This window comes from Beta vulgaris, chromosome 8 (assembly GCF_026745355.1).
Source record: "Beta vulgaris subsp. vulgaris cultivar EL10 chromosome 8, EL10.2, whole genome shotgun sequence".
NCBI lineage: Eukaryota > Viridiplantae > Streptophyta > Magnoliopsida > Caryophyllales > Amaranthaceae > Beta > Beta vulgaris.
This window is the reverse complement of record NC_079209.1, coordinates 11,068,106-11,120,334: the sequence shown is the minus strand read 5'-3', so window position 1 is coordinate 11,120,334 and position 52,229 is coordinate 11,068,106. Positions and strand designations below refer to the sequence as shown.

Genomic DNA, 52,229 nt, shown 5'->3' with positions numbered 1-52,229 from the left:
TACTACTTGTGGCAGAACAAAATAATGATCTTTTGTTGAAAAATCATAATCTTAGACCTACGGGGTCTTCAACAATCCATGAAATAAATGCAATAGAAAGTTTTGATCCATAAGAAGTGAATCCTATACATAGGGGTGGACGCGGTAATTACAACGATCGTGAGAGAGGACATGGTAATTACCGTGGCCGAAGGTGTGGACGTGGCAGAGGCCAATTCTCCCCAAGAAATGACAAATTTAAAAATTCTGATAAAAATTAGGGACAATATATCATTTGGAAATCAAAGGCAGATGTCCTACAAAGGAAAAGACACTTGCTACAGATGTAGCATGACTGGGCATTAGGGTCGCACATGTCGTACTGAATCTATATATATCAAGCTTCAATGAAGAACAAAGGGAAAAATGCTGAAGCAAATTTTGTTAATGAAGCTACTACTTCCATGACCAGCCTTGATGTTTCAGATTTTTTTCATGGATGATGCTGAAACTGAAAACAATTTTGTCTAAGTAGCAATGCATGAATATGCTTAGTTTGTTTAAATCGCTTCAATATTCACTTTAATGTATTCCCTCTTTCATTATTGATAAAATATGCATTTCCTTCTACTAATCATCATATTTATTATTATGAAGATATGAATTTACCAGAAGTTAGAACCAAAGAACAATGTCTTCTCGATAGTGGGACAACATGCACCATATTGAAAAATAAAGAGTATTTTTCAAAACTTACAATATTTTAAGCAAATGTTAGTATAATCTCTGGGACAACAAGCTAATTGAAGGCTCTGAAAAAGCATGCATTATATTTAATTCCAAATGGGACAAAGTTGATAATCAATGACACATTATATTCGAGTAAATTTCGAAGAAACCTCATAAGTTTAAAGATGTACGTTAAAATGGTTACCGCTTGGAAACGATTACGGTGAACCAAGAGGAATTTATATGCCTCACGGCAGAAAAATGTGGAAAGAAATACATTTATAAAAAATTGCCAACAATTTCCCCGGGATCATATCGCATAGATATACGTCCGATTGAAATTAATATGATTAACATAAAATCATTTTCTCTATGACATAATTAGGCCATCATGGCACAAGATTGACACATGGAATCATTGAAAACTAAATTGGACACTCAATAAAGAATGTCAAAGTTCCCCAGTGAAATGAATTATTATGCTTTGCATGCTCACTTGGCAAATTGATAATCAGACAATATATAAATAAGATTGCGAATGGATCTCCAACGTTTTCAGAAAGAATACAAGGAGATATTTGTGGGCCTATTTACCCTGCATGCGGACCATTCCGCTACTTCATGGTGTTAATTGATGCATCTACTCAATAATCACATGTAAGCCTTTTGTCAAGTAGAAATGTTGCTTTTGGAAAACTTTGGCTCAAATAATTTCATTAAGAACTCAATTCCCAGACCACACATTAAGAGAATAAGATTAGACAATGCTGAAAAAGTTACATCCCAAGTCTTTAGTGACTATTGCATTTTTATTGGGATGGTTGTAGAGCACCCAGTGCCTTACGTACATACACAGAATGGTCTTGCTGAATCATTAATCAAGAGACTACAATTAATTGCAAGACCATTAATACTGAGATTAAAATTGGCCTCTTCTGCTTGGGTCATGCCATATTACATGCAGCGGCGTTAATACAATTAAGGCCGGAAACCTATCACAAATTATTCTCACCATTACAATTAGTATCAGATCGAGAACTAATGTCTCACATTTGAAAATTTGTGGGTGCGTTGCATGTACTTGTTGCTCTACCCCAACGTACTAAAATGAGTCCACATAAAATGATGATAATATATGTTGGATTTGATTCTCCATCAATCATCAAATATTTAGAGCCAACAATTGGCGATTTATCTACGGCTCTATTTGCCGACTGTCATTTTAATGAGTCGGTATTTCCATCCTTATAAGGAGAGAAAGTGGACCCACAAAACTTAAAAACAGAAACTATATGGTAAGCATCACAAATGTCATTTTTGGACCCAACAACACATTTATGTGAACAAGAAGTCAAGAAAATTGTTCATTTGCAAAGTATTGCAAATCAATTGCCAGATGTATTAGATACTAAGAAAGTGGCAAAGTCACATGTACCTAGTGAGAATGCCCCGTTAGTGATTGAAATACCTAGTGATAACAAGCTAAGGCTACTGAAAAATGAATAATCAATAGCACACCAAAAACGTGGTGGACCACCCGGTTGTAGACTCAAAATCGAGAAAAATGAAAAAGCAAGGCGAAGCAACAAACGAAATTAATATAGGTCCTCCAACGGGGCATGATGAGAACAAAAATAAAGATAAACATGCTCCAGAAGAAAATGAACATGAAAACACAAACAACAATGAAACCTCAATTAATTATGTTTGTACAAAGAACTAATGGAATCGAAAAGATGTTGTCTCGAATGAATATTTGCTTACTCCATAACTGTTGAAATGACGTACGATGAAAATGATATAGAACCAAATATAGTAGATGAATTCGCCGCAAAAAAGATTGACCAAAATGGAAAGAAGCAATTCAACCAGAATTGAAATCACTTGAAAAACGTGAGTTATTCAGACAGATAACCCAAAAACTAAAAGGTGTAAAACCACTTGGGTACAAATAGGTATTCATGAGAAAACAAAGTGAGAAAACTGAGGTTACTAGATATAAGGCAAGGCTAGTAGCCCAAGATTTTTCGCAAATGCCAGAGATTGATTACCAGTAGTTGATGCAACTACACAATGATTTCTGGTAAGTTTATCAGTTTTCAAAGGATTACAAATAAGGCAGTTTATTTTAAACATATAAGGATACATAGTAGTTGTACTCTTTTCCCTAGTTATGGATTTTTACCATTGGATTTCCCCTAACAATGTTCTTAATGATACAACGTCTATCGATGGACATCCAAAGGGGAGTGTTGTGATAACAGTGGAGTCCACGGAAATGGACTTTCACCCTGACAACGCATGTTGGGAAAGTTTCTCCCAATTTGTTGCAATTGTTTTTTCTTTTTTGGTGCAATTCGTTGCAAATTGTTGAATTTATGCAAATATACACAATGAAATTTTTGCCTATAAATATCATCCTTATAAGAAGTAAATTTGCTCATTCATGTATAATACTTCTATCAATATCCTCCCTCTCTATTATAACAGTTAATTCTTTTTCTAACTATTTAAAATTTTAGCAACCCTCTCTTGTTTTCTTTATACTAGCCTTCATATGCACGCGATGCGTGCGTTAATTTCAAAATTTGTTATTCTATTAGATACTACATTTGTACTTTATTTATGATTAAACTTAAATGTGAAAAATTCAACAGTTAGATGAATTTAGATATATTAATTCGCTAATGTAAAAAAATAAAAAGGTTGTGAGTGATTGTTAACTTAATTTTTTGTGAATGAATATTGAACAGAAATAACAAAAATAATGAGTTGGTTTAACTTAATTAAAGAGTATCAAAGGTAGTGAATGTTCAGACTTTTCATGTGCACGTTATGTATGCCATCTTTTTTTATAAGGTATAAATATTTTGTCCATTTAATTTTTGATTGAAGTATTTGATGCATATACCATTTTAAACTTGTTTTAAATGGCAAGTTGGAATGAGAATTTTTAAATGATTTGATTTTGTAATTTTTTTCATTCCATTAATTAGATAATTAAGGGTATTTTAGTCACTTCAAAAGAGGACACCACACCTCCTCCCTTGGCTTAATTATAATAGAGAAGTCTGAACAAGTATAAAAAGGACACCACACCTCCTCCCTTGGCTTAATCATATATAATATTAAAGGAAGAAAATTTTTGCCGACGTGTCAAGCCACCATTATTCAAAGCCTCACATTGCTCCTCGATTTATCTTTTACATTTCATCAATCTGCCACGTGTCATTAGCCTTAAGATCTCTTATTTTGAGCTCATAATTTTAGGCGTAATTGAATTCCTTTTATCCATGATTCTAGCATTTTAGGCAACAAATCAATTAGATGTTAGGATTTAAAAATTAAATCAATTACTTGCCACATAAGTGTAACCTTTAAGGAAATAAAATCAATTATATCCCTTAACACATTGGTCATAAGCCAGTTTTAAAAATATATTTTAATTACACGATATGATAATAAAAAATTAAATCATGAGCTAATATTCAACCATGATTTTAAGAGAAACATCCTAAAATCTTAAATTTATAAAATATTCCCCCGTATTTTAATGTGTTTTTTATTTCATTTGCGTACCTATTTATAGATGTATATATCACGATTAAAAAGATTGTTTAAAATGTTGTAAAAAATGATTTGTATATATCATGAAATATAATTTTATATTTTATATTATTTCAACCTTAAATGCATGAAATCTGATTATTATGGATTTAATAAATTTGGAACAAAAACAACTACTTAAAAAAAAACAATTACCGTGCATTATGCACAAGTCCAAATCATATCTCAAACGTATAACTTCTTGCCATAAAGTAGAAGGGACAGGCGAAAAAAATAGAAAATACAGAAAAATTATTTTGTTGGGAAAAAATTATAGTACGAAGTGACATGTGTTTCTTGTGTAACTTTTAGTAATATAATATAGATCGTAATCTACAAATATATATGAATTTACACAAGATACCATGAAGTACAAAAACAACTATTAGATATAATTAAGTATACCTAAAATAGTATTGAACTTCAAACATATTGAAAAAAAAATGAAAATTATGCGTACAATCTACAAGGGTCTAAAGCAATATGTTCAAAATGTAATTTTTCGACAAGTTAAAACTATTGTTTCCAACTATTATATCTAGATGAATAATAAAATTTATTGGTAAAAGCGGTAACTTTTAATCTTAAATGGATCACTTCTAGATTGAGAAAACTGGTGTATTTGTGACAAAAAGTTACCCTCAAGTAACAATAACTTAGGGCCTGTTCTCTTCGGCATAAAACAGCTGGACTGAACTGAACTGAACTGAACTAATCTGAACTGAACTGATCTGAATTGAACTGAATTGAACTGAACTGAACTGAATTGAACTGAACTTAAATGAATAGTGATATGTGAGAGTAAAAATATTATCAAGAGCTGAACTGAACTGAACTGAACTGATCTGAACTGAACTGAATTGAACTGAACTAAAAATAAGCTGGGAAGAACAGACCCTAAGGGTATATTTTTGGTACTAAAGAATTTGTATAAATAAAAAAGTCAATCAATATTTTTTTTAGTTTTCTAATCAACAAAAAACTTCCCGCGCATTTTATCATGACATTAGTTACATCAATCACTGAACACACGGGTCATAAGTCGGTTTTAAAATATATTTTTAATTACACTATATTATTATAATAATTCATGAGCTACTATTCAACCATGATTTTATGAGAAACATCCTAAAATCTTTAATTTATAAAATATTCCCCCAAGGTGGAGTGTTGGAGTATTTTTATTGATCGGTCATATGGGCCCGGGTTGGACATCCAATTGCTTTGATTTGAATTATCCGGAGGATACCTTATACTTAAAATGTAAAAAGTAGGTCCGATTTTATTGCCAAATAAGAAATAAAAAGATGTTTTGTTAAAAAAAAAAATATATGTCACACCATGACTATGATCAGAGGTTACATATAATAAAAACACTAACAACTTAATCTTTAGTCCAGAAGTGGTCTAAGGTAGGCTAATATGAATCATCTTAAAATAATATCCATGACCAATACATACTAATTTTCTTTTTTTTAAAAAAACAGAGTTAGGGGCTGTTCTCTTTAGCATAAACAACTGAACTGAATTAAATTATAACTAATAATAATGATAATAATTTAGGAATTGAATTGAACTGAAAATAAGTTGGGAAAAACAGTACCTTAAAGTGAGAGAAGTAAGACAAGAGACAATATATGAAACAAGAAATTAAATAAGGTAAAAAAAAAGTGAAAACCAACATAGAGGGTCGGTTCACTTCAACTTATTTTGACAAAACTATGACGATATAAGTTCGAAAAAATTTAGATGATTAGGTGATCCAACGGGCCGTCAGCCCTCTAATTATTGAAATTTCCTTGGCCAATAGTACATTCAGACATTAATTTTATGATTGTTCTCTCTCCAATTTATTGTATATATATTAATATTATTATTTTATTGTGTCTAAGAGGGTTTAACCTTAGGATCACTCAAAATTTTCCCACGCTCTTACATTCAAATGAAACAAAAATTATAAATACATCCACTTATGAACTTACGCTTGATATTAATATCATTTTTATAAAAAATGTACACTTTGAATTTGGCCCATTCTATATAAATATTCTAAAATAAAGGATTAGCATAGAAAGTGAAACATGGCCCATGTGCTTAAATTATAAAATATAGCTTTCTTTAATGAGCTTCGAGACACTAATTGAGAAGGTGAATCAACAAAATGAGTTAATTATATATAAAAGAGGGATTTATAAGTATTCAATTTTAGTTGGTCTATAAGAGAGTAAATTGTCGTTGAAAGATCATAAGTTATCGAATTAGAAAAGTTGTTAATTTGCCTATGCACTTTATTTTGACAACTTCTTTTTTTTTTTTATGTAAAAGATAATATTGAAATGTAAATCATATGGAGAACTTATAAAACACACATACATTATACAAGTACTGTAATTTTTATTTGTTTACTATACAAAATTATCATTTTCTAAACCATTCTTAATATTAAAATTGTGGTGGCTTAATATATTTTAAAATTGTTTTTAGGAAGAAACTAATGGGTAAGGATTATTTCGAGTAGCAACGGGGAATAAGGTATTTAGGCAAAAAAGTAAAGTGGGAAACCCCATAGATACTCATTACGTCAGATGGAACGGGGAATAAGGTATGATACAATATATCATCGAAATTGTGGTAATTTCAGGTAGCAACGGGGAATAAGGTATTTATACCCCATATGTTATTTATTCCGTCAGTTGGAATAAAATTTCTTATGATGTTTCAAAAAAGACAGTTTTTTCAGCCATGTGTTAAAAGTCAAGGACAATCCATATCACATGATAGGTTTATATCTCCCGAGACCAGTTCTTAGTCATGGCTAATTTTATGTAGCCATTTATCAGTCACGAGTAAAAATTGCCTAATAGTACTAATTTATGAGAAACATGGGAAGTCTAACACTTTAAGGCCATTTCGAGTAAAAAATGAAGACTGTAGTGTGGAGAGGGTTTCTAAGACAATTGACCCCTAAGTGGTTAGTGGGATAAGACCAAGTTCGTGCAACTTTTCTCCCTTTTTGAAGCAGTTAAGATCATTAATTTACCTTTCTCATCTCAACCCTTAGATGATGGCTTTGCGGGGCTACGCCAAAATTGGTATATTATATTCAATTATGTCATCACTTTATTGATTTTTCAAAGAATTCCCATACATAAGTTATTCGCGGTTCAATTGTATCGAAAGTGTGGAGAAAATATGGAATTTCAAAGTTCCTCTTAAGGTGTTGTTGGCTTTGCTTATGACTATGTTATACAACCTCCGTTCTTTTTCTACTGCAACAATTGAGTAATTTTCACGTTTGCCAATGCACTATTTTAACTATTAATATCTTTAATTTTTTTAGTAAAATTATACAAAACTGATATTCTGAAAGTATATATCGAGACGAATCTAACAAGACCCCAGATGACAATATTTTTCCTTACATAAAAATCATAATGTGTAGTGAAAGGTTATGATGGTGAATGGATAGTGTAAAATCTCATTTTGCAATATTATAAAAATAGAATGGAGGGAGTATCTTCTTAATAAATTTTGTTTTGCACTAAAAAGAAGTCTTCCAAAACATATGAGTATTATTTATATGTTAAACAACTTTATAATTAATATAAAGGTGATATCTCTTAAACCAAAGTTTTTTTATCAAGTTAACGTAAGAATCGTTTACAAGTTTTCATTATAGCTGATACATATACATTGTTATTATACTAAATAGTTCCCGTGCATTATGCACGGGCCTAAAACCTAGTTATAATAGAGAAGTCTGAACAAGTATAATAGAGATTTTCGAGGATAATTGGTCAATTTTTTTTCATTCCATTAATTATATCGGCATGCGTGAAAAGTAGAAATGGTGCAACTATTTCTAAACAGAGGAAGTATAATAGAGATTTTGGAAAAAGAGTGGGATACGAAAGGTCAAGCAAGGCCTCTAACCCCAAAGCCTTCATACCCTCGAATTCATTACATACTGATATTTCATGATTTCATCCACTGTTGCCTTTCCTCTGAAAAGTTGACCATTTATCAATATCACAATTTCGACACTTCGATTTCAGGAACAGTTTACGGGATAATCAAACTCTTTCCACGCGATCGAAACTTGAATTTCCCAAAAAATCGAAGGTATGTTTACGAGTTATCCTTCATACAAGCTTTAAGATTAAAAACTTGTCTTTTTTCACACAAATTCGAGTGAGAATTCAGAATTTTGAATTTCAGCTTAAAAAAATTGAGATTTTGGGGGTTCAGTTGAATCCACTGAACCCCCCATTTGATACAATTGTACTCACAATTAGGCAAAAATGAGTGTGGTGGGATTCGATATTGGAAATGAGAACTGTGTAATTGCTGCTGTAAAACAAAGAGGAATTGACGTGTTGTTGAATGAGGAATCGAAACGTGAAACGCCAGGTGTGGTGTCGTTTGGGGAGAATCAGAGATTGTTTGGTTCGGCTGCGGCGGCTTCCGCCACAATGAACCCTACATCAACTATCTCTCAGGTCAAGAGATTGATTGGTCGTAGGTTCGATAATCCTAAGGTTCAAAATGATTTAAGGTTGTTTCCATTTGAGACTTCTGAAGGTCCTGATGGTTACATTTTAATACATTTAAAGTATTTAGGCGAATTGCAGACTTTTACACCTGTTCAATTGTTGGCAATGTTGTTCTCACATTTGAAGGAGACGGCGGATAAAAGCTTGGATGTACCTGTTAATGACTGTGTGATTGGGATCCCTTCGTATTTTACTGTTCTGCAGAGGTATCTTTATATGGATGCTGCAAAAATTGCAGGTCTTACGCCTGTTAGGTTGCTCCATGATTGCACGGCGACTGCACTTGGGTATGGAATTTACAAGACTGATTTCTTGAACAAGGGCCCGTGTTATGCTGCTTTTGTTGATATTGGACACTCTGATACTCAAGTTGCTGTGGTTTCGTTTCAACCTGGACATATGAAAGTTCTTTCTCATGCTTTTGATAGTGACTTAGGGGCTAGAGACTTTGATGAGGTGCTCTTTTGTCGCTTTGCAGTGCAGTTTAAGGAGCAATATGATATTGATGTTTACTCTAGTCGCCGGGCTTGCATTCGTCTTCGGGCAGCTTGTGAAAAGTTGAAAAAGGTGTTGAGTGCGAACCCGGAGGCACCCCTCAATATTGAGTGCTTGATGGATGAGAAAGATGTCAAGAGTTTTATTACAAGGGATGAATTTGAAAAACTGTCGGAAAGGCTATTGGATGGAATAGCTGAACCATGTCGGAAGGCTTTGATTAATGCTGGTGTGTCACCAGAGAAGATCCAGTCTGTGGAGCTTGTTGGTTCAGGATCTCGAATACCAGCCATTAGTAGAGTTTTGGCATCTGTTTTCAGGAAAGAACCTAGCCGGAAATTGAATGCTAGTGAATGTGTTGCTCGTGGTTGTGCGTTGCAGTGTGCTATGTTTAGTCCAAACTTTCGTGTCAAAGATTACGAGGTTTGCATCTTATTTTGCCAGTCATGATATAATGCTTATCCACTAATTAGCTGTTTATGATTACTGTTTTCAATAGTCTTTATTGGAAGGTTGATTGCATTTTAACACTTGTACAATGTGAGAGATTTAATTTCCTGAAGATAAGTAAACTGTAAACCCCTCTGTGGGATATGTATATTCTCGTTGCTGGGCTGCGGTAGGGTTTTTCTTCGTACTTGTTGTGGCTTGGTTAGAGACTATGGATCCCCATAATCAGTAATTTATCTGTTTTCCCCCCTCTATTCACATTATTGGTAGCTCAAATGATCTCCCTGATCCAGACGTTGCTAGACTAACTCTAGTTCTAGTGCACACTTATTAAGACCTTTTATGATAGTTACCTGTAGAACGATTATGAGTTCAGGCTTGTGTAATGTCAATATCTTGTAATTGTTTGTCAACCTTCCTCCATTCCAAGTCAGGTTTCCTGATTTAGGTGGATTTCCCGGTATCTTTTTTTTTTTCTTCATTTTTTTCTTGTTGTGTGTTTTGTTTGTGTTTGTTGGGTAATGTTGATATGTTCTTTCTCTCATATTTGTTTTTTTTTTACTCAATGTTGATACACTATTAATATACTCCACACTGTCTGACATGAAATGCCTTGGAATCATAGTTCGAAAATGCGGTTTTGGTCACGATTGTGGTAACGGTCACAGTGATGCGTGAACGGGGATGATGCGGTTGTTGTACCGCCAAATATCGGCTCAGACCATGAGATATCCCTTGAACCCACCTAAAACACGTTTGTTTTACACCTTTATGATGCAGGTAGTATCGGTTCGGTAGATTTGAAAACCTTACGATACGGGTGAAACGATACGATGCGGCAGCCTTGTTTTGACACCATGCTTGGAAAGTTGGAATCCTTTTATTATAGAATTATTATATTACTCTTTTGCCTTTGATTTTGAAATGACTTCCAAATCAATGAATTAAATATGAAACATAACATGCTGGACTTTGACTCAGTCTTATGGAAATAGAGACTACTTTTCTCACTTGATAAATCCTTGCAAAGACTTGTACAAAAAAAGAGGAATTCTTTGCAACTCTACCTAGCCAGGAGTTTGTGGATGGATTGTATCCTAACTAGGGGTGCTTATCGCACGAGCCGAACCCGAACTGTATTGGGCTCGGCTCGTTTATCGTTTAGCTCAACTCGGCTCAACTCAGCTCGACGAGCTTGATAAGTGAAGCTCGGCAGTCGCCTCGAGCTCGTGAGCTTCTCTAAGGCTCGAGCTCGATTTGAGACAAATTAAGAATAAATCAAACAACATTAAACCAAACTTAATAAACATATTCAAGATTTAAAAAAATTGTTGACAGATCTTGTAGAATTATAGACTAAATTCAAAAAGTTACACGGATAAACATATTTTATTTTACTTTTACATGCTAATCTGATGAATTGCTTACAAATATACATTAAAAAGTTAACAAACTAGATCTCAAAGATTAAAAAAAGAATAATCATGAATTATTCAATGTAGAAAATTGTATAAAAGGATACGTATAATAACTTTTAAAAGTGTTTTAGCATATAATAACTTAATTGTTTTTATATAAAATAATAATCGAGCCTGTTCACGAGCTTTTGAGCCGAGCTTGACCTAGTTTGGCTTGGCTTGTTAAGGTTTCGTGCCGAGCCCGAATCCGACCCGAGCTACCACGAGTCAAGCTTTGACCTAGCCGGGCCTGAACGCGAACAGGCCGAGCTCATTATCACTCCTACCCGGTACAAATTAACCATTGCTGAAAGATATTCATAGCTATAGCTGTTTGATCATTCATACACTTTCCGTTCTTTTTTTTTGAACTTCTTGTTAGGCCGGGACACACATTTGTATAATTTCTAGTTGTGGGTGTTTTTTTTTTGTATATAGTGTAAAAATAAGGATAAAAACATTTATTGTGAGACAGAGAATTAGTGGGGTGTGCCATCACGTGGGATAGAAGAGGGAGCGAGTGAGAAAGATACAATGTTAGTTAGGGAAGGGGCGCTACATTAAATGCGTTGGGTGAGTGAAATTTCTGTTATAACAGAAGAAAAGCTTATTTATGGACTATCCAAAAAGGAATACATAAAGTTCATTTAAGGACAAAAGGAATACATTCAAGGTCCATATGATTTTCTCAATAAAAAAGCATCATAAATCATTCAAGTGAGGCTCTTATGGCTTCATCTGTGCGGGAGAGATGGTAAGGACGCCAAATTATGTGATGGAGCTAGGAGTGCCAAAAGGTTTTAACCAGAAAAGCAAAGTAGTAACCAACAGTTAGGTTGCTAAACGAAAGAGATTGTGCAAAGTTACAAGTTTCTTGCAAGTGACCTCTGAGCAATGGGGAGAAAAATATCTGTGTAGGTGTGATGCCAAGGACACCAAATGATTTGCTGGGAGCTAGGAGGAGTGCCAAAAAGGTTATAACCAGCTTACAGTAGTAACCAGTATAAGAAGAAAGAGTTAGGGTGTTGAGAGAAAAAGATCTTGAAATGTTGGAAGTTTCTTGCAGGTGACGACTAATCAATGGGGAGATTAATAATAAATGAGATTATGAGAACCGATGCAGTGTGGAACCTACCAAGAGTGTACTCTGGGTATGTTCAGATGCAAGTAACCTTCCTCGGACGCGGAGAGGCTGTTTCTACAAATACTCTAATAAATAGAAATAACAATGTGTATCAAGAATAAAGATCAATATCAAATATATGCCGCATCTGTAATTTCTTGTCTTTGATGAATAAGAATTATGCTGCTCTTGATCTTTACATATATTTGTATTTCCAGATCGTATTTTATTAGAAATTCGTTATCAACAGTCTGTTTATATGTTGTGCCAGTGTTTCATTCTCATTGTGAATGCTTAATGTTCTTTACAGCATTAAAGGAATTGTCATATTTTGTGTTAAAAGATTTTGCTTAATATTTTGTGTTTGGTCAAGGACCTGATTGTTTATTTTAGTATGGCCATATGAAGTTTCCTATTAGGAGCATGCTGAATTCTTGTTGCATGATACTGACATTTCCTTGATTGTTTACCTTTCCACTTGTAGGTTGAGGATTCACTGCCATTCTCTATAGGCTTCCATTTATCTGAGGATGGTCCAATACATGCTCTTCCAAATGGTGTATTATTCCCCAGAGGTCATCCAATTCCTAGCGATAAAGTGATAAAGTTGCGTAAAAGTAGTAATTTTAAGATTGAAGCCTTTTATGTTGATGAAAGTGAATTACCTCCTGGTGTTTCTCCTAAAATCAGCAATTTCTCGGTATGTTGTGAAATTCAATATGTATTTTTGCTTCTTGAATGCGGTTAGATTGATCTTATTGGTTTTTTGTTAGTTGGATATAAGTTCATGATTCTGTTGGCAATTCATGCTGGATTTTTGCTGATAGTTTGTTGTTGTCTGTAAATTTTTTCAGCATGATTTTTTTGTTGGCTTGACTTCTAGAATTTCTTATCGACACAGAAATGTAAGGGAAATTCTACTTGGTGACCTTTGGAAATTTCCTTTTTGATTCTAGGTGGTGACCCTTTAATTTGTAGAAAATAACTTCTATGACCTTATTCTCTAAATTTTGTTAATAAACTATTTTTAGTTAAGAAAAAAAGGCTTACTCAAATTTTAATCAAGAAAACTATTTTCCAAATTATATTAATAAAGTGTATACAGTAACTTTGGTAATCTTGACTTTCTTCATAAATTATAATAAGTGTCAAATTCTTATATTTTTAGGACAATCTAAATTGGTATTAGCGATGTGTGTTTAAGGGCTATTTATGAAGATTGGAACTTAGAAAAGAGATCCCACCACTTTAATAATACTTCCCGAAACAGAACACAGGGTCGCCATCTAGAATTTCCCGAAATGTAATGTTGCTGACCCTTCAGAATGAGTGAATTCTAGTGATTGTTATGTCATTTATTCTAATGTTTAGCTAGTTCGGGATTTGTAAGCACAGTTGAGTAGAACATTATGGCTGATATAGATAGCCTGCTTGATAATATCCGTTGTAAGACTGGAATGTTTGCCCTAATATAAGCATTAATGACATTCAGATGAAAATCACAGTAGATTCGAGGCTCACAAGCTGGGCAATAAAACAGTATAATGATGTGGAGATAGCAAGAACAAGAACTTCCCGAGTTTTCACTGCAGTAGGACCTTGAATGATGTATGAGATGATGATACAAATCTCTTAACCAAAGTCTTAACTTGTTTAGCCCTATAAACACTAAAATTCTCTCTCTAGGGGTACTTACAACTCACTGATCTCATAAATATGTTCTCAAGCAACTAAAATCTCTATCATATAAGACAACACATGGGGGACACTAAAAAATAGAAAAAGGAAAAAAAGGAAAAAAAGGGAGATAACTAACTTTTTCATTTGAATAAAAAAGGGGAAAAAATAGGACATTTAAACTAAACATCAGTTTTTTGAGAAAACAAAATGTAAAGACAGTTTTTCTAACCAATTAATTTCATTTTCTACTTCATATGCTATCACACGCTGCCCGCACGCATTGCGTGCATGTAAGGCTAGTAAATATTTATACTAGGGCAAGTAGGCAGAAGTTTGTTTCCGGAGATGTCAGGACCACCGACCACACCACCGTGTGGTTTGTGGTTACTCCTTAGCTTTGACAAGCTTTTGACACCCCCACACGACTGTGTTATCAAACTCCACAGTCCTCCCATTGCCAAATGCTTTTCCAAGCTGAACCATCTCCACAAACTCAACAGGGCAAGTTGAGTATTTCACAAGCTATAATTTTATGTTAATAGCTAGAGGTTTCTTTGCAGTAAGATGTGATCTTGTTTGTTTTGTTGCGTACCTCATGATATTTACGCTGCATATTGCTTCCTGGGTTATCTGTATTATTTATAATTATAAGCTGTATTGAATTTCAAAATATTTTAAATTGTTTTATTGAATTTTGGTTGAGGTAAATGGCTAAGTTCTGACTCTTTCCTTAATCATTGAGAACAATGTTCTTATAGTACAAGCTTTTAGGTGCCAGCCTTTTCTGTTCTTATATGAAAGCAAAACAACATAACAAACAAGGTAGTGAGACAAACTATTAAAAAGAGTTTTGACCCCAGTTGGCTCAAAAACTGGTGTGCCCATCGGATGAACCATACCTGATTCTAGTTGTTTGGTTGAAAAAGAATACCTATGAATTACAGTGAGAGTAGTAGGGTGCTGGTGGTGGATGTGAGAGTCTGATTGCAATTGTGGTTGGTGATTCTAGGGGTGATGGTGTTGGTTGGTGCAGTTGCAGTGATTGGAACTGGTAAAGGTTGTGGAGATCATACTTGATTTTGAATATGATTCCACCTCGCTCCCTTTGATTTTGAGGCATGGGTTTGTTGATTTCTAACACATACTTGATTCCCAAATCCCAATCCATGGTGAGCCAAACTCCACTTAATGTTTTTTGTGCCATAATGGTCACTTGGACGTACATCCATGGAACCTCATTGTAAATTTCCACTACTCGATAAAGTATATATACAAGGGTTGTGGGTTGGACTATGGGTAGCCAAGTTCTTATGTTTTTAATTATTGCAAGGTCTTTGGAGGGGGGGGGGGGGGGCTAGGGTTTGAGAAAGTTTCCGACAAGTGAAGAAAGCAGTGGGGGTTTAATTCACGACAGTCGAACATATATCCTCAGTTAAAAATTGTTGTTTGGCAGTGGTGAGACTATACAGCTGTTAGTTTATTAAACCATCTTTATGAGCACAGTGCTGGGATCATAGCATCATTGGTGCCCATGCAGCAGTATGTAGTTGTTTGCCTAGGTCTTGAAGTTGTCTGCTGCTATGCAACTGCCTTCCTTTTTTCCTGATTTAGCTTTCCTCCCTATCTTTTGGGATCTTTTTATGCAGGGGGGAGTTGGTTGTGGTTAGAAGCCTGATTTAGTTGGAAAGTTTCCCGTTTCATGTCTTTTATAGTCTTTGCTTTTTTTTTTTTTTTATTTAATGCGGGTACTGAGACATAGCCCAGCATCAAGAGTCTATGGTTCTTATTCTCAGACCAGTTGCAGTCACAACAATCACAGTGACTGACGTGGAACCACTTTCACAGGCAATGTGCTTGCTAGGGGTGTTAATGAGCCTAGCTGGTTCGCAAACTATTCGAGCTCGGCTCGAAATTTTCTAGAGCCGAGCATAGCAAAGTTCGATTCGAAAAGTTCGTGAGCAGGCTCGAAATATTTTTTAGCTATATTATTTTCCATATTATAAAAATTAAATGGAAATATATAATTAAATGTTGCACAATACTTGTGAAAAAACTCAAACTTAGTAGTATAAACTATTTATAAAATATATGTAATATAGTATTTTAACTCGAGTTCAGTTTTAAGGTAAATTGAACTAGAAAATTGAAGTTCGAAAAGCTCGATAGTCAACTTGAGTTCGAGTAAAATTGTAACGAGCTGAGCAACCCTAGGCTCGGTCTCGATTCGGCTCGTTAACACCCCTAGTGCCTGCCATGGACTGATATCACATTTGCAGGAAGCTCAAAAATCTTTGCAATACGGTGATACTGCATAGATTATAGTACCCTGTAGACTTTTCTGATTTTACTATTTCATACTGTCTTATTATAGATCATGACGTTTAATTGCTTGTAGTAATAACTTCATCTAATTTAATTGTCCTTTTTTATCTAGGATGTTGCAGCTGTGGCTGTTTTGTTTTGTGCTTCACTGATGACATTTTTGTTTTTCCTTTCCTTTGTAGATTGGCCCTTTTCCTGCGACCCATACTGAAAATGCTTATGTTAAGGCAAAAGCTCTTCTAACTGTCCATGGAACTGTTACTTTAGTCTCAGCCTCTGTGAGTATCTGAGTTTATAAAGCAAAAGTGTATTACATTAAAGATGATGCTTTCTTGTGCACGTGACCCTCCAGTGCACAGGATGCAAGAGGGGGGGGGGGAGACAAGAGTGTAGGAGAGGTAGGCTCCATACTCTCTTCCTCCCCTTGGACATTCTGGTGCACAGAAGGGTGTGTGCTTACTTATTAGGAACTTATGTATTGTATCAGCTTGTAGGGGGCTATGACGATGACCCAGTTATTAGAAGCAACCGAGACATGTCCGCAGAAAAGATGGAAGACGAATCTGATTATGCAGAAAATGGTGCTGAAGATAGATATTCTGCACCCAAGCCAGGCCCTGCATCTTATGTGAGTTGACAATCATTTTGGACCATGATAGCTCCAAATTTGGTACTACCTTTATCTGAAAATAGCATGTCATGTACTCACATTTGACTTTGGTTGGCAAAACTTGTTATTTCCTCTGTTGGTTTTCTTGGTGATGTAGGAATATGAAAGTCTTATTAACCCATCTAAGAAGAGAGATACGGACCCTGTGTGTTTATGTGATAGGAGAACCACCTATTAATCAAGGTCCGTGAACAACATTATCTTTTAACAACTTAAAAATGAAAGTGCTAACATATGGAAAGAAGGCGTTTCATTTTTATATTATATATCTTTATTTAAAATCTGTCCCTTAATTTTGTCACTTTGTAGGTGTGGTACGAAGCTTAAGAGTAGTAATATTGGTAGAATAAAAAAATTTGGAAGAGAGAGAGAGAGAGAGAGAGAGAGAGAGAGAGAGAGAGAGTGAGTGAGTGAGAGAGTGTGAGAGTGTGTGTTTGGAATGTGGAATGGGGAGCAACTGATGTAATAGGGAATGAAGAGTATAGTTCTCTGTCCTTATGCAAATACTGATTCCACTTCGACAATCATGTTTACAAATGCAACTGTGACATTATTAGTTCTAATTGTCAATATGTAGAAGTTATTTTGAAGTTGTTGTTTTGAAAATATATAGTCATAATCTTACTTTTTTGCATAATAACAATTGTGTCTATATATCTATAAAGAAGGCGGTCAACATGGAATATACAAATAGTGTAAAAGAAAAAGATGAAGTTTGGAACAGCTAATTACAAACAGGGTTTCTAATTGTTGTCTTTAATTGTTAATGAACGTCTGAACGAAAAATGACAGCCAAAAAGGAAAATTTGAGAAATTTATGGAATGGATTGAGCCTTAAAAGCATACCTAGATCGGCATAAAAAAATCAATTTTTAAAGATTAATATTTCATGAGTTTTACTAATGATTTACTCATACAATATAATAGCAGAAAGTGGTAAGATATGATCTCACAAGTCGAATGCGGCCTATTTTGTTTTACTGGAGTGAGTAAATGGGTGGCACTTGCTTTTGCGCCTCTTAGTTTTAAAGTGTTCCCACTGATCGTCTTAGTCAACAAAGTGGACAATTTCGCGCATTAGCCAAAAGCCAATAAGAAAAAGCTAATCAACGCAACTTTTTAATTTGGCTGAAACAAGATGGCTGCGCTGTAAAGCTATTTACCAAAGGTGATTATTGGTTTGTGATCATATGAAAGAACCAAAAGCCAACCAAAAATGAAGAAGCCATTTACCAAGAAGGCCATGATAATATAATTTACGTTCAAAATAGAATTGGGAATTTGAGAAGGTACACAATCCGAAACAATGTATTTTGAAGTTCTGTGTACGGAGATTAGAAAAATCGAACTGTTTGAGATGATTTATTTGTCTAGTTCATCTTCGACCACAAAAGTTCCCTAAGACAATCACAATGAAAAGTATCTTGTATTGTATTTTTGTTCATCAAAAAAGTAAATTGTGTGATTTTAAATGCCTCAGGGAGAGTTGTAATTAGTATTTGTTCATTTTTTACTCACCGCCATGGAAATAAGGTGAAAACCCTGAAGTTCCCCTAAAAAAAGGGGTGAAATCCCTGAAGTGTCATCCTTTTTTATGACTGGTATGCTTTATAGTTTATACATTTTGCATTTTCATTAATGTTGATCTGTTCGGAACTTAGGCATAGGCTGCATGCATCTTGACCTATGGTTGCTGGATGTTAATAATGTTTTTCCTGGTTGTTATTGTGGACTTGAAAATATCTGAACAGGAACTGCTAAGCCTTTGTCCAGAAAAGGGGCTTTGCCGTTGTTAGAAACTATTGATGTTGATAGCAGAGTTTTTCTCCTTTTGCAGAGTCACAATAGGAAGGGTAAAGCCATGACTCGGTCGTCGGTGATGATTGATGAGACTGTATATGGTCGTTTAAGTGGCACGGAGCTTTCAAAAGCTAGGGAGAAGGAAGCTGAGCTTTCCGAGCAGGACTACAAAGTTGAGCAAGCCAAAGAGAAGAAAAACACCCTTGAGTCTTATGTATATGAAACTCGCAATAAGGTAGAGCTTTTAATATCCTTATCTTTTTTAGTACCAAAAATGTTTACCTTTTGGATTGGTCATCATTTATCATTCTTTCCCTACACCTATCGGTCATCTGCATGTGACTCTCCATGTTGGTCAAATTCAGCATTTTGGCTTTTTGACTTTGCTTCATCAATTTGTTATTATATATCCTATATATGAACTTTTACTGGTCCTGAAACCAAGGTGAACAAGTATACATTTGCTGCTCAATATGTTATGCGAGGAAAGTGTATTTGTGCAATCTACAACCTTCCTTTAGATTACCGGTAACAGAATTATTCCCAGATCTGTGTTAATGTCTATGTCATTTAAGTCAAATATGTCTAGATTTTGCTACCTTTTTTCTCCATCCTTTGTTTCTCTTGGCATTATTCAACTGACTTGTAGTTCTCTGTATGGTCTGTGTTTGACTTACCATCCGCTTACAAAAGGCGTTTGCTTCACCTTCCAATCAAGGTTCTGGCTTCAAGTTATCTTTGGAGTTGCTGGCAGGGTTTCTATATTAGGGAGCGTCTGGGGATGCTACGTGTGGGTACTCACTAATCGCAAGAAAGAAGCCTAGAGTAGCCCTTCTCAACCCGCTACCTGCCAAACGTATTTTGGGAAAACTCCGTCTCATTCAAACTCATTACTGCTTCGGGAAAATATGGCTTAAAATTTTTGACTCCAAAAACCTTAACAGGCTGGTTGATTCTCCACAAATTGCTTGCATTGCACATTTTGCAAGTTTACTTCCTTGCTCAATTCTAACGCGTGATCAGGTTGTCACTTTTTTGTCTATATGAGATGTGGCCACGGTACCTTTGATTTCCTTTGACCCTTTGGGGAAATTAAAAATAGCTGTGTGATGAACCAGCAATTATAATAAAATAAAGGAAGAAGAGTGAGAGACACAGCAGACAACTGGTTTTTCTTTGTTTATTCCAGTGTCACATAATTCCTTAATCTCCCTGCGAACTGCGATCCGAAAAAAGCGAATTGTGGTCGGTGTTCACCTATTTTTTGCCCATTTTGGGCGAACCTTGAACTAAAAAGCGAATTATATAACGAATTATGTTATACTGGTTTATTCCATCCCGTGATCCTTGTCTCCCCCCCCCCCCCCAAAAAAAAACATTAGTAAGAATTTAATACTAATAATAAATAATAATAATTTATAATAATAATTTATAATAATAATAATAATAATAATAATAATAATAATAATAATAATGATAATAATAAAAGATAATGAAAGGAATGAATGAAAAAGCTTTTGTTGCTCCTTTGACAATGGCTTACAGCCTTACACTGCCTTTGAGCCACTTACCATCTCCCTACTGGACGCCACTTTTCTCTCTTGAAAGAGTCGATGCAATTCTTTTTCTTTTCTTTCCTGTAGCCTCCCTCTCATAGCTTCTTTTACATTCCGCATGAATTTTTTTTATCTGGTATATAGAGGAGTATAAATTTGTATCATGTACTTGTCTGGCCTCCAACAATATCTGATTCTTAACTATTCATTTAACCTTATAAATCATCTCTTTTAAGATGAGAACTTCAATACATTTCATGGCTGTACTGATGAAAATATGAGGACTGGGATGATAGACCTATCTCAAGTCAATGGACGGTAACAACTAGCTCTGATTCAGTGACTTTCTTTTTCGAGCTTTTCACTTTGAGCATCCTTGCTTACTTTTCTCGCGTCTAGCTAAAGCTTCAATTTTTGGTGTTTGAAGAGAAAGGATATGAAGTCTTTCATACAATGAGTTGATGGTGCAGCTATAGATGAGAGAGCAACTGTGAGGGAATAGTTTATTGACTGATGATTACAAGTTATGGTTGGAGTGGATGATGTGACCAGTGTCACATGATTCACCCACCTTCCACTTCAAAATGCTTATTCCATTGCTTGTTTCAATCCGCCAATTCCTATAGGAAAGGGGCCTGTTCCTAAAAGCAATACCCTAAAACCTGAATTCCATGCCCGATTCCATTCCGCATTTCAGAGCAAGCTGCGAAGTGTGCCATACTATCTGTGACGTTTGGATTCTCTGGTGGTTGAAATTTTAGGAATAAATCAATAAGAAAATTTTCTTTCGCGTGACATTTTTATTTTAAGTTTTTTTTTTTTGTTGGGAGGGGGGCCATCTATTGTTCTTTCAATTATTGTAGATCTTCTAGTAAACATTATTATTGATTTCATTTGGTTCTTTTTTGTTCAACAATCTTGTAATATTATATAATCCAGCTGCATTCTTGACCGGGACGCTGTATGCATGTGTAAGTTGTAACATTATTATTAACCTAAGAGTACTTCAATGAATACCATATACTGCAGGCCACATGAATTAAATTTATTTAAGATAATGCTACTGCGGTGAAACCTTTTCCTAGTATACTAAATTAATTAATTTCTATGTAATCTATTGTTATTTAAGGACATTGGAAAAATCCTTAAGGGATGCTGAGGTTAATAACAAAAAGTTATCATGAAAAAAAATAGGGGTGTGGCCTGTGGAGTATTACGGAACGGGAAGCGGAATGAGTGATAGGAGGATTCTCTTTTTTGGGGGCTTTCTAGGCCTATCCTTGGTCTTTTGGTGAGATTTCCTTGAGGAAGTGGAGGTTCTTACTTGCATCAGTCCAGTTCTGCTGTACTGTTTGTTAGGTCACCATCAAACAATGAGGTGGGTTAGACTGTTTCAGCTGTTTGCCATTTTCCTGGTGAATTTCATTTTGTTCATAGGAGAATCAGTGGGGACTAAGGGTGCTAGAGATCTTCGTATCTATTGTTGGATAATATCTGCTCTTTCACTGCTTTGGTCCTTTTCCTATTACTGTGAAGTTGATGCTCTTGATCAGTCCTTGCTTCCTTTCTTATTTCCCGCATGAATAACTAAGTTACATGCTTCCATAGATTTTGAGTACGTACAAGGATTTCACAGCAGATTCAGAAAAAGAAGGTATTTGTGAGAATTTACAGCAGACAGAGAACTGGCTTTATGAGGATGGAGATGATGAATCTGCAGATGTTTACGCTGAGAGGCTGCAGGATCTTAAAAAGGTCAGTGGTAGATTAATTATTAAGTATTATGGTGACACATCTTTAGTAATTTATTAAATTCTTCTGGTTTCTGTAGTTGGTGGATCCAATTGAAAGTCGATATAAAGATGAAGAGGCCCGGCTACAAGCAGCAAGGAATTTGTCAAACTTGATAAAGGAATGCCAGAGAGCTACACTACCAGCTAGTGAAAGAGAAACTGTATGGTCCTATGAGGACGGACTTAATATTACTTATGATATTAGTAATGAATCAAGCCATGAGATATTGCTAAGTTTCATCTCATAGATATGTTTTTTATCCTCTGTAGGTACTAGCTGAATGCACTAAATATGATAGATGGCTCCAAGAAAAAATTCAGGTCCAGGATTCACAGCCCAGAAATATTGATCCAGTGATATGGTCAAGTGATATCGAAGAGAAGGCAAAAGCCCTTGAAGAGTAATGTCCTTGAAGCCTTATACTCCCTCCATCTCTTTTTGCTCTTCCTATTTAGAATCTTTTTTAGACACAAAAACGTCACAGTAGGGAATAACATTTTAAAAACGGAGGTTGTATTATCTTTAAAATTTGTTTAACAAAACTTAATCTAATGAGGCAGTAGAAAATGGAATAAGTGCTTCATGAGTATCCAGTTTTGACCTCGGTTGTTGGTTCCTATCTTGATAAACCCTGTCGATGCAACAGCCTTTCTTTGGGGTAAACACTAGATGGGAATCTATAATACAGTCATGATTGCAGTTTTTCTAATTAGAGTTGTGGTTAATTAAGTAGTTAGATATGTTAGATATTAGCCGTTAAAGCTGCTCTTTGAAGCCAATGCATGTCTGCAATTATAATGGCATGTGGCATGTCCTTTGTGAGACTGTGATGACTTGTGGATCGAAATGTAGTTTTCCTACTTATTAACAATAGGGGGATTTTAGGCATGTTATTTTACGAACATCCTTCATGGTACGTCAGAAATTGGTATTTCATGTGGTGGGCACTGCGCAGACATTGTATATAATCTTCAATGTTACGTGCTGCATGCTTGTAGTCTGATTTATATAATGATTATGGGGATTTCCTTCATGAGATGTTCTCTATTTGATTTGTGCAAGATGATGCTTATCAGCTTCAAATTTCTATGTTTTAAGGAATGCTGACTTCAATACTCCTTAGTCCCTCATTTGCCTTTTTTTCTTCCTGGTTGCTTTTTTGACAGTTTTCTCTGTAAACTTTATTCAGTACTATCTTTACTTGCACATTCCAAGATATTAAAGATGGTGATATTTTATGTTCCGAATTTGGCTCTATAACAGACATTTCATCCAAGAATAACAAATATAATGGAAGTAGTACTTGCTCCTGGTAGAAAATATTCTCGTGTTATTAGCTGATTGGTTATTTCCTGAATGATTATAGGTGGTTCAAGCACAGATTAAATGCAAAGGGTAACGCATACTCAGATCACAGGAGCACAGGAGATGATATGGATGTAGATTGACACAATATTTAGACTAAATATTACAATATGGCATTACAACAGTCATGCTGGTGAGCAACAATGTCTTTTGTAGCTAAATTTTTGCAAGTTTTTAGCAAATATCAGCGGCCTGTTTGACATAAACACAATAGATTCAGTTGAAGTCATTGTTCTATTTTATTATGAAACGCTCTCTTGTTTTTCCTCACCCCTTCAAGAGAAAAGGGGTAAATTGTAGCCATGCGATGTCACGAACATGAGGTCATGAAGATCTTTACTTCGAGCTATTCCTCAATGAATTAGGAGCATGCACGTATTGCTTTTTGTGGAGCAATGCTTTTCTTATATATACTAGTTGGACCACTGTGTGCTACGCATGCGGTAGCCAACATGAATTTCTAATAATGATACCGAACTTTTATCAAAGAATTCGGAATTTCTACCTTTTTCTTCTTCCATCGCGTTTGTATTGCTTGCAAATTTTGAGATATCTAATTATTGATTTCAACATATTAGAATTCACAAATCATATGGTAGATGATAACAATATGGTAGTAATTTAAAGTTATATGTAATGTCTTCAGAAAAGTTCCGTATCAATGTTCATGACCATGCTTTCCCACTCTCAAGTGCTCGTTGTATTCAGAAATTTTATGAAATTTTATCATGTCGCACTTTACTGTAATAAACATGGTACTTAGTTTTTAGAGAACGTATTGTGTCGGACTCGTCCGACCATAATCTTGGTCGGACGACTTTCAGGTGGTTCCAATTTTTTTCCAGGTAGTCTTCATTTTTTTTCAGGTGGTTCCAATTTTTTTTCAGGTAGTCTTCATTTTGTTTTCAGTTAGTCTTCTTTGTTTTTCAGTGGGTTTTTGTGCTTCAGTTAGATTTACTTGGTTTCAGTTGGTCTTTATTCTTTTTCAGGTAGTCTATATTTTTCTTCAGGTAGTCTTCATTTTGTTTCAGTTAGTCCATTATTTCTTTCAGTTGGCCCATTATTTCTTTCAGTTGGTCCAACTGAAAGAAAAGAAAGTCTAACTGAAAGAAAAGAAAGTCTAACTGAAAGAAAAGAAAGTCGAACTGAAAGAAAAGAAAGTCCAACTGAAAGAACACAAAGTCTAACTGAAAGAAAACAAAGTCCAACTGAAAGAAAAGAAAGTCCAACTGAAAAGAAAACTAACCTGAAAACAACCATCCTTCGAATTGATAAAAACAACTCGAATTGATAAAAACAACCATGGCATTGTTTTTTCTCTCTCCTGAATGAAGTTTATATTTTCTGGAAAAATTGTATGTATGTATGTGTAAGAATTTTGAGTGTGATGGAAGATGAATGAAAATGGATGATGATGAATGGTTGTGCTCTTGTCCAACCCACCTCGCCCAGAACGCTTCGCTTTCCCTGGAAGGAAACGCACCAACTTTGTTGAGCTCACCAACAGAATCGCACCTACAATTATAAGTAACCTGCGGATGGACATATTAAAATTAATGGATTGGTTGATGGCACAGTAAAGCATATGGAATAATGGTTATCTCAAGCTCACTCATAAGTTTATAATCTGCACCAAAACAATCGGCCAAAAAAAAAAACTCAAAATGTGTCGTCTTCCCAAAATATACTCCCGACATTCACAAGTGCTGTATTTTTACGTCTGTATCAAATTTTCACTCCCTCTATACACAAATATGGAATAATGGTTTTTCACCAGCGGCGACGGAGGAAGAAGATGAAGAAGGAGCAGCGGTGCCGTTCTCGCGGCTTCGTCCGACGGAAAATGTTAGGTCAGACGGTCTGACCCAATACTTTCACTAGTTTTTAATACACTGTTTTACTGGAAAACAAATATTTTGGATGAAATTCCTTGAGACTTTCCTTAAAAAAAAATTACATACAAACTTTTTACCATATTTTCATTTATCGTCACCGATCTAAAGGAACTTTAATAGACCACACGCAAAAAAGAAATATGGAGTAAGAAATATTCCTTTAACATCCTAGATAATGCAAAATTTACAGTAGTTAGTGGTGGTACATTATATATTTTTATGAGTTGGGCTAAAATCGTATGTAAATGATCTGGCTAGATCATGTATAATTTTAGTGGTAGTTGGTTTACAACAGGAAGTCAAAATTTTCATGAAATTGCAATTCATAGGAGATAAATTACTTAATCAAATTTATGAAAAAATAATTCATGATATGAAAATGGCGATATCTAACAATTGTAGGTACATTATGATTTGCTCGGATTGTCAGGAGATTGTTTCACTGTTAACTCATCCGAAAGTTCATACAGATTTCTATGCCCATGCTTTGAGTGTTTGGAGGGAACTCAAAAAGGAGTTCAGGGATGCCCGGTTCGTGTTCATGAGGCGGGAGGAGAATCAAGTCGCGGATAGTCTAGCGAAAAACTGCCGTAATAGTGATAGTGATTTGAATGTATTGAGGACCTTATTCAGGCCCCCTATTTTCTGTAATGACAAACTTGTATCGAATCATTTTGGGTGCTTTAAGCACTAACTTATCTTATTAATGCTATGCTATGCCTTTTTAACTAAAAAAAAAAAAAATTAATGAAAGTTGGTTACATTGTTTTGTTGGCAATGGGGTATTTAATTCCTATGAAAATTTCTACTTACCTAGGGGACCTAGGTAAGTAACTTCCTCCATTTTGTGGGAACTCAAAATTCCTTCATTTTGCTATTTTGTTATCAACCAAACAACTCACTAAATTTTCAATTCCTAAAAATTTCTATTTCCCATGTTTTCTCATATCAACCAAACTCCCACTTAAATTCATAATTGTTTTGTTCTTCAATATTGATATTTATGATCCTTAATGGACATATTTAACCAAATATCTTCCATCCCGTATCAATGGATACAATTCTCATTTTTGTTCGTCCCATGTTAATTGATATTTTATCTAAATTGATAAGGTCCCACAAATTTATACTATTTTTCTCTCTTTGGGGGACCCAAACTATAATTAAGAAACAATTATCTCATTTCGAAAATAGTTAAGGTCTTACAACCCGCTAACAACAATAATAACAAAATTAAAAAATTCATTACGAACTACCAGTAATAAAATAAGATGTCAAATGAAACGATTAGATTTTGTGTTGCTCAAAGATCTTATATAAGCCAAGGGAGAGCAATGGCGTCCCCCTTTGAATTTACATATCTACCCCTCCATAATAAAACCATTACAAACATAAGCTTATCAAACAAATTTCAACCAAATCTCTACATGGTTGCTAAGGCTCCGTTTGGTAGGGCGTAAAATGTTTTCCCGGAAAACTGTTTTCCTCTATTTTCAGTTTTACATTGTTTGGTTGGCAAAAGCGTGTAAAACCATTTTCCCTTGGGGTAAAATTACTCTCCCAATGATGGAAAACCATTTTCCTTTCAAAATGAAGGAAAAACTATTTTCCTTATCTCTCTTATACCTCCTCTCACTACCTTCTTACTTTCCCTTTCATTTTCCTTTCATTTCATCATTTTTCTTACATCGTTCCAAACAGCGGAAAACTAATTTTGGAATTGTGTTTTCCATGAAAATCATTTTACATCGAAAATGTTTTACGCCCTACCGAACGGAGCCTAAATGCAACTCTCATTTACCATGTACAATCTACCTAAATACCAAAAATACCCTTAAATTGCCGACTGAAATAATCGGACAACGTTGACTGACTTTTATACTGTTTTAAACGACCTGAAAACTAATCAAGCATCTTTTTATTTGAAAATAGCTCAAATAAGATTTGATTCACATCACGTTCCATCCACACAAGTGACACAACCCATAATTCACCGTAAAATTCGTGTACGTGATGGTGGTGGTGGTGGTGGGTGGTGGGGAAAAAAGAAGAGGGTGAAATGGCAATAGGTTGTTGGTGGTGGGGGTGATGGGTGGTGTGGAAAAGAGGAAAGGGTGAAATGGTTTATAAAAATATATTTGGGATGATTTTAAGTAATTTCACGACGATGTTTAACAATTGCATATAAGTCCATGCAAACATTTCACTGACACCTGTTAGGCTCCTAATAACACTACCGCTTATCTGTAGGCGATAGCTGTTAATTCATCCTTATTCCTTAGGTCTTGTTATGTTTACAATCGATCATCATTTCGACGAATCATGTTTTGATCATCATAAAAATTAAAGGCTGGTTCAACTTACTTCAAGTTTGAATTTCATGCACACTGCAAATCATCATGAGATATATCAAGTCAATTTTGGATATGTTTTAGGTTAGGTTAGATTTTGAGTTACTATCTTATCAATATATTTTGTAAATAATTAACAACTTTTTATGAGAAATAAACTTAAATTTGATTCGGCTAAATATAATTTAAACTTGTTTTGGGGCGGTTGTAAGTTGTAACTTCGTAAGTGGTTAATTAGTTTGAATTTCATATTGTCTTGGATCACAAGGCGCGTGAATAATGTGTCGAGTGAAATATGGTCATGTCTTATCACATGCATGTATGAATAATTATATGTTATCCTCTATGATAATTAATTGGGTCACAAAGTGGATTCAATATAGTTTTTTATCATTTGATCTATGACACTCTTATATGAGCTCAGATAATGGTCGGTTATACACAAGTAACTAATCTTACTACTTTTCGAATACGTACTTTCTACTCACATACATATGAATTAGGTGAATTTTTCACGTCTGGTTAGTGAATTGATTCAGCAAATACCTACGTGTACCATGTAACATGGTACACCCAAGACTAATTTCTACTCATTTGGTCATTCAAACTATTCCTTTTAATATATTTTTCTAATTTACATGATATTTCAAATAAGCAATGAGTAAAAACAAATAGCATTGAGTATACCATGCTTATGATACAACGAATGTATAATAAAATTTGTAATGATTAGTTGTTACAACTCTATGTATACATATATAAATCACATCAAAAATTAATGGATCGATTAGATAAAACAGTCTGATCTGATGTGAGACCAACTTATAATTAAATCAACCTAATCCAAAGAAAACAAAAAGAACTTTGGGTGGACCTTGGACTTATAAATTCAAAACAAATATATTCAAGTATCCACCATTGCTAGCTTTTCATGTTGATTGTCCTCAAATAATGAAAGTTGGAACTTCGAAATTTCAATTTTAACATCTAAGCTATCCAATCATTCCACTTATCCCTTGTTGAACTTGCTCCCAGCTTTGGCTCAAGGTTTGTTTTTTCTAGTTATGTTACCAAATAAGTGTAATTAACCCTGGATTTCCCTCCTCCTTTATAATATCTCTTTCTGAATAACTAATCTATATATCCATTGCATATATTAATAAGAACTTCCACATTTAAGTGTTATTGCCTTATTCTTTCTTAATACAATATGGCCTTAATCTTTGAATAGTTGAGAATTGCGGGAAATTAAAGTCATTGGAGCTCGAGATTGAAAGCAAGAAGCATCATGTTAGGTATTTTGCTTCTATACACTGTTGGTCTTTCAGATTATTAACTTTTACTGCCCGTTTGGTAGTTGGTCATAAATGGTAGTAATGGGAATGAATTTGTGTGTAAATTTGTGAAAAATATCATTATCTATTTCCATGGTAATGCTAATTTATCCTAAAGTATCCACTTTCCTTCTTGAATTTCCATTCCCATCCAATACCGCATTGTAGGTGGTAATGAGTGGTAATGAAAATTGCTTCCCCTTGGAGACAAAAACACAAGTTTATGGGTGAGATTGCTTGCCTCCATGTAGATTTTGAGGGTGCTTCCCTAATAAAATTACACTTAAAATCATTCCCACTACCGCAATTTATTAACAACTATCAAACTGACCGTTGAAGTTTTATGTAATTTATTTATTTCATTTATGGCTTTAGTATAATTCTGACCCATTCAACATTCAAATATGCAAGGTAGAATGTCTTCTCACCCTAAAAAAAGGTAGAATATTTTCTAGTGTAATAGGTTTATTTATATCTTTGGATTGCAATAATACGTGGAGGGAAATTGAGGGGAAGGAAAGAAATGAAACGAGAGGGATAAACAAGCTTCATCTCCTTCTAAATCTTTTCAACTCTGAAAGGATGTGATTACAACAACTTGTTTGGATACTAAATGAAAGAGAGAGGCGTGGAAACTAACAAACGTAACTAGTAATAATAAAATACAATAAATTTTGATCAGAGGTGTTTAATTAATAATACTAAAATTATGTTACCAATAATCCTTTATATATTAAAAATTAAAGTTGTGTTTTAATAATACCTTTTGTAAAAACATCATATTGATGCTAAAATAAGTTTACAGCTGGTACTTGATAATATTTCAATAATACTTTTAAAAAAACTAATATGAACCCGGTGCACACTAATTAGTGTGCACCCGATCCATATCATGTGAGTTTATGATAGTGTATGTTGAATTGATATAGTGTATGTTAAAATGATATAGTGTATATTAAAAAGATATATTGTATGTTACAGTGATATAGTGTATGTTAAAATGATATAGTGTATGTTACAGTGATATAGTGTATGTTAAAGTAATATAGTGTATGTTATAATGATATAGTGTTTGTTATAATGATATAGTGTATGTTAAAGTGATATAGTGTATGTTAAAGTGATATAGTGTATGTTACAATGATATAGTATATGTTACAATGATATAGTGTATGTTACAATGGTATAGTGTATGTTAAAGTGATATAGTGTATGTTAAAGTAATATAGTGTATGTTAAAAGTGATATAGAGTATGTTAAAGTGATATAGGGTGTGTTAAAGTGATATAGTGTATGTTAAAGTGATATAGGGTGTGTTAAAGTGATATAGTGTATGTTAAAATGATATAGTGTATGTTAAAGTGATATAATGGGTCACGTGCCTGGACCTGGTCCACACTATTTTTAGTGTGAACCGGGTCCAAAGTCGGATTGTAATACTTTTGGAGTTTTTGTGTACTAAAATCTAAAAAGTCATTTGATGGTAGTCATGGTAACATTATATTCTACAACAGAATTTGTGCTAAAATTATAAAGTATTTAATCGGCACTAGAAGTTTTGTTGATACTAAGAAATGTTCCTATCATATAATACTAATTAATTCAATCGGCTTGGTGGTAAGGGTATCATTAATTTAAGGTCATGGTATCAAATTTCATTAGGAGTTTTTGGATTGGGGTTTGCTTATCATTTTTCCTCCTTTCAAGGAGTCTGACCTGCAAACCTGATTAGTTATACATGTACGAATTGCCAGTTCAATATGGTCTTTCATCTTGCCAACTTAAAAAAAATATAATACTTGTTATGGATAGTATTAGAAGATGTTTCAATAGTACCTTCTTTTAAAATTATTTTTCTTTCCTTGTAAAAAGACCATCATGACCCATCTTATTAAAGTTCATTTCTAGCCTCCACTTGTTAATAATCTAGCATCCCTCTACTAGGTGAGAGAAAAGACATGAATAAGCAATGAGAGGGAAAAGAATGAGAGAGAAAGATGTTAGAGCAATTAGTAGATAATGAACAACAAATAGGAATAAGTTAAAGCACACAAATGAGAAAACTTGAACACAAGAAAATACAAGATTTGAGAGACGGAAAAATCCTTAAAGCAATTACTTGAAAACTATAAAAAACCATCCAAACAAAGAGAATAAATATTATTGACGAAATATAAGTGTTTATAAGAGGATTAAACAAATCTCTCACTAATTTTCTCTCATCAAGCATAAGAGTGTTTAAAAAAGATGAACTTCAAACTCTCTAGCTTGCTCTATATTTTTAAGATGTCCACGAATGTCTGTAAAGAGGCCTATAAATATGCCTAGGTTACAAACCAATCCAACGGTTTATATTAAAGTCAACCCCGCATAAACCACGTGCCAGCGGACAAGAGCCCGTCTGGGGTAATAAACCGCCCACGTAGGCAAAGGCGCCCGCTCGGGTTTAGAGGCTACCCGCATGGGTGTAGTGATTCACAAAAATTCTGCATGTCTTCTGCCAAAAAGACGCACTCCCAAGCCAGCGACACCAACCCGTGGAAGCCGCTCACCCAGGCCTCATCCTGGCCGCCCGGGTTACTGGTTGCTGCTACTCCTTGCGCTCGGGCTAAGAGGCTACCCATGTTTTTCACTATTCATGGAAGAATGCTCGAGCAAAGAGTCATATGCAACAATTCTCCACACCTTGACAATTGCTCGATCAAGTTAATTAAACCCCAAAAGCCATCCATTCTAAACAAGAACAGAACCACCTCAAAGAGGTGTAACCACCGTTAAAGGTTGTCCACCAAGAACCCTAGTAACAACCAATTGAGTTTGAGCAATGCTCAAACTTTGTAGCCGACAATGACTTTGTCAACATGTCCGTCGGATTCTCCGAAATATGCACGTTCCCCAATACTACCTTGCCACTAGCAACCGTGTCTTGTATGTAGTGATACTTCAACGCAATGTGTTTTGTCCTCCCATGAAAATAATTTTGATTTCTTGCCAAGTGAATTGCACTTTGGTTATCACTATACACCATAGAAACACAAGCAACCTACTTAAATTCACCAACAAAGCCACCAAGCCATTGGGCTTCTTTGAACCCCTTTGTTAAAGCTACGTATTCAAGTTCCGTTGTAGATAAAACGATCACTTCTTGCAACGCCGATCTCCAACTAATGGCCAAACCCCCGAGGCAAAGCATATATCCCAAAGTAGACTTTCTATCATCAAGGTCACCACCATAATCAGAATCCATATGATCGATCCCCATTCCGCCCATACTCAATACAAGTGCTAGAATTACCCCGTATATATACCTTAAAATCCACTTGACCGCTTGCCAATGTGCTTTTCTCGGCTTTGCCATGTACCTATTCACCACGCTTACGACTTGATCTAATGAGAAATATCCGATCGAGTACAAACTATAACATACATAATGCTCCCCACCACATTGGTATGAACTCCACATCCTCCTTGGAATTAGGAGGATCCAAGGATGACAATGTGAAATGAGATGCCAAAAGGATGGCAACAGGCTTGGCATCCAAATTAGGAAAGCGCTCCAAGACCTTCTTAATTTACTTTTGCTATACCAAGAAATTTCTTTGCTGGCCCGAAATCCTTCATTTCAAATCCCCCTTCAACATTTCTCTCACCTTCTTAACCTAAAACATGTCTTTTTAATTTTTTATAATAAGCATGTCATCAATATATAGAAAAAGATACAACAAACAATCGTCATTCACCTTTCTTAAGTAGACACAACTATCATAATCGCTACGGGAGAACCCATGACCCAACATGCAACTATCAAACTGTTTATACTATTGTCAATGTGATTGCTTCAAACCATAGATGGACTTCTTCAACAAGCAAACATGATCCTCCTTTCCCTCAACAACAAAACCATCAAGTTGATTCATATATATCTCCTCTTTAAGCACTCAATGCAAGAAAGCTTCTTTTACATCCAATTGCTCTAACTTCAAATCATGCATAGCAACAAGAGCAAGTAAAGTTCGAATAGAAGTATATGTCTTACTACCTTGGCTAAAATCATGTGCCATTAGCCTTGCTTTGCACCTCGACTCCTCAATTCCTGAAATTCCCTTATTGTACTTGTAAACCCATTTGCAATCAACAATGTTCTTGGTCCTTGGTCTATCAACAAGTAACCATGTTTGATTCTTGTGAAAAGACTCCATCTTTTCTTCCATGACAACATGTCATTTTCCCAAGTTCTCACACCCCCTTGCTTCGGTGTATGAAGATGGCTCAAGATCAACAACTTCATTTGCAACACTCAATGCATATGCTGTCATCTCCTCACCCCTACCTTGCACAAGGTCAAGTTCATGAAGAATTTGTGTTTATAAGAGGATTAAACAATTCTCTCATTGATTTTCTCTCACCAAGAATAAGAGTGTTCAAAGTAGATGAACTTCAAACTTTTAGCTTTTTCTCTATTTTTGGATTCCCACAAAATCTGAACAGATGCCTGTAAATATGCCTAGGTTATAAACCAATCTAACGATTGAGATTCAACTCAGCCTTGTATAAACCACGTGCCACTGAATAGGAGCCCACTCGAGCTAAGAGGTTTCCCACCCTGGTGCAAGGATTCACAATCATTATGTCTGCATTCTGCCAAAAGGATGCACGCCCGAGCCAAAGACAGGCAGCTCGGGGAAGCCGCACGCTCGGGCTGCTGGCTGCTGCTACTCCTTGCGCTCGACACCTTTGCTTTACCACCTTCTTTTCTCATGTTCGTGGAACAACGCTCGAGCAACGAGTCATATCAAACATAAGGTTTGTTATGTAATTTTCCTTCAAATCTTCCCAACTTTTATTCTTAAAAATTTAGGAATTTGTTTACGCTTTGGGATTTCTTCCATTTCATTTCATCCATCTTATATCTTAAGATCATGTCACAAAAACTAGTAAAATAATAATAAAAAAAATCCAAAGACTCCTCGACTCCTATTTCCCCTCCTCCAAGCATTTTCATTAATTGATTTAGAGAATGAACCATCCACTTCTTTTAGAATATGGAGAGAATGCCAACTCCCATTTCACCATCTTTCGCTACTCATATCCATATACAAATAATAAAGTCAACATTAGGGAGTTTCTCTCCCACTCTCTCTGCATCCTCCTTTCCAGATACATTAAAGTGCAAAAAAAATTAGTTTGTTTTGCAAGTGACCAAACAAATGGCGAGTTGTGCCATATTCAAAAAATTCAACCCATGATGTCGAGTCGGGCCAAACTTCGGGCCAACTTTTTGTGCACAAAACGCACTATTTTGAGCCAAATATAGTGGGTTTTTGAGGCCTAAATCAAACCCAAAAATTTTGAATTTTCTAAAATTTCAGTTTTTTCCATTGCCCAAATTAAAACCCGTTCTCAAAAAATAAAATCAGGTCAGGCCACGCCAGGCTAATCCCAAAAATTCTGGCCAAGCCTAGACATTTTTCGAGTCGGACTAAGCTATGTTTTAGTCACCTCTAGTTTGTTTCAATATACCCTTACAAAGAAAATAAGTCCCATATAATCCAGTTTTTTTTTTTTTTTAGGGTGGGGGGGGGGGAGGGTGACGGGAAACCGTAGCTTGATTAGTTCGGGGGTAAAAGGGATCCCAACTTGCCCGGAGATATTATCGATCGTAGGATTTCTTGGAACCGAGAGAGATGCTCTAACATGTAAACTATCTCTAACGCTTCTATGTAATCCAATATGCCAAACACATTGTTCTAAGTTGTGTTAGTATACAATAACAAATCATTATGGTCGATTTGTTGCGGTATGAAAACTGCATAAATGGGCTTCTTAAAAACCTTAACAAAATAGTGTTAAATCTAGTGTTTGGTGGAAGTTCATGATGATTTTGGAAAATTAAGAGTAATGCACGAATAAGCACCATGATAAATACCCTTTTACATAAAATTATATTAGAGGAAGAGAAATGAAATGATGGAGGAATGTGTCAAAAAAACAGTTCATAAGGCTCATGCTCATTGTTGCTAAAATCCCGATTCAAATTTTACAATCCTACGATTCTACGATCCGAAAGGACTTTTTCGATCCCGATCCTGCATAAAATCTTTTTAATAGGATTTTCCGATCATACCCAACTAACAAAATTCACATGGTAGGATCGTAACACGATTATACGATCCGATTCTATCATAAAATTTCACAAAATAATTCCAAATATTATCTTTAGCCTCTTATCTTTTGGCAGAATCTTACTTTAATCCTAGAGTATTAAACTACTATCACCATTTAGGAACGAAAAACTTCATTATTAATTTGTGTAAATTTTTAACATGAGTGTTTTGACCACATTATAGCATCATTATATATTGAAAAAAATTTCGAAGCTTTTCTTCACTTATGAATAGTTTAAATTATATATTGTACGTGGAATTAAAAGTCGATGTCATTGTTGTTGGTTGTGTTTTGTAAGAAAATAAATCAATTGGTTACTAAAAAAACGATGCATAATTACATTTTTATTTTTCTAAATCTTTCTTAAAGAGCTATATGCATGCATATATGAGTAAATACTTGAGATATCATTGTATTATAAGAGATTTGAGCTAAAAAAATAAAACTGGGCAATTAAAATTTTTTATGAACGATCCAGAACGACTTTTTTCTTTCACGAATATTTTACTAAACATTATTAATTGTTTTATTGGAGTCTTTTTTTTACATAGAGAAAATTTGCATCAATTAAAAGTTGTCTTTACAAACTAGGAACATATCACACAAACGATAAACATAAACTAACCAAACCCTAGAAGGAGCGTTATTAGCTTTGACAGACCAAATAAGGTAAGACCAACAAGTAAATCTTGTAAAAAGATGCTTACTATGGAAGTCTTCATTGTTCAATGACTGTAACATAACTCGAATGGGTGTGGTCAAGAATGTTGTGTCCATGGTGAATGAAAAAGACGACAATATAACTTTTCAGAGGTAAGCAACCTACATTAAAAAGATATTTAACACCTGATGAAAGTGGTGGGAGGAGTGGATATTGTTCACGATCCAGACAACTCTCATCAAACGGCCGGTAAGATTTGTATCTCACTGCATGAGCAATTCGAGTGACCTCCTGTCATCTGGAATGTTTGGCTCATGATTCTCTAAAGAGTTACGTTTCTTGGTGACTCAATTCTCTCATAAGAGAGTATTTCTGGTTTTCCTTCATGATAGGAGAACCTCAGCTGAGTTGACAAGTTAAAAACCACCAGATATTGGGGGTGTCACCTTTAGATATAATTTTTCAGGGGAAAGATTGTTAAGACCAATGCCAAGCTGAAAAGATAGCTAAGCACTTTTATCTTTCGAACACATCTCTGATTTTCGAAATCGGATAAAACACGTCCCAACCATGAAAACTTTGCCCTTTATCTCCTACGCTCAAAATTTTGGAATTAGAAACGCGGGGACCTGACCCTAAGCACTGGTTACAGACGAGCTTAGTTCCTTTCCATTTTCCTTATTTCTAAGCTAGTACCATTTTGAACTCTCGCATTAGAACCATTTCCCCTATCGACCCTCGATATTGAGAATTCTTCACGCTCAAACTTAAAGTAGCCCATTCTAGTATCTTTGTAAGATATAATTATAGAGATGGAAACAAGAATTTGACTATACCCTATAGCCTACCCAACTGACAAGTACTTACAATAACTAACCATGAAGAATAGCTTCAATAACTCGAAATAAACGACTTCCTCCAATCAATCCCATAATTACCAAACATATTAGGAAAGAAAAATATATACATAACTTACAACTAAAGAGACTCGATTAAACTATGCTTACGGAGAAATTCACATATCAATCACAAAACACAACACTAACAAAGGAGAACACACTTACACCTCACCAGAAAACCGCCTAGACTTCGAGCCAAGGGCCACAAAGGCCTTCGACGCCTAATCCTCCACTGATTGTTGATATGAAGTGCCTTACCGTCGTCCACCACCTCAATCTTGACGCCCTCCTTTAACTAAACGAGAATCGAGATCTGCTAAGCTATTATTCACGACGGTCGATCCCAAACCCCGACACAATGGCGACTTTCTTCCTCAGTTGAACTGGAGACGGGAGAGTGGAGCGCGCAAATGAAAACAGCGAACCCCCAACTCAACCTACTTCCTTCGTTTCATATTACTCGCTACACTTTTCAATTCACGGACTCCTAGGCAATTTTTGGATAAGAAAGAGGTTGAGAGTAAAAAGAAAAGGGACCTATGAGAGAGGAGAGATATAGAGAGAGTTTATTGCCCAAAAAAGAAGTGTAGCAAGTAATGTGAAACTTCCCACAATGAAAAGTGTAGCGAGTATTACGAAACGGAGGAAGTACATGTTTTCTTTGTTTTATTGGAGTAATGATAACTGTTTTACCTTATTGAACATGAGATTGTGGGTTTAAGCATTGATGCTTACATTACTTTATTCATATCAGTGATTTTAGTTTTTATTACAACAATAAATATAAGTTCAGCAAAAGATGAGTTAAATTCTGCCAAAATGAATTTAGTTAATGGCCTGTTTGGATACAAACATTTCATTTGAAATGCTGGAATTGGGCCAATTCACATGTTTGGCAAACCATAGAATTTATAATTGGATTTGACCCAATTCCACATCCATATTAAACATACCTAAACCTATGTCATTTGAAATCCATTAAAAATTGTTGTCATTTGAAATGCAAAATACTTCAACTTATCTCATTTCACTCCATCTCCTTCAACGACAAACATCATCTCTTCCTTTCTCTCTCTACTCTTTTTCTCTCTCCTCCATTGGAGCTTTCTCAAGCTCGAATATGTTTGTTTTTCTAATCTGGATTATTTATTTTATTAGTGAACTCTCTCCTTCATTGAAGCTTTCTCTCTCCTCCATTAACAAACCATCGAATTTGTTTTTGTTTGATTGGAAACAGATTCATTACTAAAGCTTTGCTTGATTGGAAGCAAATTCATTACTAAGGATTTGACTCATATGAATTAAACTAGTTTTGCAATTTTGGAGGTAGTTTGGTAATTTTTCATCCAAATCATCAAATTGGGGAAGAAATTAGGGTTTATAGTTTTGAAATCAAAAAATAAAAATGCAATATGAATTCAGGGGGAAAATAAATTCAATTAAAAAATAAAATATAAATGTATTGCAATTTACAAAGCTTGGAACAATTCAATTCCTATTTTGCAAAGTTTCGATATTTGATCAATGGTAGTTTGAACTGTACACTTGAAAGAAATCATCAATGATTTGCTTTTTTTTTTTTGCCCAAAATTTGAGATTTTTTTATACGAAGTACTCGTAGTTATTATTTTGATCTCTGTTTTTTGCATTTTTTTATTTGCAATTTTATGTCCTCTCGTTTTTGACATCACCAAACACCATGTGAAATTTGAAATCATGAAATTGAAATTCTAATTTTTCCCAAACACTTGTTTTAGAATTGAATTCTATAATTTCAAATTCAGAATTTAAAATCCAACATTTGAAATGAATAACCCAAATCAAAACACAACCTAAGCAAAAATAAGTTGACAGAAACAAGTTTAAGTTTCACTTAGTATAGTACAACTTAAGAATTTAAGGGCGTGTTCTTTTGAACTGAATTACGGGAAATTCAGTTCAATTTGGAGAAATTATGTTAAGCCCAATTTTGTTTAGGTTAGTTTTGTAAAGTTTAATTTTCAGTTCAGACAAATTGAATTAAATTAAATTCAACTCTAGTCACTTAAGTATTATTGTTTATTAATATTATTAATTTATTTACTATCATCGTGAGTACTACTTATCATTTAATATTATTATTATTATTAGTACTAATTATCATATAGTATTATTATTATTATTATCATTATTATTATTATTTTTGTTTTTTATTATTATTACTAATTCTCATTCATTCATTATTATTATTTTATTATTATTATTATTATTATAATTATTATTTTTTATTATATTATTAATTATTTTTATTATTATTATTATTATTATTATTAATATTATTCTTTTATTCTTTTATTATTATTATTATTATGATTACTTTGATAATTATGATAATTATTATCTATTTTATTATATATATTAATATTATTAATAATTATATTCATTATTAATGATAATAAAAAATTATCATTCTACCTGTTACCATCGACATTACCCAGTTCATGAAATATAAGTTCAGTTCACTACAGTTCAATCCTAAAGAACAGGGCCTAACTGCCAGCAAAGTAGCGTTATTGTTATTAGTTCATGGTTACAAGAAATGAGACACCATGATGTTTTAAAATTTTTCATTTGTGTTTTTGCAGTAATAAAAATTGTGGCTATTGTAAGTGGGGTTGTGGGACTATTGGCATCAGTTGTTAGCTCATCTGTTTGCTGTCATAACTTATACACAACCAGCAAAAACAGTTTTGCAATACTAGAACAAAAGGTGAAGGATTTGAAACGTTTGGTAGAAGAAATACGACAGAAATTGAATGAGAATGGGGTGCTTAGGCCTAACCCATCGCAATGGATTGTAGACGCTGAAAAGATCATCAATGAAGATGATATAGTGGAACTTGGAAGGCGTGTACATGAGAGTTGTATGAATGGGGTGGTACCTAATATTTGCCATCAATGTGAAACTTGGAAATCTATCGAAACCAAGATTAGAGACGTGGACAAGCTGCAGAAGGAGGGTGAAAAGATGAAGGTCATAGGAAATAGGAGGCCCAGTAAGATGAAGATTTTTGGACATGATTTTAAAAAACAGAAAAGGAAGATATGGAAAAAGTTGTCACGAACAAATAAACCTCTTCGAGTAGTGTGCATTCATGGAATAGCTGGTGTCGGTGTTAGAATTAACTACGAAATGAACAAGAGTCACAAGATGAACAATAATGAACAATCTTCTAGGCGTGGATCACTTTCCTAAAAGTAATATTCCGACCCTATTCGTAAAGCACGGGTATCACGGAATTCACCTTCGAGATACAAAGAAGAAAAACAATAGTGGTCACGCTTACTATGAACACTATCAAATTGAAAATGAATTTGTGAGTATTTGTGAAGATGAAGAACTTGTTAAATTTCCTTTCAAGTTTGTATGTAATAGAGAGAATTATTTTTCTCATCATCTTTCATCATATGAGAGGGCTCATATTTATATCAATGCTACACTATTTCAGAAAACTGAATCCCACATTTGACAAACCGTCAAAACCGTGAAATCACGCATAGAGCAGCGGAAAAACAGAAGGATATCGCGAGTCGCGATAATCATCGCGAGTCGCGACGAAGCCCAGTCGCGAGGTGCGACCACCCTCGCGAGTCGCGAGAAGCTTCTGCCCTGCTTCGTCCTTTCCAGCACTGTCGCGAGGTGCGACGTATTGTGCGAGTCGCGACCAGCCACTGTCTTCCTTGTGTTTGTCGATAAACTACAGCACTACAATGCTTGAGTACTAGGCTTGCGAGGCTTCACAAAACATTGCTCTTCTTCATTCTATATAGCATTGAACAAACTATATCATTTGAGTAATAACACCATTACCAATTACTCAAACAATATATCATGAAAATAACTAACTTCATACTCTAAATTTCCAACAATCCTCCCCCATTTAGAGTATATAATATAGTTATACATAAACATCATCATAACAAAACAATCTCATGCATAAATGAAAGTGTACAAAGACTTGAACTTCCACTTAGTATAATACACATTCCAAGTATTCGTATCCAAATGGTGTCGATAAACGATTGAACCATTAGCAACACATAATGAAAACTTGAAGATATTATACACACAAGATTAACTACTCATTTTCAATATATACTTGACACTAACTAGCCATGTGTCCATATCAATTCATAAGTGCATCAAAGCTATGCCTCACTAGCTCCTTGAAGCGGCCAAACTTCGCACTTACATAGGTAGATCTCTTAGAAAACATGCTTCTGTGATAAAGCACAATGTCAAGAACTATTAAGATTAAACAACCTCTTAAACATCACAGATTTAAAGAACTTTACCTTGGATGATTATATAAGTTCTTTCAATCATCAAATAAGGAAATTGATCTTATTGAACTCAAGACCCAACGTCTTATTGGGCGTTAAGTTAAGATTCCCTCACTTGTGATTCCAAAAGCACCAATCCTAAACCGATTGCCATCCTCTTTACCGTATCTCTAGCTAGCGCCTTTGTGAAACAATCTGCTAGATTATACGTAGTTCTAACATAGTCAACAGTAATGCACTATCTTTGATAAGTCCTTGGACATAGCTATGTCTCACACCAATGTGTCTTGACTTGCCATTATACAACAATATAAGCTCTTGCCAACGCTGCATCACTATCACAATGTATAGCAATATGATATTGGCTTTTGCAACAAAGGTATCTAAACATGAGATTCCTTAACCACTCGGCTTCTTTGCTTGCCGATGACAGAGCTATAAACTCAGAAGTCATTATGAATCTGCAATACAAGTTTGTTTCTTGGATGCCCAAGATATTGCACCTCCCCAAGGAGGAATACCCATCCACTTTGGAGGAATATCTTCTCTATTAGAGATCCAACTCGCATCCGAATACCCTTCTAAAACTGAAGGATATCCACTGTAGGACAAACCATAATCCGTGGTTTTCCTCAAATATTTTAACACTTGACGAATAGCTTGCCAATGTTCCATAATAGGATTACTAGTATATCTACTTAATTTCCCTACCGCAAATGCGATATCGGCCTAGTATCTCAAGCATACATCAAACATCCTATAACCCTCGCATACTCAAGTTGAGCACGGCATTACCATCATTAGGCAACAATTTTCACTTGGGTCCATAGGAGTTGAAACAAGAGAGCAATCACTACATTAAATTTCTTGAGCACTTTCTCAATGTAATGAGATTGTGACAAGATCAATTTTCCATTGTCTCTCTTAATTCTATACCTAAGATGACATCAGCCTCTCCTAAATCTTTCATGGAGAATTGTGAAGATAGAAAAGATTTTGTCCATTCAACTTGTGACAAATCCGTTCCAAAAATCAACATGTCATCTACATATAAGCAAATCATGACACCATTACCGTTGTCATCAAATTTGCTATACACACACTTGTCTGAATTATTCAACTTGAATCCATTAGACAACACAACCTCATCAAATTTTGATGCCATTGCTTTGGTGCTTGTTTTAGCCCATACAAAGATCTAATTAACTTGCACACTTTGTGCTCTTGACCTTTCACAACAAACCCTTCCGGTTGTCGCATGTAAACCTCTTCTTCTAGTTCTCCATTCAAGAACGCAGTCTTAACATCCATTTGATGGATCACAAGTTATGAATAGCCGCAAGAGCTATTAATAACCTTATAGTGGAGATTCTAGCAACTGGTGCATATGTATCAAAATAATCAATGCCCGGTTTTTGTGAAAAACCTTGAGCCTACAAGACGGGCTTTGAACTTATCAATAGTCCCATCTACTTTCATTTTCTTTTTGAAAATCCATTTACACCCAATTGGTTTACACTTAGGAGGTAAATCAGCTAGAACCAAAGTGTTATTTCCCATGATGAATCCATCTCATCATCAATTGCCTCTTTCCAAAAAGCGGCATCTTGAGACCTCATAGCCTCATTAAACGTTAAAGGATTCCTCTTCCACATTAAATATATATGGAAACTTAGTCACTATGGACATCCTTGATCCTTCAACCAAGTATACATGAAAGTCTGGGCCAAAAGATTTCTCTTTTCTGCCCTTTTGCTTCTCCTAGGTTGTGATGATGTTGATGCAACATTCTCATCAAGAGCTTGTTCATCAACTTCTTGATCAATGTTAGTTTGATCAAGTTCAACTCCTTGATCCATGTTTGATTGATCAACTTCATGAACATTGGTATTAGGAGTAATGTCCTTTGGTCTAGGAATTGATGAATATCTATTTTCATCAAATATTGCATCTCTTGACTCCACAATAGTGTGAATTGACCAAAAGTCATTTTGTTCTATAACATAGAACCTATAGGCTTTGCTATGAAGAGCATACCCTATAAAGATGCACTCAACTCCCCTTTCACCCAACTTTTTACGTTTGGGTTCCGGCACTTTTACAATGGCCCGACATCCCCAAACTTTGAGATAACTCAAGTTTGGTTTTCTTTTATACCAAAGTTCATATGGGGTAACCTCGTTCTTTTTCATTGGAACTGGTTTAAAATATGACAAGCTGTTAACATAGCTTCACCCCAAAAACCATCACTTAAACCTGAATAGGATAACATCGAATTTACCATTTCTTGCAAAGTTCGATTCTTTCTTTCGGCTATACCATTTTGTTGTGGTGTATACGCCGCTGTGGTTTCATGTATAATGCCAGTTGATTGAAAATAACTTGGGTCATAGAATTCACCACCCCTATCGGTTCTAATCTTTTAAGTTTGTCACTTAGTTGCAACTCAACTTCGTTTTTATAGATCTTAAATTTATCAAGGGCTTCATCCTTAGTAAACAACAAGTATACATAACAAAATCGAGAATAATCATATATAAAAGTTATCATGTATTTCTTGTACCCTAAGGAAGGAGTACTATGGAAATCACATAAATCACTATGCACCAAATCAAGCAAAGAAGTATCCTTTTCCACATTGTTTGGAAAGGATTTTCTAGTTATCTTTGTTAACATGCATGTTCTACACTTCTCTATACTTGGATCAAAAGAGGGAATCAAATCATGTTTAGACATTGAAAATAACTTCTTGTAATTAACATGACCAAGTCGATTATGCCATAGAGAAGAATTGTCATTAACAACAAACAAAGTATCTTTCAAAGCATTTGAAATACTAAGTTTAAACATACTATTACAAAGATAACCAAGTCCTACAAATGTTCCACCCTTAGATAATATGAATTTATCAGCTTCAAACACCATTTTAAATCCTAATCGATTCAAGGTAGCACCGGAGACTAAATTTTTCTTAAGTTCCGGAGCATACATTACATCTCTTAAAATAAGAGGCTTTCCGGAACTAAACACTAATTCTACTTGTCCTACACCTAGAACTTTAGCCGTAGAATCATTGCCCATGTAAAGAACTTCTCCATTCTCAACCTCCTTGAAAGTCTTGAATAGAGACCGCTCCTTGCATACATGTCTTGATGCTCCCGAATCGATCCACCATGAACAATCATCCTGTACACAAAAGATTTCAGAAATCATACACACAAAATTCAGATTTGAATTAAGTGAAACTTGTGTACTCATACCTTGCTTGGCATTGGTTTGGCTTGACTCGCCATTCCCACCATTCTTTTTGTTCATCTTCTTTTTCCAAATGGTGCAATCCTTCTTAAAATGACCGGGCTTGCCACATTCCCAACAACCACGTTGAGCACCTCTACCAAACTTAGGCTTCTTCCAATTGTTGCCTTTGGTGAAATTGTTAGCCCTCTTCTTAGGATTAGAAGACTCCTTTGACTTACCATCCTCCACCATGTTAACGGTAGAAGGATTAGGATTAACATCCTTTTGTCCATCTTGGACCCGAATGCCCTCTTCAATCCGAAGATGAGCACCCAATTGTTCAACATTCATATCATCTTTCTTATGCTTAAGAGAATTTCTAACATCTTTCCAACCGGGTGGTAATTTATCAATTATTGAGGAAACAACAAAGGTCTCATCCATATCAATGTTGTGTTGCTTAAAATTTCCTAAAATTCTTTGAATTTCATGGAATTGCTCCATTACCGGCCTAGTGTCTACCATTTTAAAGGCATTGAAATTACTAACAAGAAACTTCTTACTAGAAGCATCTTCGGCCATGTATTTACTTTCTAGTTCATTCCAAAGACTTTTAGCGGATTCAACAAATTGATAAATATCAAACAAAGCATCGGACATACCGTTAAGAATGTGGCCACGACATATATAGTCATCATTCTCCCATTTGTTTCTCCTTCGAATTTCTTCAACAGTTTCATCATCTACTTCCTCGGGTTTGGGAGTGCTCAAAACATACGCCACATTTAACGAAGTAAGAAGAAAATGCATCTTCTTTTGCCATATTCTAAATCCAACACCTTCGAATTTGTCAAGTTTGTGAAAATTTGCAGACATTTCACGAATTGTAGTCATCTTGAAGAGAATATTACTTTTGGATTGTTAGAATTAACTACGAAATGAACAAGAGTCACAAGATGAACAATAATGAACAATCTTCTAGGTGTGGATCTGTAATATCCCCAAGTTTTAATATTATTTAATTAATAACTAATCGTAATTAATCAACTAAAAACGATCCAAATTTAGTAATTAAAAATTTGGAAGTCAACTTCTAAGTTATTTTGTTTGGTAATTTTGGGTTAATGAAGCTCATAAATTAAGTTACTAAATCTAGCATCAATCTTGTAAATAATGTAGGACTTAAGGTTAAAAATTCTGATGGACCCAATGCCCAAATCCTTTGAGGCCCAAACAAAACAAAAAGGCCTAGCTTTTCTTTTCTTCTCCAAAAATCAGAAAACACAAGGGAGCAATAACTCCATCTTCTTCCTCCTCCATACGTGGAAGGACAAGAATGGAGATTTCTCAACAAGTCAGAAACTATCTCAGATCAGTAAATTTAATTCAGCTTCCACTCTCTCAACCACCCTTAAACCACTGGTTTTTCTCAAAACTACTGAATTTAGCCACTTGTTTCTTGAATGGTTTTGGTAATTTAAAATTCTGAAATTCATCTACTGAGATGGGGATTCCTCTATAAATAGGGAAGAATGGTTGAATTTCTGAATCACAAAATCAACAAAAATACAAAAAAATACAACAATGGGAAGAATTTGAAAACAAAAAAATAATTCAATCTTTTCCCTCCTCTGTTTCAGCCACCACCACAACCACCTCACAGCCACCCCGTCCCAATTTCCGACCACCTTTGGCGAGCCCACACCCAGCCGCACCTACCCGCACCCAGTCGCGCCCAGCACCACCGTCGCCCTCCTCTCTCGCGCACCCTTCGACCCCCCCCTGCACTCTCGCCCATTCTCTCTCCTCCTTTCTTTGCCATTATTCGCTGCTGCTGCTGCTCATATTTACCGCCGCCGCCGAAGCTTCGAGGAAGCCGCCGACCGTTCGCGCTGCGCCACACCACCGCGAGCTGCTGTTCGATTTCGCCGGAGCTCCGAGCTCCCTTGCCTGTCGAACTGTCGCTCGTCCCTGCTCCAAGAGAGCAGAGGTACTTCACCCTCTCTCCTTTTATTCTTCTATCTAAAATTCTGGGTTTAAAATATTTTAAGGAAAGCCTAATACTTCTACTCATTAATCTAAGTGGGCCTAGAATCTGATTTACCTTAACTAAACCAACTTGATTCATTGGTTGCTTGTTTATTTATTGGACTTAAGTGGACTGTTTTGTGGGCTTAATTAAATCACTTGTTTAAATCAAACCTTTGAATAATTATGTTAATATTTATGTTAGGGGTTAATTAAAAATGTTATCTTAAACTAATTACCTTCTAGTTCTTATAATCTGAATTCTTTATTGAATATTAGGAACACTTAAAAATGAGTTTGTATTTAGTTCATTAGTGGTTATTAGAGTAATAATAACAAATCATGAGAAATTAGGCAAGGAATGTTGTAGTAGGTATTTTCCTTATACAGTTACTCATAATCTTAATTTGTAACTCCTTTATATGAATATGCAACTATTAATTTATAAGCTTAAAATATAGTAATCGACTAAAGGATTAATGATACTTTTAAATTGATTTCTAAATAATATCTATGGAACTAAGTATAAAGATTTTTGGATAAGCTAGTATAACTTCAACGTATTACGTAACCGCAAATAAGTTAGACTTATATAACTTACTAAATAATAAAACTAAGAATCATACTTAAGAGCACTTATACAATATGTTCTATTAATTCTAACTTACAAAATACTCGTTTTGAAACTTAAAAGAACTCGTTCCTCGGAGCTCAGTAAGGACGATATAAGGACATAAGAAGAGGATTATTATTATTATCTGCAATCAAGGTAACAACTACTGCTGGACCGCCAATTCTTTGAAATGCGTTTTTTTATATGCTTAGATGATGATTTATGAACATGTGTTTTTGAGTTGCGGGATATTAATGTTTTGATTAGTATCCTGAGATTTATGATTGAAAGATACTGAGTTACAGAAGCATACTGATCACTGAAATGACATTGTTTATAAATATTAATGAAGTTACTGAGTTACTGAAATACACTGATCACTGTTAAAGTAAAAGAATGTAACATGATAAAGTAAAGTGAAAGAACTGGTTGGTTGTACCTACTGACTGACTGAAGGTCGTGCACGTACCTACTGTTTACTGGGGACTGGCCCGATACTGTTTACTGGGGACTGGCCACTACTGTTTACTGGTGTAGGGAATGCCCGGGGCCAAGGCCCTTGCACAGTGGTGCATACACATACTGGGAGACGTCCCAGCACTGACTGACGTACATCAACCAGAGTAAAAACTGATGAAATGGAATCATGGACTATTAAAGTGAATTGAATGAATTTTGTTTTCGTAAATGTTTGAATTATTCTTTCCCCCTGTTTTGTAAATAAAATGAGTTGAAATGAGTTTACGTTGCTAGGGTAGTTTGTTACTGAGCCTCGGCTCATAACGTTTTGTATTTATGTTTTAGGTACTGCTGGGGACGATGGTACTGCGTAGTGGCAAGGATTACCACCTTATTAAATCATCTAGTATTAGTGCTACTAACTTGTAAGGTTAACTTAACTAGAATGTAAGACCATATGCTTTGATATGAGTTATCGTTGTTATGTCAAGTAAACGTTAACGTTGTCTACTTTATTATAATATAAGATGCTAAGTTATCACTATTATATCTCTTAATGTTTAAATATGTTATGATTGTAGCCTTGCACCTTCCTAACCGAAGGTGCGGCAGTAATGCCTCGACTAAATAGGTATTCCGCTGCTAATTAGATTATCTTAAATAGTGAATTAGTAGTCGGGGCGTTACAGAGTGGTATCAGAGCAAACGGTTCTGAACCATAACGTTTAACCCCATGGTTTTACGTTAAAAAATATATTTAAGTTATAAAGAGGATTTAAAGGTACATTGATTAAACTATAGATAAAATAAGGAATTATGGTTAATAAAAATTGAATTAAGTAAATTGAAAACTAAAGAAATATTTATAAGAGTGTGAGCGTAGGATACGGGAAATGGGAATATTTTACGATTATATTACAACGTAACCGTAATTTGACATGCAGAATGTCGACCGTTGACGTCAACAACGATGTTACAAAGGTGCTGAAAATGTGCACGGGAGGATGTGCATATAGAGGATGACCAGGATGATGATTATGAACCTTTAGATAGGAATGCGGAAGAGAATGGAAAGATTGGAAAATATGAGCACTATGTTAGCTGAGTTAATCCAAGAATCCCGAGGAAGGTAGTTGTAATGAAATGAGAGCGCTGCGAAAGATCGATGTCAAGAAGTTCTCATCATCTTAATCCACCTTCATATGATGGTAAGCCTGATCCAGTGGCGTTTGAAGATTGGATTAATCGCATTGACCAGCTGTTTGAAACCTTGCAATGCCCTGAGAAATGGAGGGTAGACTTTGCTGTATTTTATCTCACGGGCCAAGCAAGTTTATGGTGGAAGATTGTTAAGGAAAAGAAAAATGAACCTGGGTTTGGATGGAGCAAACTTCAGGATTTGATGCGAGATAAATTTTATCCTCCTTCACTTAGGAAGCAGAAAGAAGATGAATTCCTTCACTTACAGCAAGGTACAATGAGTGTTTTGGAATATGCTAATAAGTTCATGGAGCTTTCAAGGTTCGCACTGAGCTGGTAACTAGTGAGCAGTCAAGGATGAACCGTTTGAGCGAGGTCTTCAGCTCAAATATCAGGATAGGTTGGCATCTCAAAGGTTCACTTCATACCAGGATATGGTTGATGTTGCTGTTAATGTGGAAACGTAGTATTGCTTCGAGAATCTCAGAATAGTAACTTTAAAAGGAGGAATGATGGGAGAAATGATAATCAAGGAGGGGCAAAAAGGTCTAATCAAGGGAGCCAAAATTTCAGGAGAAATAGTGGTCAACTGATTATAGGGGTCAAGGTTATCATGGAGGTAACCGAGTTAGAGTAACTTCAGGGCACCTGTGAACAACTCAGGAGTGTGCCAAGTGTGGAAGAAGGAATCATTCAGAGAGTGAATGTCGTGTTGGCTCAAATGCTTGCTATAGATGTGGGAGTCGTGATCATTATGTCAGGGATTGTCCTAAGCCACCGGGAGCAAATAATAGCATTGGAGGAACGTCTTCAGCTGGTACTAATCGCAACCGAAACAACAACACCGCTGGAGCATATCGTAACCCACCCCGACAAGCACCGACAGGAAGAATCTATGTCATGAGGCAAGATGAGGCTGAGAATGATGACACTATTATTAACGGTACCTTCTCTATCCATTCTTTGCCTGTCCATGTTTTATTTGATTCTGGAGCTTCACATTCTTTCATTTCCCCATTGTTTGCCAAAAACCTGAACTTGCAACCATCATGTGACTTTTCCTCTCTAAGTGTTGCCCTACCTACTGGAGAAACTGTGAGATGTAGAGTCATGTATAGAAATTGTCCAATTGTGTTGGGGAAAGTTGAGTTTCTAGTTGACCTTGTAGAATTTGAGTTATCTGATTTGATGTGATTTTGGGGAGGAATTGGTTGACTAAATATGAGGCTGACATCAATTGTGTTAAGCAAATGTGACCCTTAAAGCACCTGATGGGCGTAGAATTTCATACCAAAAATTTGTGACAAAACCTCAAATCCAAATTGTTTATGGGTTGAGAGCTCAAAAGATGCCTGAGTTTGACTATTTTGGGTACCTTTGTAGTGTCATAGATTTAAATTCCCCTAAACCTTCCATAACTGATATACCTGTGGTTTGTGAATACCCAAATGTGTTTCCCGATGAGATACCTGGTATGCCTCCACGAAGAGAATTAGATTTTAGCATCGAGATAATCCCAGGATCAGCCCCCATTTCCAAGGCACCCTATAGGATGGCCCCAACCGAGTTACAAGAATTGAAGAAACAATTAGATGAGTTACTTGAAAAAGGATATATTCGACCGAGTGTGTCACCTTGGGGAGCCCCAGTTTTATTTGTAAGAAAAAGGATGGAAGTTTAGGTTATGCATTGATTATCGGGAATTAAACAAGATCACCATTAAAAATAAGTACCCATTACCCCGCATAGATGATTTGTTCGATCAACTTCGAGGTGCAAAAGTCTTTTCGAAAATAGATTTGAGGTCTGGTTACCATCAACTTCGTATCAAGCCTGAGGATATTCCAAAAACTGCCTTTAGAACCCGATATGGTCATTATGAGTTTGTTGTTATGCCTTTTGGGTTAACCAATGCACCATCTGTATTTATGGATTTAATGAACCGTGTCTTCAAGCCATACCTAGACAAGTTTGTGGTTGTTTTCATTGATGAATTGGTATACTCTAAGAACATAGAGGAACATAAGGAGCATTTGAGGAAAGTAATGGAGATGTTAGTGGAAAATCAATTATATGCTAAGCTGTCAAAGTGTGAATTCTGGCTCAAGGAGATATCATTTTTGGGTCATATTATCTCTGAAAAAGGTGTGTCTGTGGATCCCGAGAAAATAAAAGCAATAGTGGAGTGGCCTAGACCAACTAATGTTCCTGAAGTTCGGAGTTTATGGGATTAGCTGGCTATTACAGAAGATTTGTGCAAGATTTCTCTAGAATTGCCTTACCCATAACCAAACTTGTGAGGAAGAATGTCAAATATAAGTGGACTGAGGAGTGTGAGACTGCCTTCCAAGAACTTAAAAGAAGACTCACCACTGCCCCTGTTCTTACCCTTCCATCTGGAACCGAGGGATTTGTTATCTATAGTGATGCCTCCAAACACGGGTTAGGTTGTGTCTTAATGCAAAATGGAAAAGTGATAGCCTATGCCTCTCGCCAACTCAAAACACATGAACAAAATTATCCCACACATGACCTTGAACTTGCTGCTGTTGTCTTTGCCCTCAAAATTTGGAGACATTATTTGTATGGAGCCTCGTGTCAAATTTTCACTGATCACAAAAGCCTGAAATATATCTTCACCCAAAAAGAGCTCAACATGAGGCAACGTAGGTGGCTAGAACTCCTGAAGGACTATGATCTTGATATCCAATACCATCCTGGAAAAGCCAATGTAGTTGCTGATGCCCTGAGTCGTAAATCTCACCTGAAAACAATCCTGTCTATTCCGCGAGCCATTCATGATGATTTGGTGAGGATGGAGGTAGAACTCATTCAGAAGGAAAAGGGTGTTTGTTTGAATGCAATGGAGGTAAGGCCGTGCTTAATGGATGAGATAAAGGGAGCTCAGGAAAAGGATTCACAACTGGAACGAATAAAGGTGGATGTGAAGAATGGGAAGTCACCTGGTTTTGTAATCCAAGAAGATGGAACTTTGAGGTTTCAAGGAAGATTATGTGTTCCAAATGATGAAAATTTGAAGAAAAGAATCTTGACTGAGTCCCACAATGCACCATATTCAATTCACCCTGGAGGAAATAAGTTGTACAAGGATTTAAGGCAGGTGTACTGGTGGAGCAATATGAAACAGGAAGTAGCAGACTTTGTGGCTAAATGCTTAACATGCCAGAGGATTAAATAGAACACCAGAGGCCAGCTGGTTTGTTGCAGCTTGGATGTGCCAGAGTGGAAATGGGATTCCATATCGATGGATTTCATCTTGGGTTTGCCTATGTCAACCAAGGGAATGAATTCCATTTGGGTTATTGTGGATCGGTTGACAAAGTCGGCACATTTCCTAGCAGTAAAGAGTAACTGGAGTTTGGATCGATTGGCTGAATTATATATGAACACGATAGTACGCTTACATGGAGTGCCTAGCTCAATTGTTTCTGATCGTGATTCAAGATTTCAGGCAAAATTCTGGA

General features: G+C 35.3%; 2 protein-coding genes across 2 annotated transcripts; both read left to right on the top strand.

Annotated features, from left to right (window-relative positions):
* The first annotated feature begins 8,243 nt into the window (after positions 1–8,243).
* LOC104882850 (heat shock 70 kDa protein 16) lies at positions 8,244–23,988 on the top strand. Its single transcript, XM_010667267.4, has 9 exons — positions 8,244–9,785; positions 12,877–13,092; positions 16,577–16,672; positions 16,882–17,022; positions 18,902–19,099; positions 22,029–22,175; positions 22,252–22,374; positions 22,484–22,614; positions 23,581–23,988. The coding sequence occupies exons 1-9, from the start codon at positions 8,616–8,618 to the stop codon at positions 23,660–23,662; spliced, it is 2,304 nt and encodes a 767-aa protein (XP_010665569.1). The 5' UTR covers positions 8,244–8,615; the 3' UTR covers positions 23,663–23,988.
* A 24,721-nt stretch (positions 23,989–48,709) lies between these two features.
* On the top strand, positions 48,710–49,938 carry LOC130589830 (uncharacterized). Its single transcript, XM_057391425.1, has 3 exons — positions 48,710–49,016; positions 49,212–49,363; positions 49,408–49,938. Exons 1-3 carry the CDS (start codon positions 48,710–48,712, stop codon positions 49,936–49,938), a joined length of 990 nt encoding a protein of 329 aa, XP_057247408.1.
* Positions 49,939–52,229: the final 2,291 nt, after the last annotated feature.

Bases quoted from the DNA above. Each gene is read 5' to 3' on its own strand.
- LOC130589830 (XM_057391425.1), top strand. From the start codon at position 48,710: ATGTCAAGAAGTTCTCATCATCTTAATCCACCTTCATATGATGGTAAG. The intron at 49,017-49,211 runs GTACAATGAGTG...GTGGAAACGTAG, and splicing joins ATTCCTTCACTTACAGCAAG to TATTGCTTCGAGAATCTCAG. The intron at 49,364-49,407 runs GTAACCGAGTTA...TGAACAACTCAG, and splicing joins GGGTCAAGGTTATCATGGAG to GAGTGTGCCAAGTGTGGAAG.
- LOC104882850 (XM_010667267.4), top strand. From the start codon at position 8,616: ATGAGTGTGGTGGGATTCGATATTGGAAATGAGAACTGTGTAATTGCT. The intron at 22,176-22,251 runs GTCAGTGGTAGA...TGGTTTCTGTAG, and splicing joins GGCTGCAGGATCTTAAAAAG to TTGGTGGATCCAATTGAAAG. The intron at 22,615-23,580 runs GTAATGTCCTTG...GAATGATTATAG, and splicing joins AAGGCAAAAGCCCTTGAAGA to GTGGTTCAAGCACAGATTAA.